Source organism: Ahaetulla prasina, chromosome 1 (genome assembly GCF_028640845.1).
Source record: "Ahaetulla prasina isolate Xishuangbanna chromosome 1, ASM2864084v1, whole genome shotgun sequence".
In the NCBI taxonomy this organism is placed as follows: Eukaryota; Metazoa; Chordata; class Lepidosauria; order Squamata; family Colubridae; genus Ahaetulla; species Ahaetulla prasina.
This window is the reverse complement of record NC_080539.1, coordinates 23,565,275-23,632,093: the sequence shown is the minus strand read 5'-3', so window position 1 is coordinate 23,632,093 and position 66,819 is coordinate 23,565,275. Positions and strand designations below refer to the sequence as shown.

At 42.3% G+C, this 66,819-nt stretch overlaps 1 protein-coding gene across 1 annotated transcript; it reads right to left on the bottom strand.

The window, feature by feature from the left end:
* Window positions 1–23,265: 23,265 nt before the first annotated feature.
* Window positions 23,266–42,876, bottom strand: YWHAG (tyrosine 3-monooxygenase/tryptophan 5-monooxygenase activation protein gamma). The gene is made up of 2 exons (XM_058164425.1): window positions 42,412–42,876; window positions 23,266–26,695 (listed from the first exon to the last, which is right to left on the bottom strand). The coding sequence occupies exons 1-2, from the start codon at window positions 42,496–42,498 to the stop codon at window positions 26,039–26,041; spliced, it is 744 nt and encodes a 247-aa protein (XP_058020408.1). The 5' UTR covers window positions 42,499–42,876; the 3' UTR covers window positions 23,266–26,038.
* Window positions 42,877–66,819: the final 23,943 nt, after the last annotated feature.

Here is a 66,819-nt window from a genome sequence, read left to right as displayed (position 1 = left end):
CCTGCACTAGAACCACCTCTGGTCCCTGGGCCAGGCCGGAAGCTCCGATTAACTCTGGAACAGGGGTCTCCAACCTTGGCAACTTTTAAGCCTGGTGGATTTCAACTCCCAGAATTCCTTGCAATTGGCTCAGGAATTCTGGGAATTGAAGTCTACAGCTCGTAAAGTTGTCATAGTTGCCCAACCCTGAGGCCTCCATTAAAGCAAGAGGTGTTTTTTAAAAAATCTACTATCAAGTGGTAGCAGAGCTGTAACCTTGGGTCCTTTCTACATTTTCTCCTTAGGTTCTAAGGTTGTTTTCCTTCCTCCTCTCTTCTGCCAGCCATTTCTCTCTCTCTCCTCCTCTCCAGCTTATTTTGTTTTCCGCCCTCTCTTTACCTGGATAGGATCTTCTTCCTCATGCTGCTCATCTCTTTCTTTTGAGGAGTCCTCATGTCTTCAACTCCTCCACAGCCCGTCCTTAAAAACAGGCTTAGGTTGACCTTAATTGTTCCGGGTGGTGAATGATTTCCTCCCCCCTTAAGTCAGCTGCATCATATGACAGTTCCGACATATGCCAAGCCTGACACACTCTGGAATAGAAGCGCCGTTGATGAGCCCTTGGGGGAACCGACTATTCTGAGCCGGTGCTGGCAGTCTCCCAACCTCCAGTGGGTCTCCTACTGGTGCAGCAATGTTCTTCTCCTTCTCCATTAGGCATAGAATAACTTTATTGTCAGTTTGAATCGTACACTCTTCGGCATACATTAAAATGAAATTTCCTTGCACACATCTCTCAAAGGGTCATTCTGGTTTTGGCTTAGTGATTTTCTTACACCTATGTGGACGATACTGAAAACTCTTCCTCCTCACCCCCCCCCCCTTTATAGCACCTTTATTGCACTGAGCATAGGATGAATGTTATAATCCTAGACCAGAGGTCCCCAAACTTGGCAGCTGTAAGACTTGTGGACTTCAACTCCCAGAATTGGGGGAGGTGGAGCATTCAATCATGGTCGTAAGTCGAGGACTTCCTGCACTAGAACCACCTCTGGTCCCTGGGCCAGGCCGGAAGCTCCGATTAACTCTGGAACAGGGGTCTCCAACCTTGGCAACTTTTAAGCCTGGTGGATTTCAACTCCCAGAATTCCCTAGCCAGCTTTGGCTGGGGAATTCTGGGAGCTGAAGTCCGCCAGGCTTAAAGTTGCCAAGGTTGGAGACCCTGGCTGGGGAATTCTAGGAGTTGAAGTCCATCAGGCTTAAAGTTGCCAAGGTTGGAGACCCTGGCTGGGGAATTCTGGGAGTTGAAGTCCATCAGGCTTAAAGTTGCCAAGGTTGGAGACCCTGGCTGGGGAATTCTGGGAGTTGAAGTCCACAAGACTTAAAGCTGCCAACGTTGCATTGCAAGCTTATGCCAAACCCATCACACTGCAAGCACCTCACAGCTTGTCTTCTCATCTGAGCCGCAGACGGCCCTTGACTCATGCTCAGAAGCCCCGCTTGAGCAATGACGCAGCAGCAGTGCAAATGCTCGGGAATAAAACGCAGTTTTGGCCAAACTCGCAACTTCCCGATACGAACATCCCGGTCTTTTTTTATTATTCTTATTTTCCTCAGGGGCTACGAGCAGCACAAGGCGAGCTTCACAGTACTTCAACGAAGTCGATCCCGCATCGCGCTTCAATGCACGATGCGCGCACCACGGCTCTCCCGCGGCCCCGCCGGCCTTTGCAAAGAGCGCCCAGCCGAAGCGCGACGGCCGCAGGAAACCCTTCCCTCCTCCCCCGCCCTCCCCCGCCCAGCTGGGGGAAGATCCTCCCCCTCAGTTTGCTTTGGCCTTAGCAACAAGCCGGGGATTTGCCAGCCGGCTGCATTTCCCTCTGCCTCATTGGCTGCGAAGGCTGGGCAGAGATTGGCCGAGCGTTTTTGTGGGTGGGTGAGCGTGTGGGCGGCTGCTCCCCTCCCCGCGTGGGCACACACACACACACCCCTGGGAGTTGCGTCAGGTCGGGGACAAAGGGTGTGTGGGAGGGAGGCAGCGTGTCGCGGTGATGCTGTACTGGGTAGTACAATATCCTACCGAAGGAGAGCCCGCTCTTTGTCCATGATTGCTCAGGGAGATGAATAAGCAGAATGCAGCTTGCACACACACACACACACACACACACACACAAAACCAGGAAAGATAGATAGCCTGGTGTAAGCCCAGTGGCTTGTCCACCCAACGCATTTTAATCAGGTCAGAACTGGCTTCAGAGCTCTAGATATATTTCCCCCCACCCCCAAGTCAGGCTAGAAAGATAATGTTGATGATAGTAACTCTTGGTGCTTGCAGACTGATCAGGAGTGAAGACCAGAGTTGGGACAATCCAGGGGGTAAAATCCCCTCACCTGGCTTAGTCATAGCACTTTTTTTTTAAGGCAAGGCCCAATAGAAAAAGACTTCTTCCCATCTCTAACACAATCCCAATTCAGCCACGTGGTTTTGTGTATCTGTTAGGTTGGAGGTTGAAACATTGCAATTTTTGGGAGCGTCCTGAGAGTAGTTCCTAATATCTGATCAATACTGAAGCAGGTTTTAAAACTACTGTAAAACAAAAAGGTTTATATGTGGTTAGGAGGCCTAGTGCCTCAGGAACTGCATTCCACCAGGAGAATCCCAAAAGCATCTGCTCTGCACTAATGCAAGAGAAGAAAGGCAGAACCACAGTTTAGCAACCTGTGAGGAGGGGAGTCAGTCCTTAACTTGCTTAACTACACCCTACTGCCTCCTGGTGGTCAGTCATGAGGTGCAGAAAAGTCAAGAGCCATTGGATTTGCACCCCCACCCCCACCCCAACAGTATCAAAAACCGGATGTGAGCTTATTGTGTGGATGTGAATAACTAGACATTTACCCATTGGGAGTTTTGTGGAGTCCATTTCCAATGATCCCAATTAGCAGCTCTTGACTTTTGTGGTGGTGGGTTATCACCTGTTGCCTTTGTGTGTTAAATCACAACTTTGCTTCCCAGATCTTAGTCTTCTTTTTTGCCAGGATGTGGCAAAAACAAAAACATGGCAGATGGCACAATGCAATCAAGACTGCCTGTTTTTTTCTGTGTGTTGGATGGGTGATAGATATGAAAAACAGATGGAGCACTGATCACACCGTATTGGCATCATGTTGACCTTTTTGACCGTAGTCTGAGGAGACTCCTGATTCACAGAGGAATATTAATTGATGATGAGCATGAAGTTCATGGGCAACTATGGGGAAAGGGGAACAAGTGACAGAATGTGGCTTGCAGCATCACAATGCAAACTCCATCCCTTATGCATTACCATCTGTAACACTGCAACTCAAGTACAGAAGGGCAGAGCTGGAGACATTTCTGAAGAAACCTAAACTTTAGCAAATTTGTTCTAAAAGGTATCAGTTATATTTCTGCTGAAACTGTCACAAAACACATTCAGAGTAACACATCCTCCTTGAGAATACAAAAGATGGATTTCTTTAGAACGGTATTTTTTAGACCTGGCAACTTTAAGATGTGCTAGCTGGGGAATTGTGAGAATTGAAGTCCTCAGATCTTAGTGGAAGTTTGAAAAACGCTTTAGAAGTTGGAGTTATGACAGGGCACACAAGGTCTTGAAACTCTCCTTTGTTTTAGTTGGTTTCCTCCTCCTTGAGATTCATATAGCAGCTGCTTATATCATAAATCTTCGGCAACTTTTAGTAAATTCTTTAGACTGCAAACCACACATCTTTCTCCCAGAGATCTCCATGTTCCTACTAGCTCTGTCCTGCCAGTCTGAAGTGATTTTCAGTTTGCAAACGGAAAAACCATTTCTCCATAATTCCATTCTTGGAGCATTCTTCTGCTTCCCATGAGCACTTTCTGACAATCTTCATGGATGTTCTATAGGTAATCCTTGACTTGTGACTGATCATTTAGCTACCGTTCAAAGTTCCACTGGTCCTACCAGGGAGTACTTATGATGCAGATGCAAAGGTCCAACAGTCACCCTCCCCCCACTTACATGAACGTACTTAGGGCACTCAGCAACTGGGTCATATTTACGGCCATTTGCAATGTCCCACAGTCATGTCACTGCATTTTAGAATAGAATAGAATAGAATAGAATAGAATAGAATAGAATTTTTTATTGGCCAAGTGTGGACACACAAGGAATTTGTCTTGGTGCATATGATCTCAACGTACATAAAAGAAAAGCTACGTTCATCAAGAGTCATAAGGTACAAAACTTAATGATAGTCATAGGGTACAAATAAGCAATCGGGAAACAATCTCAATATAAATCGTAAGGATACAAGCAACAAAGTTACAGTCATGCAGTCGTAAGTGGGAGGAGATGGGTGATGGGAAGGATGAGAAGATTAATAGTAGTGCAGATTTAGTAACTAGTTTGACAGTGTTGAAGGAATTATTTGTTTAGCAGAGTGATGGCGTTTGGGGAAAAACTGTTCGTGTCTAATTGTTCTGGTGTGCAGTGCTCTATAGTGTCGTTTTGAGGGTAGGAGTTAAAACAGTTTATGTCCAGGATGTGAGGGGTCTGTAAATATTTTCACAGCCCTCTTTTTGACTCGTGCAGCATACAGGTCCTCAATGGAAGGCAGGTTGGTAGAAATTGTTTTTTCTTCAGTTCTAAAAAACTGGTATTTATTTTCATTTTTCATCAAAAAAAATTCATAGCTAATTGACATGGCAGTCACTTTACCACCACAGCACAAACATTGTAAAATTGGATCGACTGCAAGTTACAGGTATGATGAGCAGGCTCTGTTATCGTCATAACTCAAGGACTACCTGAAGGTTTAATTGTAAAATGTGCTAGAAATAATGTCAGTAATCAGTGAAATCTGATGTGATGATAATAATCTAAGAACACTTGTGGTTTCAGGAATTAATATAACCGCACCTTGAAATCAATATAACAGAGAATTTTCCATATTTTTTTAGTCTGTAATGGAGGCTTCATCACTCTTCTATTAATGAGAAAAGAAGTGTGAACTTATGTTCTCAGTGTGTACTGTATGTAGAAACCAGAAGTTTCTCATTTTCATTTACAGGTTATAATTTAATTGCAAAATGCCTTTTCTGTTAGAATGAAGGCCCTAGGCTATCCTAACACTGTTTCTTTGATTTGTTCCAGCAAATTACCCCAAATTTGGGCAACAGAAATAGAAGGAAATCACTACATAATTTTCACAACCACTGTATGATTATAAATGTCAGGATTGCCAATGTAATTTGGTTCCTAATCCCTGGGTATGCTCTGGGAATTCATCGGTTTGTAATTCTTTCAGTTTCCAGTCCTGAACATTCCAGCCTTATTGTTATTATTTTTGTTAGAGAGAGGAAAAAGAAAGTTGAGCTTCTAAATGTGCTGATAATTACTACATTCTGAATTACTCTTTTGATAATTTGTTCAATGATACATCCCCGGCTTCACTTGCACTTATAGTGAATTGATTTTTCAGTAAAGCTCTGGATGATTGTTATAATCAATGTTTAGCAGAGTTTTATCTGTCCTAAAAGACATCGAGCACGCGCTCCCGAATTTGATATGACCCTCGCTTCCGCCATACCTGCCCCTCCCACTTACCGTGTCAATAGGACCACCCTCACAGATAGGAACAGACTCCTCCCCATAACCTCCGAACCTGATAATAAAAACCGCATGAGCATGTGCAGGAACTGGCCCCTTACCCGACGGGTTACCCCATTACCCGCCCTTACCCTCCCACCCCTTAAAATTCCTCTCTAAAAACCCCACAAGCTCTTCTTTTTGCATGCCACCTCTGTGGGTCCCAAGACCCGTCATGGAGGCCGGCCCTCGATAATGAGGAGGCCATTCCTGCGGCGGGGCACCTCGCAGGCGCAAGAGTTCACAAGCAGTATAATGCGTAGCAGCTGAGACTAAGAATCGGCAAAGTAGAGGCTCCATCTCCGGGTGGCAAGATGGTGACTGTTGGTACTAGTCCAGAATGAAGGCATACAAAGAATGGAACAGCAATTAGCACGAATGACAGTCAAGATGGTATTCTGTCCGGTGCCTAGTCCAAACATCCTGGAACCGGGGTGAGGGAAATGGTATTCAGTCGCTGGCTCGTCCTCCTCCGTCCTCCTCTGTCCCCAACTAAATCCCATGTCCCCCCCCAAGGAGTCCTAATAGGACCATAAACGGCCATAGTAGTCTCAAAAAAGGCCGAGGGGGGCATGGGTGATGTTAAAATAGTCACAGTCATAGACTGGTTGCAGGGGGCAACTCCGGGGTGCCTCCATCGTCTCCCATAATCCTCCAATAACCATCTCCAGACATGGCCAGGAAAAGAATCCTAACCACTCCAGAAGCCGGGTCTCCCAGACCTCTCCCTCAAGGCGAAGTCCATATAAAAGGCTAAACCTCTCCGAGAGGCTGGGGCGTATGAAGGTTGCCAAGTCCATAATCCGGCAGCAGGGGGAAAGCCAAGAAACCATGGCAGCGAGGCAGATGGCAATAGGGGTAGATGGAATACCTCCGCAATCATCCAGGTCGTCCACGATTGCAGAGGCTGGGGCCCAAAGGCTACCCCCGAAAAGTCCGAGTCCGCAGTCAGAAGGGGGCCGGGAGCCGCGCCAGAGGCTAGCAGCCAGCCGGCCAGACGAATCGGCAGAAAAACGGCCGTAAAAAACGCCGACTCATCGCCCCACCTCCGAGCCTAAAAACATGGCCGCCAGAAACCACCGCTTGCCTACCCGGCCTCGTTCTCGGCAGCCACATGTACGAGGTCAAAGACCTCTCATATGGCTGCCCGAAGTAAGATCTACCGGGCCGGGGACAGCAAGCGGCTAAACGGACGGCCGAGGCTTCGTCAACATCGGAGGGGCCTCTCGTCGCCGGAGCCGAGTCCTCAGAGCCGCGCCATCTTGCGCATGCGCAGAGCTTGATGTGAATAACTAGACATTTACCCATTGGGAGTTTTGTGGAGTCCATTTCCAATGATCCCAATTAGCAGCTCTTGACTTTTGTGGTGGTGGGTTATCACCTGTTGCCTTTGTGTGTTAAATCACAACTTTGCTTCGCAGATCTTCGTCTTCTTTTTTTGCCAGGGTGTGGCAAAAACAAAAACATGGCAGATGGCACAATGCAATCAAGACTGCCTGTTTTTTTCTGTGTGTTGGATGGGTGATAGATATGAAAAACAGATGGAGCACTGATCACACCGTATTGGCATCATGTTGACCTTTTTGACCGTACTCTGAGGAGACTCCTGATTCGCAGAGGAATATTAATTGATGAGCATGAAGTTCATGGGCAACTATGGGGAAAGGGGAACAAGTGACAGAATGTGGCTTGCAACATCACAATGCAAACTCCATCCCTTATGCATTACCATCTGTAACACTGCAACTCAACCCGAGTGACACCTATCCTGCGCAGGCTGCACTGGCTACCTGTGGCCTTCCGGGTGCGCTTCAAGGTGTTGGTGAACGTCTTTAAAGCGCTCCATGGCATAGGGCCGGGTTACTTACGGGACCGCCTGCTGCTACCAAATACCTCTCACCGACCCGTGCGCTCTCACAGAGAGGGACTCCTCAGGGTGCCGTCGGCGCGACAATGTCGTCTGGCGACACCCAGGGACGGGCCTTCTCTGTGGGGCCCGCCCTCTGGAGCAGGCTCCCCAGGACTTCGTCAACTTCCGGACCTCAGACCTTTCGCCGCGAGCTCAAAACTTACTTATTTATCTGCGCTGGACTGGGTTAGTTTTTTAAGTTATGGGTTTTTAAATGGGTTTTACTTCCAAATTTTAATTATGGCCAATTTAAATAAGTTTTTTATTAGTATTTTAATTGTATGTATTGTGCATTTTACTTGGCTGTGAACCGCCCTGAGTCCTTCGGGAGAAGGGCGGTATACAAATTTAAATAATAAATAAATAAATAAATAAATACCGTATATACTCGAGTATAAGCCGAGTTTTTCAGCACGTTTTTTGTGCTGAAAACGTCCTCTTATACTTCTATCTGACTTATACTCAGTTTTTTTTTTTTCGGCTTATACTCGAGTATATCGGCTTATACTCGAGTTTTTTTCTTTTTCACATTTTACGGACGGAAGCCCTGCGGTGCAGTGAGAGGCGGGCGGGGGCCGCCAGCCTTCTCAGCTGAGGGAGGGAGGGTTTCCCCAACCGGTAGGTGCCTCATTTCCCACCCTCGGCTTATACTCGAGTCCCCAGTTTACCCCAGTTTTTGGGGTAAAATTGGGGACCTCGGCTTATACTCGGATCGGCTTATATTCGAGTATATACGGTAAGTACAGAAGGGCAGAGCTGGAGACATTTCTGAAGAAACCTAAACTTTAGCAAATTTGTTCTAAAAGGTATCAGTTATATTTCTGCTGAAACTGTCACAAAACACATTCAGAGTAACACATCCTCCTTGAGAATACAAAAGATGGATTTCTTTAGAACGGTATTTTTTAGACCTGGCAACTTTAAAATGTGCTAGCTGGGGAATTGTGAGAATTGAAGTCCTCAGATCTTAGTGGAAGTTTGAAAAAGGCTTTAGAAGTTGGAGTTATGACAGGGCACACAAGGTCTTGAAACTCTCCTTTGTTTTAGTTGGTTTCCTCCTCCTTGAGATTCATATAGCAGCTGCTTATATCATAAATCTTCGGCAACTTTTAGTAAATTCTTTAGACTGCAAACCACACATCTTTCTCCCAGAGATCTCCATGTTCCTACTAGCTCTGTCCTGCCAGTCTGAAGTGATTTTCAGTTTGCAAATGGAAAAACCATTTCTCCATAATTCCATTCTTGGCCCATTCTTCTGCTTCCCGTGAGCACTTTCTGACAATCTTCATGGATGTTCTATAGGTAATCCTTGACTTGTGACTGATCATTTAGCTACCATTAAAGTTCCACTGGTCCTACCAGGGAGTACTTATGATGCAGATGCAAAGGTCCAACAGTCACCCTCCCCCCACTTACATGAACGTACTTAGGGCACTCAGCAACTGGGTCATATTTACGGCCATTTGCAATGTCCCACAGTCATGTCACTGCATTTTACAATAGAATAGAATAGAATAGAATAGAATAGAATAGAATAGAATAGAATAGAATAGAATAGAATAGAATAGAATAGAATTTTTTATTGGCCAAGTGTAATTGGACACTCAAGGAATTTGTCTTGGTGCATATGATCTCAACGTACATAAAAGAAAAGCTACGTTCATCAAGAGTCATAAGGTACAAAACTTAACGATAGTCATAGGGTACAAATAAGCAATCGGGAAACAATCTCAATATAAATCGTAAGGATACAAGCAACAAAGTTACAGTCATACAGTCGTAAGTGGGAGGAGATGGGTGATGGGAAGGATGAGAAGATTAATAGTAGTGCAGATTTAGTAACTAGTTTGACAGTGTTGAAGGAATTATTTGTTTAGCAGAGTGATGGCGTTTGGGGAAAAACTGTTCGTGTCTAATTGTTCTGGTGTGCAGTGCTCTATAGTGTTGTTTTGAGGGTAGGAGTTAAAACAGTTTATGTCCAGGATGTGAGGGGTCTGTAAATATTTTCACAGCCCTCTTTTTGACTCGTGCAGCATACAGGTCCTCAATGGAAGGCAGGTTGGTAGAAATTGTTTTTTCTTCAGTTCTAAAAAACTGGTATTTATTTTCATTTTTCATCAAAAAAAATTCATAGCTAATTGACATGGCAGTCACTTTACCACCACAGCACAAACATTGTAAAATTGGATCGACTGCAAGTTACAGGTATGATGAGCAGGCTCTGTTATGGTCATAACTGAAGGACTACCTGAAGGTTTAATTGTAAAATGTGCTAGAAATAATGTCAGTAATCAGTGAAATCTGATGTGATGATAATAATCTAAGAACACTTGTGGTTTCAGGAATTAATATAACCGCACCTTGAAATCAATATAACAGAGAATTTTCCATATTTTTTTAGTCTGTAATGGAGGCTTCATCACTCTTCTGTTAATGAGAAAAGAAGTGTGAACTTATGTTCTCAGTGTGTACTGTATGTAGAAACCAGAAGTTTCTCATTTTCATTTACAGGTTATAATTTAATTGCAAAATGCCTTTTCTGTTAGAATGAAGGCCCTAGGCTATCCTAACACTGTTTCTTTGATTTGTTCCAGCAAATTACCCCAAATTTGGGCAACAGAAATAGAAGGAAATCACTACATAATTTTCACAACCACTGTATGATTATAAATGTCAGGATTGCCAATGTAATTTGGTTCCTAATCCCTGGGTATGCTCTGGGAATTCATCGGTTTGTAATTCTTTCAGTTTCCAGTCCTGAACATTCCAGCCTTATTATTGTTATTTTTGTTAGAGAGAGGAAAAAGAAAGTTGAGCTTCTAAATGTGCTGATAATTACTACATTCTGAATTACTCTTTTGATAATTTGTTCAATGATACATCCCCGGCTTCACTTGCACTTATAGTGAATTGATTTTTCAGTAAAGCTCTGGATGATTGTTATAATCAATGTTTAGCAGAGTTTTATCTGTCCTAAAAGACATACAGAGGATAACCACTGCATGTGAGGCAGACTCTCATTGCTTCCATTCCAATATCAATCGGACACATGTTCAGAGCAAGGGGACAGTGGTGTCAGGGTTCCAAGTAACACCCCCAGCGAAAGAAGACTCCAAGGCTAGAAATTCCTCAAAGTTCCATTTTCTTAGAGATGTCATATTGGCAGATCTGGGAAAACCCAATCTGAAAGCTTCCAGGTTTTCCCCACCCAAAAGAAAATGCAAGTCCCTGCCCAAACACCCACGTGTCCATCACATGGTCCAATCAGTGCACCTTCCCAACTGGAGATGCCTCCCCGTCAACCCACTCCAGATGCAGGGCAGGATGTCCTTGACTCTCCAAAAAAGAATGTTATTATGACTACATATCTCCCCTGCTCCATACAATCCCCCCTTCCATTTTCCCACAGCACTAAATGTGGCAGGCCTGAACATCCAATGCAAAAGATGGCTTCCAGGCCTGACAACTGACTTAATTATTGAAATACACATGTACTTGCCAAATGTATTTGGAAGACATGATTTTTGCTCCTTCTTAAGAAGCAAAGGATCAGGATACATTTATCTTCATTAACTACAAATTTAGAGAATGCCTGTACTTTTGACAAGGGAAGAAGGAGGCAAAATGAAGAATATTGTCAAATCATCCTAATTCTCTTTCTTTTGGTAAAGGATTTGTTAGCTGCTTGTGTCAATTATTAGCCATTCTCTAGCTTTCCAAGGTGATTTTTCATTTGCTTCCTGCTGCCCATAACGTGTGACTTCACACAGGATGGACCCTTCATCCTGAGAGAAGCCTGATAATTTTTGTGAAAGGTTGAGAATAATTTTAATGCTGCAATTATTCATGATTTTCAGGCAGGATTTTTAATTAAGCTTTCAAGGATTTTTTTTTCTTGGGGGGGGGGAGTTGCCTTCAAGTCAGTGTTAATCTTAGATTGTCCCTGCAGTTTTCTTGGCAAGGTTTTTCAGAAGTAGTAGCCTCCTTTCTAGGGCTGAGAGAGAGAGTGACTGGTCCAAGATCACCTAGCCCAGGGCTCTCCAACCTTGGCAACTTTAAGCCTGGAGGACTTCAACTCCCAGAATTCCCCAGCCAGCTTTGCTGGCTGGGGTACTCTGGGCGTTGAAGTCCTCCAGGCTTAAAGTTGCCAAGGTTGGAGACCCCTGACCTAGCCGACTTCATGCCCAAGGAGACACTAGAACATACGGTCTCCCAAAATTCAATAAAATGATTGAGAAAGTGATGGCTTCATAATGGTAAGCAACCTTGAAAGAAGCAGAGTAGCATGATTCACTCCAGAGTAACTTCGGAGCAAGCTAAGTGTAAAGATTGTGTCCTTTCCTGGATCGGGAGTCCCTGCACTCAGTCACCCAAGTTATCCTCACCTCACACTTGGATTGTCGCAATGCACTCTGCATGGGGCTACCCTTGAAGAACATTTGGAGGCTATAATTGGTGCAGAGTGTGACTGCAGTTCTTGGGCCGCCCTAGAGGGGCACATTTTACATGGTCCATGAGCTGCACTGGCTGCCGGTTTGCTTCCAGGTGCAATTGAAGGAATTAGTCATCACCTTTAAAGCCCTGTATGGCATGGGTCCAGGCCAGTGGGCGAAAGGCTACCGGTTCGCACTGGTTCAGGCGAACCGGTAGTGATAAAACCTACAGGTTCGGGCAAACTGGTAGTAAAAAAAAGCTACCAGTTGGTCTGAACTGCTATTTCCAATGATAAGCTGTGTTGCATGATTGTTATTCCCTAGAAAGCAGGAAATCACGCGGCACAGCTGTTCTCCCCCTCGCTGTTCTACTTACCTTGTTAAGCTTCCTTTTTCTGTGCAAAGCACACGTTTGGCACACACTGCATCTGCATGCATGCAGCCTGCTTTTGGCATGCACTGCGCATGCACTTGCACAGTGCATGTTTGGCGTGCACCGCACATGCATGGGAAGTGAACCAATGGCAATCTGCAGAGGATTTCACCACTGGTCCGGGCTACCTGAGGAACCGTCTCACCCAAATGGAACTGGCCTGCCCCACCTGTCCCAAAAGGAGGAGCATGCTGCAGGCCCCGTCAGTCAAGGGATTTTGATTGGTGGGGTCCAGGAGAAGAGCCTTTTCTGCTGTGGAGCCTGTCCTTTGGAACATGTGTTCCCAGCCTTCTGACCTTGTATAAGTGCCTGGCTCTCTGCCAGTTGGCCTGGGACCCAAATGGAGATATATCACGCTGGAGGTTATTGATGGATTAAGAGAAGACCCCCACTTCCCCTCATGCGCACCCTGCTCCCCTCCTCCTCATCTTTGTAATTGTAATGTACTACTGTTATTAGGAATATTTATTGTTAATGGCTTTATTGGCTTTTAATGTTTGTAAGACAACCAGTCTCCCTGGGAAGTAATGGGCAGCAAATAAATTTAATAAATAAATAAGTAAATGATGACCTTTTGGTGACCCAATAGAAGATTGCTTGTTCTTGACATCTCATCAGCTTTTGGTACAATCAAATATGGCATTTTCTGGATTGCTAGAGAGATTTAGGGATAAATTATATATATATATATTTTGCAGTGGTTTTGTTTTTCCAAATCTATTTGAAACCACTGGGATGCTATCTAGAGGTTTGGAACCAGAGGCTATCGCTGTGCTGGTGACACCCATATCTATTTCTCTGTGACATCTTTTTTTTTCTTTTTATTTGCATTTATATCCCGCCCTTCTCCGAAGACTCAGGGTGGCTTACACTATGTCAAGCAATAGTCTTCATCAATTTGTATATTATATACAAAGTCAACTTATTGCCCCCAACAATCTGGGTCCTCATTTTACCTACCTAATAAAGGATGGAAGGCTGAGTCAACCTTGGGCCTGGTGGGGCTTGAACCTGCAGTAATTGCAAGCAGCTGCTGTTAATAACAGACTGTCTTAGCAATCTGAGCCACTCAAGGACTCAAGAAATGATGGGTCTCTCCCGAATCTCTGCCTGCAGTCGGTAATAACCTGGATGAAAATGATAAACTGAAATTGAATGCTGACAAGGCAGTGGTGCTCATTGTGAGGAGATCTAATTCCAGACAGAGATAGTAAAGATCTACCAGGCAAAATAAGATTAGAATCTCACAGAAAAAACAGGTAAGCAGTTTTGGGTTGTTTCTCTTCTATTTTCCAGATCAAGGCAATAACCAGGAGTACGTATTATCAGCTTTGGCTGAGAATGCCAACCGCAAGAGTATGTCTTCAAAACTGCACAGCATGCATTAATAACCTTGTTCTAGAAATACTGATTTGTGCAGAACTGCCTTACACACTGTAAGCCGCCCTGAGTCTTCGGAGAAGGGCGGGATATAAATGTAAATAAATAAATAAAAAAACTCCACACTGATCTTGTGGTAAAGTTTTAATCTAACTGATTTTATACAGTTTTTATGATCGAATGGTATTACGTTTTCATTCCCATTGTGATTTGCTTCCCGTAGTCTGTGAATGAGGCAGCAAATACATTCATGAGCATAAAACATTACATGGTCATCAGTTCATTTCTAAGTGAAATTCAAGGTGCTGAATGTTCTCTTTAAAGTCCTACCCAGTGTTCTGTCCCTGTCCCCACTTCACAGAGCAAATGCAAAGACACGTGTCTCCCAGTCTTTTTATTTGCTACAGACCTGATTTTCTTCAGTTGAGGAAATACTTGGCAGTGACCATGCAGAGGCCTGCTAAGTTCTGAGTCCGTTATCTCGTGTCCAAGATCCATTGCCAAAAACTCATTGACAAAATCCTTTAACCCTCCAACAGCCGAGCTGCAGTGCACCCTTGGTAGCTTTTTTGTCCGTCACAAGGGCCACATGGCAGCTCCACCCACTTTTATACCCTGTGGTGTGTGGCTCAGTGACTCAGCAATTTCTGAGCCTGCCACACCTCTTCCTCTGTTGCGCATGCTTATCTCTTTGTCGCTGCCTCGGATCAATCCAGGATTGATTGTCAACAGCTGGGACTTGAGGCATTGCCAGGGAGGAGGGTGCGGGAGAGGGAGGCCTTGTCAGCTCCTCCTCCTGGCCTGCAGCTGGAACTTGGGGCGATGCCAGTGAGGAGAGTCCTGGTGAGGGAGACCTTGCTGGCTCCTCTCCCTCACTTTCTGAGTCACTCTCCTCCATGAGAACAGGCTCGAGGGCTGGAGTCACAACACCCAGCTTCTGTCCAGGCTTAGCTGAGAAAAAACCTTTCTATATTAACCTCGAAGCTTACTTGCTGCTTGGACAGGTTTCACCTACTTTTGTGGTCCGCCAGCAGCCTGCGGAGCTGGCAATGGAGTCGGACAGTGATGAGGCTGAGGAAGAACATGGGCCAGTCCTGGAGGCTGGGAAAGGCCCAGATGAGGGCTCTGTGTCGGAGGCAGAGGTGGGGCCAGGGCCATCAGGGAGTGATGTGTGGACTCCGGAGCCTCCAGAGGCTGACAGTAGTGAGGCAGAAGAACAGGAGGAGCCTGTTCCTAATGCACGCATAAGAAGAGCTGCCAGAAGGCAAGAGCAGCTAAAGCAAAGAGGACGACTCGGGAGTACGGCCAAGAGATGATTGGCCCCTCCCATAAAGCTTAAAAGACCAGCAATGGTGTTTGGGCTCTTTGTTGGAAAACAACGTTGATAGCCTTGCTCTTTGTCTTGCTGCATTTATTTCTTGTCGGTGTCTTCTGCTTTTGAACTTTTGCCAAGAAAGGCCTTTGGCAGTTTGCCTAATCAGACCAAGGTTGGTGAAGAATTGTGTTATGAATAATTTGTTTTGATTTAGTTTGGATTACGCTAGAATGAGTTAATTCTCAGCTGTTCTAATAAAGTCTGTTTGTTTTTGAACTGATTGCATCTATTACTACCTACTTGGGCCTGGGTCACAACTCCTACAAGTTCTCCTGACAGCCATTTGGAATCGTATTTTTCTTTTAAATGTCATTCTTCACTAACTTTTCAAAAACCCAGATTTTAATTGAATTATGATTTTTTGTTTTGCTATTTTAACTATTTTTGAAAATTATCTATTTTTAATGTCTTGGTTTCTTTTATGTACACTGAGAGCATATGCACCAAGACAAATTCCTTGTGTGTCCAATCACACTTGGCCAATAAAAAATCTATTCTAAAGTGGGGGCTATGGTAAACCTCCAAGAGACTTTGGTAATTGCTCGGATGCCAAGTTAATTAACTAACCGTCCTGAATGCATTCAATTGCAATAGATATTCAGCACATAAAACCTTTCTACTTTCATTGTTTATAGGTAGTCCTCGATTTATGGCAATTGGGACCAGAATTTCTGTTGCTAACCAAGGCAATAATTACGTGAGTTGTTGCCCGATTTTATGATCTTTTGTTGCCATGGTTAAGTAGATTGCAGCAGTCATTAAGTGGATCACATAGTCATTAAGCAAATCCCATTCCCACATTGGCTTTGCTTATTGGAAGCTAACTGGGAAGATCGGAAATGACGATCACATGATGCTGTCATGATATCAATGCCAGGCACCCAAATTTCAATCATTTGACTATGGGGATGCTTTCGAGTCATAAGTGCGACGACCGATCGTAAGTCACTTTTTTCAATGCTGTTGTAATTTCGAACGGTCGCTTAACAAATAGTTGTAAGTTGAGGACCACCTATATGTTGTAATCATGCCATTAAAAATAGTCCTTATATATGCTGGTTCATTTATTTTTAAATTTCTGCCAAAGACAGGGAAGTAAAGGGTTTTTCTGGACAGTTGCAAAAAAATATTCAGAATAAATTCCAAAAGTCACCACAAGCTCCGCTTTTACTTCTAGGATTGTGGGAATTAATTGCAGTCCCTGTACAAAGCAGGAAAGGCACAAGTGCTTTGTTCTTTTAACAGCCAGTGATGAAGTTTTCAAAGGAGGGGGAAAGATGGGGAAAGTTCAAGGAGGGTGCCTTCTTGGATGTAATAACAGCAGCGCCCTGAAGGTGGCACCTGTGATGAGTATATGCAGAATGTGGACTGGAAACTTCATCTACCTGATCAAAAGAGGAGTGGGGGTGAGGGTAATGAACGCCTGCAGAAGTCCAGAAAGCCTTTTGCCATTGCAGCGTAGTAGTAGTTGTTGTTTTTGCAAACCCCCTTAGCAAGATGACAGTAAGGCTTATGGTTTAGAGAGCTTTGATTTTCTGAATTAACACAACTGCCTGGATTTGGTCAACGTAGTCCACTGAATCTTAACTGAGCTGGGGATCGATTTTGTTCCCAGAATAGATAAAGTAACATCCAGAAATATAGAATGTAATGCCGGCTGGGGAATTCTGGGAGTGCGTACATCTTAAAAGTTGCAAGTTTGATAAACTTCTGTGCTAAGGGCTGGGATTCTTACCTTAAGATAAACTTCTATCTTCAAACAGCTGAAAGCAAGCCCTGTTTTCTTGTAGTCTGAGTGCCAGACATGGAAGAATGAATTTAAGCAATAGCAAGGGAGATTCCAGTTGAATGTCAAGGGGAAAAAAATTCTCTTAAGTTCAGTTCAGCAGCGGAGCTAATTAGTCTCATTCCCTTGCTGGGTATGTTTGAGGATACAGATCATTTGGCGGCCGTCTCCAGGAGAGCTTTCCACCAGGTTCGCCTGGTGCGCCAGTTGCGCCCCTTTCTAGACCGGGATGCCTTATGCACGGTCACTCACGCCCTCGTGACGTCTCGTCTGGATTACTGCAATGCTCTCTACATGGGGCTCCCCTTGAGGGGCATCCGGAGGCTTCAGTTAGTCCAGAATGCGTCTGCGCGGGTGATAGAGGGAGCCCCTCGTGGCTCCCGCGTGACACCTATCCTGCGCAGACTGCACTGGCTACCTGTGGCTTTCCGGGTGCGCTTCAAGGTTTTGGTGACAATCTTTAAAGCGCTCCATGGCATAGGGCCGGGCTATTTACGGGACCGCCTACTGCTACCAAACACCTCTCACCGACCCGTGCACTCTCACAGAGAGGGACTCCTCAGGGTGCCGTCAGCTAGGCAGTGCCGTCTGGCGACACCCAGGGGAAGGGCCTTCTCTGTGGGGGCTCCCACCCTCTGGAACGAACTCCCTCCAGGACTTCATCAACTTCCGGACCTCCGAACCTTCCGTCGCGAGCTTAAAACACACTTATTTATCTGCGCGGGACTGGATTAGATTTTAAATTTTATGGTTTTAAATGGGTTTTATTATTTATATGGTTTTAACAATTCGGCTATGGAATAAGTTTTTTACTTGTTATTTTAGTTTGTATTTATGTGTATTTTTAAGTGCCTGTGAACCGCCCTGAGTCCCTAGGGAGATAGGGCGGTATATAAATGTGAACAATAAATAAATAAAATAAATAAATAAATACTAGACAGTCATCTGTCTGGGATCAGGGTTGGGTTCTACTTACCTTTACTACCAGTTTGCATCATGCCTGTGGGTGCACGCAAGCTCTGCTCGGGCTCTTCTACGCATGTGCAGAAGCTTCTTCGCATGCGCAGATCACTTGATGACGTTCGGGTCAGTGGGCAGAGTCTCCTACCAGTTTTACTACCGGTTCTATAGAACCGGTCCGAATTGGGGGCAACCCACCACTGTCTGGGATGCTTTAATCTGAATTCTTCCACAGAGTAAGAAAGCAGTCTTGTCCAAGTGTAGGATATGCTTACTACTTTAGGACAAATTTAGAATATATGTCATTTAGAACGGGGGACTCCAACCTTGGTAACTTTCAACTCCTAGAATTCCCCAGCCAGCTTTGCTGGCTGGGGAATTCTGGGAGTTGAAGTCCTCCAGACTTAAAGTTTGGCTGGGAAATTCTGGGAGTTGAAGTCCTCCAGGTTTAAAGTTGCCAAGGTTGGAGACCCCTGATTTAGAAGGTAAGGCAATAACTTGGAAGAAAACACCAGAACTAGATATTTAAATTCAAATACAGTGCTACCTTGGTATTGGTTCCACTGCATTTTGACTTGAAAATTTTGTCCTGGTAAATTTATTTGATATTCAACGTACAATCTAGAACTTTTTGATGTTGGCTGTCTTGTGACTCACATTATTCCTTATAGGAAAAATTTGTTTGTACTCATCGTTTTTGGTACTCATTGCTCATCCCAGAACCAATTAATGATGAGTACCAAGGTACCACTGTCGTAATTTTTTTTTACAGATATCAGATTAATGCCGACATAGGACAGAACATGAGTATCGCATGCGAACATTCAGAGAGGGGCAGTAGAGATGGTTTCAGAATGAGACACTAAGTTCTATGAAGCGAGACAGAGAAACCTGGAAATGTTTAAGCCTGACGGCAGACACATTAACATCCTTCGGATACATAAAAGGATGCTGTGCAGAAGGTTAAAATGGCTCATGGTAGAAGAGATTTCCCCTCTTTGCAACTGTTTGCAACTCTATTGCAAACTGAGTGTCAGTTTGGTGTACAGGTAGTCCCCACTTAACAACCGGTTTGAAATTACAGTGGATTCCTCCCCACAATAGCTACTTATGACCTGTTCCAGATTTCCGATGGCTACACACAGACCATTTTGGGCACTTGGCAACCGGCTCACCTGTACAGTAATTGCAGTTGTCCAATCACATGGCCATAATTTGCAAGATTTTTTGCCTGTTTCCAAACTTTTTGGCCCGTTTTTGGCAACCCTTCCATAGGAATATACTGCTATGGACCGGGTTTTGCTAGAAAACAGAAATAAATGGCCATATGTGTGAGCCAGTTGGCAAGCACCCAAAATGTGATCACATGACAGGAAGGGAATTTCAAAACCAGATCATAAGCCCCTTTTGGCAAGTCTGCTGTAATTTCAACCAGTTGCTAAGCAATCAGTCATAAGTCAAGGACTACTTGCGCAGCATAGAACATGAAATAAATGCCAGGTTGAGATTATCTATATTTATTTTATTTATTTATTAATAATTACACAGCTGCCCATCTCTCCCCAAAGGGGACTCTATAGTTCACACTTCTGGGATTATTATATTCCTAAAAATATGGAGATCAAGCCTTCTAAATCACATGATGACAAGCACATAACTTCATGCTCTATTAGCCTTTGCCCTCTCTCTTGTACTTACAGCAAGGTTGATGTCACGAGCCACCAGACCTCATTTGCAGAGTCCAGAGTCTACTGGGAGTGGCATCAAACATTTTGGCTCATTTCCCATTCAGAAGGTTGAGAGTTCAATCCTAGATAGCAGCAGATATCTCTCTAGGGCGGAAAGAAAAAAAATACCTGCTGCGAACTCCGCATGGCATCAGGAAAACCATCTGGTTAGTAAATGTTCCCTTCCATCCAGTTGCCCCGACTCTACCACGAATCAAGGGTTTATAGCAGCAGTCCCCAACCTTTGTGGCTTGACAGACCGGGGGGAGGGAGAGGGGAATCGGACTGTGTGGGGCAGCACATGTGCACACACACATACAACCCTTGCCTGTGTGGTGGGCTGGTGTACAAGTGCGCAAGTCAACTTGAACATGGCAGGCCAGAGCATGAGTGCCTGCCGGCCCGCTGCTCATGCAAGTTGAGCTGCGAGCGCACATGCTCCAGCCAGCTACTCACGCAGCCCAATTCCAAATATGTCACAGCCCAGTAGTGGGCCACAGCCCAGGAGTTGTGAACCCCTGGTTTACTGGATTGTAAAAAGGGCATTTTCTTTTGTTCTTGGCTCTATGGGATTTTAACATTGGCATTTTAAGTTTTTTAGATGGTTCCAACACTCATCACATGCTTAAAGTCTCCCTCCAAAAACCAGGCTTAAGAATAAAAATGGATGCTTTAAAACAGGGGTCTCCAACCTTGGCAACTTTAAGATTTGTGGACTTCAACTCCCAGAGTTCCTTAGCCAGAACTCTGGGAGTTGAAAACCATAAGTCTTAAAGTTGCCAAAGTTGGAGACCCCTGCTTTAAAATCTTGCCTCTTACATTCCCTCCCAAACCTTCTCCAAACCAAAAGCATAAATAGAGAAATTTTGTGAAGTACCTTCAGAAATTCTGATGACCTGCCATGCCCCAATCACATAACTCTCTTCCCAAAAGCAGGGCTCAAAAGATGGGTCAGTTTGAGAGGATACTTTTAAAAGGCACCTTCTCTGCATTTAAACCATTAGGAAAGAGGGACAGTTAACGAAGTCTAGAAATAAATTCATCTGGATTGAGGTTTCATGCCCATCCATGACCAGATCAGTCTGAGTTCTTGAGTTTTTAATCTACAAGTTAGATACATGCCTAGTTTTGACTTTAGCCAGTTTTTTTTACTCCCAAGAACCAAAATCCAGCCTTTGCTTGCTGGCTTCTTCTTCCTAGCAAATCCCTGGTACAATTTAATACAACTGTGTCCAACAGGAATAAATTCATATGGTTGGAAACTACTTAGCATTAAAGTTGTAACCTACTTTCACTCTTCCCTTCCCAATTTTCTCAAGAATTTTAATCATCCTGGTGTTATGTTCCTACGAACTTGAAAGCTCTCACATTATTCTGAAATCCTTACTCCCAGATTTCCACCTTTGTACCATTCATGTTTTAGAAGGGTCAGTACAGAATTATAATCTTGGGAAGAATAAAGGGCAAGGGACATTCTGACATCTCCTCAGTTTTGGGATGGCAGAGGTTGGTGTGTGTAATTTAGAAAAATCAGATTTTTATTCTTTTGAGGTTAATACAGAGCAAGCAATAATTATAGAAGTAGAATGGTAGAATCATCCAACACAAGCTAATCATTGGTTGAAGAAAGTTCCTTGGCTTAACTCCTGGCGACTATGTAGGTGTCTCTACTGATTGCTTGGCAACAAGTGGTTTTTCATTATCTTTTATAGTTTGTTTAGTTTTTATAGTTTGCACGAATTTATACTGTGCCTTCAAGGCAGTCTTGGATCTACATGGGAAAGTCCTTCATTTCCTTGCAATGTGGTTTGCCTTTGCTTTCTTCCTAGAACTGAGACAGACCAGGAGTGAAATGCTTCCAGTTCGGACCGGATCGCGCAATCCGATAGTGATCGTGGCCCCTGGTTCAGCGATCTGGTAGCAATGGTGGAGCAAAGTTCTGCCCACCCGCCCGGGTGTTCTTTACCTTCTGCGCACAAACTTCCAAACCAGTAAGGAAGGTAAGTAGATTTCACCCCGAGACAGACTTGTCCAAAGTGATCCAGCTGCCTCCTCCACTAGGGCAGAATTAGAACTCAATATCTCTTACTCTAATCCTATGCCTTTAAACTGCCAATTTAATCTAAAGTCTGGGAATTTCCTTGTGGTCTCTCACCCAAGTACCAACCACAATTCACCCTCTTTAGCCATTTACAGACCAATTAAGGTGACCTAGATGCTACCATCTTCCATGACTCCATAGGTTTTGCCAGCACATTAGAAGAGTGGATGGAGACCATGAAATTATACACAATTTTAGCTGTGCTTATCTGGTACTTTGGTCTGCTATCCATTTCCACTCAGATGGAGCCCTATACTGATTATGCAAAAAACTATTAATTTCTTTTTTATATATAAAACCCTAAGCCAACATCAGAGAACATGGTACAGGGAAAAAACATTTTTGTTCTTCACCCCAAACTAAACCTCAAAAGCTGTAAGCTAAAGTCAGTGGGAAAACTTACAAGGTTACAAGGAAAACAGTTTAAGGAGATACTACTCCCTACAATTCAATTCAGAAAATACTTCAGAAAAGCATGGGATTCAGTAAACATCTAAAAATAATGTTAACCTCTTCAAACTTTACATCAAACAGGCATAAGCTCTCAACAAGTTGATCCATAATAGACAGGCCATGATGGTAGGGTCTGGAAGGGATGGGGGTTGCTGACCACTGAATTCAGGCAGGACAAAAATAACTGTACCAACTTCTTCAAACTGATATTTTCAAGATGTTAGACTACAATTCCCAATCACTTCCTTGTGTGTTGAGAATTCTCAGAATTAGAGACCAATATATCTATGTAACTAGCGATTAGAGTCATCTGTTAATTTTTCTAGGGTCTCTTTGTCTTATAAATTTAAATGGCAGTTAACAGTGAATCAAAATGAGACTCCTATTTGCCAAACTGCATTTTTCATCTAGCTTTCTGGCAAGAGCTGAAATTTCACAAGGCTTCAGAAAGGGGGAAAGAGACATCTGATGATGAAGTATAGCATGCTTACACATACCAAGTGTGCATTGTGTGACATTTTCAACTCTATCCTGGATGAACTAACTACCTGCCTTTCAACACAGACATATGTGAGACTCTGGAAGTGAATATAGTTTCTATTATCTCTGATGGTTCTTTCCGGAATACTCAGATGATAAATATAAATCTCTTAAAGCTGCCCAAACTCTCTACAGGTTAATAACTGAAGCTTTTCAAGAAGCGCTGATTGAAATGTTCTTAAACCTTACGAAAGTCTTTTTTGTTTTAAGTTTCCACTTCAAAGTTTTCCTTGAGAAAATGTTAGTGGAAAAAGGCTGTACAACCCCTTGTCAGAAAACAGACGAGTACAAATTATCCCTAAGTTGGGTTCAATAACCAATCCCCTCCCAAACTCTTGGGGAATGGCATTAACTGAAGGACCATTAGTCATCATCTTCATATAACACTCCTTCTCTCCTTTCCTGAAGTACTTCAGCCAGAACTCCAGGATGCCAGCGTTAGCAAAGCTTGCACCAGAGGACACAATGGCAGCCAGGCACATTCCCCGACCCCCTGCTCATAGCTACCAAGAATAAAGCAGAGTCCAACACAAGACCATAGTGGAGTAGCATGGACATCAGATCTGTAAGTTTATTTGCTCAATGTACGACGGCTACATAATGACTCACATTCATGATATTCCATCACTGAGGAAAACTGCTAAGAATGGTCCGTGTGTGAAATAATTCCTTACAGAAACACGGAGTTGGAAAAATAATCACTGATTAGACCTTAAAAAGAGTTCACTGCATAACATGACAGAAAAGCACAAACAAAGGCTCATTCAAAGAACATAGTCATTTTTCTCCTACACTGTAATAGTTATAATTTCACCATGACGAACACCAGACATTAAGATTAAGCTAACACTGGTGTTTTCTTTGCTTTCCTTTTTTTAAAAAAAATCATATATAATTGCATGTCACTATAGCAACATCCATAACAGATCAGTTTTGTTACGATCACTATTTGGTAGAGCAAACTTTACCCCCGAAAAAGGAAAAATAAAATAAATTAAAAAATTTTTAAAAATTGTTGAAGACTATTGTCATAGGAATACATAACATCTACAGTATAAGTTAATAAATTTCAAGCTACTTTATAGAAATACAACACCAGCATGCACAATATTGTATCAATAGAATAATGGAGCAGTTATTCATTTCACTGGAGAAACAGTTATCATAGGCAAGTGCATTTCTTTAACAAAAAATTGAAAGAAACCATTCAAGCTGCTCGCATCCCCCAACCCCCTGCCCCCCACTCCATATTTAGCCCTCTTGTGCGATCTTTTTCCCCTGCATAAAGTTTTCCTAAAGCAGCCAGAGCTAGAAGCTGGAAAAAAATCAAGAAATGTTTTGTAATTCCAGTAAATCACTTCCAAATCAAAGCCAGGGATACGCACTGCTCACACATGACTGCAAATTAAAGAGAAGCCTTAAAATGTTCTTCCAGTCCACAATATTTCTTAGAGGTTTCGCTCAGTCACTCAAGTTGCAAGCCTCTCCTCCTTAGTAGAGCCAATGGGATGCACAAAACAGGCTACTGGCGTGGCACTTTACTGAAGTGGCCCTGAAGGGAAAGTCACTGAATGTATATTACCACACTGCAACAAAGTACAATTTATGTTTGGTTTTTTAAAGAAATGTATCTGCACTGGATGCATTGATGCTGATTTGCCAGCTTTTTACAATATCAACCCATCTTAAAATTTTACTTTCTTTGGAATTGCAGACCGTCAAGAAGACTCACCCTACTGTCCAGGTGCATTGTAGCAAATTAAACAGAAAAAAAGTCTAGACCACCATTTCCTTTTCCACAGAGGGAAATAAATCTATTTGTACAATGGGAGTCATTAGAGCCCTGTTTCCTTCTAAGGTGCTTTTGACTAACAGAAGCTATTTTTAAAATAAAAACCCTGTAATTTATGAAGGAAAAAAAGCAATGAATTTCCAATTGCTGATTTATTTTAAAAAATGGATGACAAAAAATTCCTGATCAGCTGTAGTTTCCCCCCACTCCCATCATACTAAGTATTACAAATGAACAGAATTTTCTGTACATCTTTGAAATAGGCCAAGATTTGTTAAATCTTGTTATTTGTTAAATAGGACACTGACATCAGATACTTTTCTTTGTGGATGTTTCTACCCTGATAGATTCACTTATAATCACAGGCTTGCAATACAGAAAGGTCCTGCCTTCAATATGGGCAACAAAAGAAAGGTCAGAGGCATGGGAAAAAGAGGCAGAGGAGATCTGCTGAAAATCTTTTAATTATACTAGGAGAAACGTAAGATTATGAGCAAACTGGCAGCAGGATCCCTGAGGATGGACTATAACACCTTTCTTCTTCCTTTGAAAAAGAAGAAACGGCCTTGGAAAACTCCAGACACTGAATAAGAAAAATACAGGTCTGAATTAACAATAGTCAAACGGCATTATGTTTTAAGAACTTCTCTTGTCCAATTTAAGTTCTGAATCCTTTCCTGTGAATTCCTGTACTACATATAGCCGTTTTCCAAGCATCTATTAAAATATGGCAAAGGAATTAAAACAAGATAGATCGTTTTCATGTAGTATCCAGACATCTGGAAAACTGATTCTCAGATGCAAGCTACAGAAGAACATTAAGCCAGAAAGAAGCAAATTTAAAAAGCTTGGTGTAAAATATGGCTGTTGTGTAGAAATACTGTAAACTGTAATGTAATGTTAATACTGCAGGCTACCTTCAGCATCTAAACTCCAATACTTATGATCTTAGAATCTTGGGATCTTTTTAAAATTATGCCATAATAAATGGGAACTCAAATCTTCCATAATTGGAGGTGGACAATAGAGAGACAAGACAAAAATTCCATCTTAACATAGTGTGACATTTCATTGAGAAGAGAATGACTGGGAAACCTTACTGGAACCACAGAACAGCTTCTCAAACAAACAAACAAAGAAATCAAACCAAGGGAAAAAAAGAGAGAGGGCCATTCCATTCAAGTTAGTCATCATTAACTTCATGTATGCCTAGCAATTAAGATAACTTAAAGACAGCTCCCCTTGAATTAATAATCAACTGAACAGTCCATATGCCATTGTGAGGCTGCTATTCTACTCCATACCACCACAGCCAGCCTGATTTTCCACTAGTGGTGTTTTGGCAAAAGTGTCACAGAGGCAATCAAAGACAGGTTGCGGGGAGCCTCCCTGGAAGATCACACCTCCTTTTTCCCCTACCCCACCCCTGACCCCCTCCCCCCCACTTTTCACTTGTGGGAAAAAAAATAAAGACTGCAGTAGTAGCATCGGCGTGCGGCTGCCAGTCCATCCAAAGGTTCTAGTTGTTGCCTTCACCACCGTCGTCATCTTGCTGGTCGCTTGTCCAGAGTGTTAGGTTATCACGGAGCAGCTGCATGATGAGCGTTGAGTCCTTGTAGGAATCCTCGTTGAGGGTGTCCAGCTCAGCAATGGCATCATCAAAAGCCGTCTTGGCCAGGTGGCATGCCTGTTCAGGGGCATTCTGGATCTCATAGTAGAAAACAGAGTAGTTAAGGGCCAGCCCAAGTCGGATGGGATGAGTTGGCTGCATGTGTTCCTTGCTAATCTCATGAGCTTCATTGTATGCCTTCTCAGAGGATTCCACCACAGTCGCTCTCTTCTCCCCTGTGGCCACCTCAGCAAGATAGCGATAATAGTCCCCTTTCATCTTCAAGTAGAAGACTTTGCTCTCATATTGGGTCTCGCTGCAGTTCTTGATCAGGTAGTTGTCTAGGAGACTGAGTACATCCTGGCACACAGCTTCCAATTCCTTCTCAATCTTCTCACGATAAGCCCGCACCATCTCAATTTTCTTCTCATTGCCATCAGCAGAGGTCTTCTGCTCAATGCTACTAATTACTCGCCAAGAGGAGCGTCGGGCCCCAACTACATTCTTGTAAGCTACAGACAAGAGGTTTCTTTCTTCATTAGAGAGTGGCTCATTCAGCTCTGTCACCTGTATGAGACAAAGGATGACAAAATATATTTAATTAATAGTTTTGCTTTTTCATTTGCAATCATGCCACTTTTGAATTGAATTCAGTGAAATGTTTCTCACCAACCCACTAATTAAATACATCATAACATTTCTTAAATACAACATCATAACATTTTCACACCATTACAAATGACTTAAAATAATACATCATGCAAAAATTGGGCAGTTTGAGCATTATGAAGGTTAAAAAATATGGTCCAGACCAAGAAAAGTTACTAGCAGTAATTAAGATTAATAGTTAGTCCCAGACTTACAACCAGTCCGTTCAAGTTCTACCTTGGGGGGTATTTATGTCCCAAATTCAAAGTTACAATGTCCTCCCCCGCCATTTGCATCATCCCATTATTACCTGTGTTTTATGAACTTTTAATAAAAAAACTGACATTTACTTCCATTTTTCACCAAAACCCTATCGTAGCAAATGGTGCCGTGGTGGCCCAGTGGTTAGAATGCAGTACTGCAGGCTAACTCTGTCGACTGCCAGAAATTCGACCCTGACTGGCTCAAGGTTGACTCAGCCTTCCATCCTTCCAAGGTGGGTAAAATGAGGACCCAAATTGTTGAGGGCAATAGGCTGACTCTGTAAACCGCTTAGAGTGGACTGTAAAGCACTATGAAATGGTATGTAATTCTAAGTACCATTGCCATAGCAAACCATTAGTTTGCTTAATGACTATAGCAGTTAACAACCATAGATTTGTTTAACCACAGCCACAAAAATGATTATGAAATTGAGTCAGTCATGTGACCAACACACTATTATCATTATGAGTTACAACTATGATAAGCAGGCTCCATTATAATGGTACTCGAGAACTACTACTACTAAGACAAGGGTCAGCAACCTGTGGCTCTGGAGCCGCATGAGGCTCTTTCATCCCTCTGCTGCAGCTCCATGTCACTCAAAATATGCATCACAAGTGCCAATTTATTGAGCTTTTCGACCCCTGATAGGCCAACCATGGATAAATCCAAGAAAAGAAAAGTTTCAGAAGAAAACAGAACATTTAATTCAACTACATATGTTAGTTTTGTGGCTGCTTAGGAAATAGTCAGGCATGGGAAGGGTTTTGTGGCTCCCAATGTTTTCTTTTCTGTGGGAAAATGGTCCAAATGGCTCTTTGAGTGCTTAAGGTTGCCGACCCCTGTAGTAGGAACATCATCACTAGAAGTAAATTTTGTTTTAAAATTTTTCGGCTAGCAATACAGAGACAGAGAGGTAATTCCAAAATTATATTAGGTTGTAAAGATTTATTAGGTTATAAAGATTTGATGAACACTATTTTAAAAGGGGGTTCTTTAGAAATAAACTAAAATCACAGAATTGTAGAAGTCAAGTCTGAAAGGCAGTAGTTTGAAATGAAAGTCACAGAGTGATCATGAAAAAAGTAAATAGGAAGTAAGCCAGGCAGCAAGGTTGAAAATAATATGCTAATGAGAGACAAATGTACTATACAGATAGGACAAATTGAGAAATTTGAAACTCAGAATGCTATTGAGGTCCTTAGTCCGCTGATTTTCATGTTACTTTTCATGGTCTACAAGACTTGAAAAGTATTCCTAAAAAAAGAAGCTGATCCTAGAAGTCAAAATCTTCCTGTATGCTCTAATGACATTTTTATGCTAAATTTAGCATGACCACTACGCTTAATTTTGGCAAGCAAGTAGCCAAAGTTAGTCGTTTGCAGTCTTAGCAATGGTGTCACAATTACCACAAAAATGCCTGTATCTTGCCAATATAGGAACTCAGCATCTACCAAAGCTAACCAAATGGGAATATCTGTATTTGGTACACTGGCAATAATAAAAAAAATATACCTCTTACACAAATACACCAAACTAAGAGAACAAACTATCTACCCAAATAGAGCTATTACTTTCTAATACATTAAACAATTTCAGATGGCTGCTGGTGGAAGTATTTAATCAGCAACATCAATTAACTTGACACCAGAATTTCAAACTTGTATAGTACATACTTTTTATAATGAAGGACAGACTCAGCAAAAGCAGGCATGTAACAGCCCCCAGCAAGAGCATCAAGATGGGATCTTAGTGACAGCAAGGCAAATAGGTATCATATTTAAGAATGCCATTCTGCCACCAACACAGCATTTTTCTATTTTAGGCCACAGAATATTTATTTTTTTAATTTTGTTTTATAAAATATGCTAGAAAGCTATTTAACACTTGACAGGCTTATTTTAGCTACATTTACCGGTAATCATTTAATCATTCTTTAAAAGAAAAAATTGTCTCTTAACAATTTTCCTGAGGTTTGGTATCTGCTGAGAAGTAAAAACCTGGCATCCAAGAAGTTTACAAACCTGGAAAGGGGTTTACACTTTAGATGGACAGCATTGTAGAGTATAGCAAGTAATTCTAATTTATGACAGATCTACAGACTCCTGTTATTCTGGAACAATACAAAAGACCAAAGCAGACCTGAAACATCTCCTAGCAGAGAAGTTCTCCTGAGGCAGCTGCCGCAGTTATACACCTATAATATTGTATATATTACAAGTGATAAGCTTACACACACTCATGTGTGTAAAAAAGAAACAACCAGTATCCCCAGCTAATGTTACTTATCTGCAGAATGTTAGAAATTTAGGTAAAACAGGAATGAAGCACTATTGGTAAGTTTGTGCAAAGTTTTGTAATGAAAAATGTATGACTTTTATAAACTCTATATTTATAATCTTATAAATCTATATAACTTTAACTTTGCTCTAGACCAGTCTTTTCCCAGAACACTCCAAATGTTTTGAACTGTATCAGCCTTGACCAATAGGTACACAAATACCATCATTAAAGGGTATAACATCATACCTCCCCTTCAGATATATCTGAAGGGGATGGGAGGTTTGCCACCAAAGTATAGTTTTTATAATAAAACAGCCCAACTTTGAAGCTGAATTAATTTCCTCAGTGTAACCAAATGTTACACATCAGTTTCATAAGCTGGAGTCAAGGAGTAAAATGGATGGTACAATTCTGTATTTTTCTTTCGAAAATTGTACAAGTCTAACCCAAATGAAACTTTACCCCTGGAAACAGGTTAGAACAGACATAGCTTCATTTGTATAGGTATATATGTCAATGAAATTAACAACACAAATATAGCTTTAACACAAAAAGATAAGAACTTTTTAGATATGCATTGTTTTCTGCTTTTTTGTATGATTTTACATCACCAATATTGTATTTATAATTCATTTCATATTATATACTCAGGAAGGCTGGTACCAAGAATAGAATATAGATCTTGTTAAATATTTGTAGATGGGAAGACATTCAATACACTATTCTGTAGGTTACTGCTCTCTGCAGTGGCCAGTTTTCCTCACAATTTATTTCCCCTGCCCCATTTTTTCTTTAAAAAGTTACTAGCAAAATGGCTTAGACCAGGGGTGTCAACCTCAAGGCCCACAGGTTAGATCCAGGGTGCTTAAATCCAGCCCGTGGGGCCAGCCTGGAAATATCAAAGGACTGGCCTGCGGGTGCCTCTGTCAGCCAAAGTGGGCTGCATGCTGTCCCCCGCGGCTAGTTTTCAGCCTCCCGCAGCATTCTTCCGGCCAAAAACAGGCCGCATGGAGGCTTCAGGAGAACTACAATGCTGATCCAGCCGAAGAAATCCAGTTTGATACTCCTGACTTAGACTCTTAATAGATTTTAAAGTTACAATTCTGATATGGTTATTTCATGTATCTCATAATTCCAATCTTACCTTAATCTAAAATTTGTCTTCACGGGTTAACACATATAATCTGGATGATGCATTTGAAGAGATTTCCCATTTTTAGAATCAAGGTATTCTCCTTATTGACTAAGTACTGTACAATTCTTCCTTACATGCCCCTCTCAATACTTAATGATTTTCACATCTACGTTCTTGTCATGATTAAACAAGTTGTATTTTATAATTCTGTTATGAACAAGCAAAGTCTGATATATATGACCATAATTGAGCCCTGCAAATAAAGTCCAAGTGATGATAGTTGTAATGCGGGTCATATGACCTGACCCAATTTTAAGACCTTTGTGGCATTCATAACCCAAATACCACAGCCATGAGACAAACTCACTGTTTGCTATGGAGCACTTTTCTGCCAAAAATGCCTTAAATCATGCTCATGTGACTATAGGGCACTGCAAAGGGCCATAGATGCAGGCTGAATGCCAAGCATTCAAAAATGCATTTATGTTTGGGAATGTTGTAACTTAAAAAATGGGATCTGTCATAACTTCAACCAGTCGCTAAGTGACCAGTTGTTAAGTCAAGCCTGCTTGTAGTTCTGTAAGATTCGCATTGAACACAAATCAATATTATGCATGAAAGTAATCCTCGAGCTTTGGAAGCATTTCCAGAACAAATACAGGAACCATAAGGTATATTAATTACTTTAATTTATATTTATTTATATCTAAATGTAACTATAAACTCTTCTGGACTTCTTCCCATGTTTTCAGTATCATATAATGCCTTCATAAAGATAGTTACAACCTCAGTTTTATTAGTTAATGAATAACATCATCTAAATTTCAAAACTGCAGGCAACTGTGCACCATCCTAGTGTGCTGAGCTGCAACAGAATCAAAGGGAAACATTTCCACAACTGGTTAGCTATCATGAAGCAGGCAAGCATTAAAAAATCCTTGGCAACGCAATGATGCACTTGCACATATCAGAGGGGAGAAGAGGAGAGGCAGAACTTAAAATTCCTCTCTCTTATTCTTGTCCAAAGAACACCTTTAAGGATCAGTCATCACTTTTATGGAACTTTTAAGGATCAGTAATTTCACTATAAATGATGTTGCTAAGCTTTCTTCCTTGAATGGCAATTGTCAGATAAATGTGACCTTATCAAGCAACAATCCCCAAATAAATTATTTTCATACTATCCTGTCATAGCACATCTAGCCTTCCCAAACCTGTTGACCCATGAATGTTACCATTACCAAAATTCTGGCTCACAGGAACTTGTACTTCATCCCCACATTTAATGGGCATCTTTATACAATATAAATACTAATAAACAAACTACTCTGAACAAATTCTGTAACAATTGGACTGAAGATCAACTGATTTGAAATACTTCAATGGGCCAGCAGCTTCCTCTCAATAATTGCCATTTTACAATAGACCACTACCCTTCTAACCTGTGATATCTACTCTGACAACAGGAGATCCAGATTGAAATCTCTCTTCCCTCTTTCAGGTTTTAGTGAAAAAAAATGCTGACCTGAAACTTCCTTCCTGCAGGAAAATATCTGCCCTGAATTGTGGTTTCTACCTTAGTCTCAACTATCACCAAATTCAGATGATTTTATTTCCCACAGAACACAGCTAATCATTTATTCTATCTGGGCTACTGGCCCTTGAGAGAAAATGGTTCCATTTCAATATGTTAAAATATACAGATACTCCTCTACTTATGACCACAATTGAGCCCAAAATTTCTGTTGTTAAGCGAGACATTTGATAAATGAGTTTTGCCCCATTTTACAACCTTTCTTGTCACATTGGTTAAATGAATCACTGCAGTTGATAAGTTAGTAACCTGGTTGTTAAGTGAATCTGGCTTCCCCATAAACTTTGCTTGTTAGAAAGTTACAAAACTTGATCACATGACCTTGGGAAACAGCAATAAGTCGTAAGTATGAACCAGTTGCCAAGCATCTGAATTTTGATCATATGATCACGAGGATGCTACAACAATCATAACTTTGAAAAACAGTCATAAGTCACTTTTTTAGTGCCGTTGCAAATTTGGTCACTAAATGAACTGTGGTAAATCAAGGATTATTTGTTACACAAAATATTGAAAGCCAACAAAAGTAATGTAACAAAATAGTTAAACAATACATTGCTGAGAATAGCAACATTTTAAAAAACTACACCATTTACAAAGGATTCTCCAAGTTTCTGACCAACCCACTGGATCTCATAGGAGGGCTGGCTACTCTAGAGCCTTTTTATGAAACAGCCATCATGCAGGAGCCAGGAGATATTATTTATTAAATGTATATGCTGCCCATCTCATGGTTCAAGACAACTGAGTGGTTTATGAGAAGTTTTCTACCTCTACACCTGCCATATGAAATAGCCTCTTCACTGAGATTTAGATGGCATCAATCATGCTAGTCTTCTGGAAGGCCATGAAAACCTGGCTTTTCCCTCAGGCATTAGGACCAGGCTATTAGTGGAGCCTGATATACATATTTTGGAAGCTGAGTCATTTTGTGAGATGCCTTGGCTCTTATATTGTATTATGACAGTACATACCAATTCTACAACGTTTATCAAGTCCCCATCTAGCAAGACTTCATTATGAAGTCAGTTAGTTATCTAAACTTACTGCCCTACAAAACAATACTTGGCATTTGATAGTATCTCACTACCAATCTCTTCAGATTGTTACATGACTTCATGGAAAGCTTTGAGTGTTCCTTTATGGTGAATTACCATTTTCCAGAAAAATGATTGCAAGTATATTTATCAGATTTATGAAATGTTGAATAATGTGAAAGACAAAATATTTAAACATAAAGTAAATGACAATAGTTTGGCAAGCAATTTGCTATTAGCTGAAAAATTCATTGGGCCTATTAAATTCCTCAGTCTTTTCTCAATCATTAAAGAAACAGGTATCCATTCTACCAGTTTCACAATATGCTGTTTTTCTCCCCAATTTCCAGTCATTAGGGTATAATGTACATGAAATCCATGTGTTTGAAGCTTGTGTAAAATACAGAAGCTCAGAGCCCTGAACACAGAAATAGTTATATATTTGAAAGCAGGGTTTTTGTCTGATTTGGAATACCATATGAATTCTTCATACATCACTTCCTGAACAAACAGAATAATTCCTCCCTAGATCTAATAAAGTAGAGGAGCATTTTCATTATCATTCTTTTTCTGCAGAAAGCCTTTCATTTCTTAGTTTCATAAAAATACTAAATTAATGGATATACTTGAAAAATGTGCTAATAAAATTATGTTTTCCCACAAATAGTAATTTTTCCCCCTAAAGGTAGAGAACTTAGAAATTTCATTTACAGTTTATTCACCAATATGTGCTCTATCTTAAAAAATATACTCTGAACATGGTAAGTCAGAACCAACCATTCCACAAGCAGGCAATTAACTAATTTATGAAAAAACATTGCTTAATTATTTTTTCTTACAAATATCCCCTATTGTGCTGTTGTGGTTGTTCCCATCTATTTTATAGGGCATTTCTGCTTGCCTAATCCTTTCATGTTATAGGAAATTCAGCAACCTTTTCTAGGTGTTGCATCATTACAGTATAACATCATTGGCTTTACAATACAGGTTTTATAATTAACCTTAAAATCCCAAGTTTTAATTAAAAGGTGGATATAATTATTTCAAATATTTGAATTTGGTGTAACATCAACTTTAATACAATTGGAAGATTTCCCAAACTTTCATTTGAAAAGTTATTTTAAGGCATCCAATGTGGAATGTCCAGCCAATGCAATGGAAGCAAACTGTGCAATATTCTTATCATTCAAGCACTGCCAGTTAAAGGCAACTTATTCAGACAAAATCTCTACTCCACTGATAGGTAGAATTGGCTATGGTTTTTTAATATTATGAAATTATCTTTCCATCACCAGAAACATACTGTGTACATTATTCCTCTAATAATGGAGGTGATGCCTCTTATTCCTCAGAGTGGATGGTGGGTGCAAGAAGAATATACCAGTAATAATGCACAATCCATACAAAGTTCTGCATGGTTTCTCTATGGTGATAGATACATCATCTCTGCAATGCCATGAGACCAAAGCAGATGCATTTTTGACCCTGCTTAAATAGCTCTGCTTTTTGTAACCTATTTTAGCTATACTGAAATCACAGGAAGTAGAAAAATAATTCTCCAAGAGAAAAGGATTTTTTAAAAGCTCCAAGGAATTAATTATTGTTAAAGTGGAACAGTTATTAGCAAAGAATCTGGGCACCATGTTGCACAAAACATTTATCCATATATTCTGTTTATAAATTCTTACCAGCTTTAGTAAAAATATAAACAACTAACTAACCATCATTTTTCTCACTTTGATCTACCCAATAGACAAAAAGTCATAATGTTTCTGGATTAAAAAAAATTCAAAACACATGAGCACCTACAAAGGTGCACCAAAAATTTCTATAAAGTCAAAAAATTCTATCATTTTTTTTTTCTAGGCAAGGTTGCTCACTTTAGAATTGTATTAACATTTGCTTTTCAGACTATGTAAAAAAATATACATTAAAAGTATACCACAGTTGGATATTGTATTTCTAAATAGAAAACACCATTTTCAATATACCATAAAATATATATTTTCCCATATCAAAAATGCTTTCTTTAAAATAAAATAGACTAATTTAATTTTTTTATATCTTGCAACACAACCCAAATATAGCATAGACGAATACTGAGATGAACCTTCTAATCTGAATTATTTGCATAGGAACATTTGCTGGAAAACACATCTTTAGCAAGCACTGAAGAAAAAGATGTGCTGTGATAGAAAAGAGGTAAAGACGAAATGCAGCAACATATTCGGTTCAAGCTGTAACCTACGCAGTAACTGTTGCTATGGAGACGAATGGGGAATATTCCCCACCAAAATTCTCACATTTAGTGACCTAAAATATTTGCAACTGATGAATATTCGCTCAGCAATTGACTAGTTCAGAGCATATCTGAGCCTTAATTGAAAAGTAACCTGGAGCTCCATAACTAGGCAAATTTCAGATATCTGCACTTAATTCAATATTATTGCAGCTGCCTCAGTCAGCTGTTCAAAAAGATTGTCATTACCTAAATTGACATGGCCAAATTTGAAGAAATGTCACTCCCAGAATACAAGCCAATTCTGAAAGCCATTTGTTTTGATAGTAGCCTCTATCGATTATTTATGACTATGTATCAGTAAACAATGAATTCTTATGAATTTAAAAAAATAAAACATATGAAACCATGTTATATAAATATCCGATTACCAGTCACGTGAGCATAGATTTCTGTTTGACAATATCACGAAGTCTCACCAATTCTCATTTAGGGAACTGAGAAGATTGCCTTGTTGCAATACGTAAGAAAAGTGCCAAATGTCCATTGCATGTAAGAGTGGGATTTGCTGACATATGCTTAAACTGAAACAGGTATGTTTTAGTTTACATATGGAATGAAACAGAACATTTTATTCCAGATACTGTACAAAATTCAGTTTTTACAAGTATAAGTAGAAGAGGAAGTCAAAATGGAAAAAAGCCAAGGCTGAGAGGTTTTCCAGGTGATGGCAACAACAGCAGAGTAAGTTAGATGAGCAGCTGAACAGACACTAAGAAAATTAGAGTGGGAAGGCCAGAGAAACAGAGACTTTGGTGGCAACTAACGGGCAAGGAAGGGAGAAGAGATGAGGCAACTCACATTAGCCTTGCCTACTTACTCCATAATTCAGGGATATTATTTTAGTTGCAGCCTAAAACAAGCAAATTGCTATTTTTCAATTTTATTTCTGCTGATCCAAAATGGTTGAGCACAACTTCTGGAGAGCAATGATTTATTCAGGTTTTGTAACAAGATATGGTTTTCATTTTGTTCACATCCCTACAGCACATTATTTATCATAAGCTGAAAAACTATACTCTTACATTGCTGCAGCGTCATCAGGAAAAAAAGGAAAAGAAGTAAATTGAAGTAAATATTTTCTTCTGTTTAAAAAATCCCTAAACCATACAGGTTTTAGGGAGCGTGTAAAGCTTCTACACTGACATTTCTCACTTTCTGGCAGGCATATAGCAATTATGTACAAGCCAACTTATTCATCTTGGAAAGTTAACCTACTAGCAGAAGACTTTTCTTCTTCCTCTTGAAATTTTTAGATGGCAAAATAGCAGAAAATTAAATATCACAAGATATAAACGTAGGCAAAAGCTGAGTTTCCCTAACTTCACAAGTTGTCTGAAATGTGGATGGCCTATTATCTTAAAACTGAAATACCACAATCTACAAATCTGCAACACAGGTCCAGGTACCTGAGAGGTATAAGTATCAAAAAATCTGATCTTATTTACCATTTACTACCATAAACAGGATTCTCTATGCCAAGTGCCAGCAATAAATTAGATACAATTATATAGCCACAGTTATTTTCAGCCAATTTTCAGCCAATTATATATTGGCTGAAAATGCCAATTTCAACTGATCTTGTACAGTATAATTTAAAGCTATTTCTCCCACCAAATGAAACACCTGTCACTACTATAAGGGGAAAAAACAGTATGTTATTAATCTTTACAAACAAGGAAGCAATTAGAAAATTAAAGATTTAATCCTATATACTTACCTGAAATTGGAAGTAAAGGTCCTAGGCTCAATAAAGGTTAGTTCTGAGAAAAATATATAGGACTGTATTATACCTTGATTAAGAAACATTTAAGGCAACTAACACTAATTAATGGTTTAATGGCATGGAGCACACAATATTATTCTTCTAAGAAAATAATCAAATGCAAAATATCATGCAACACTAAAAAGCAGAATAACCCACACATTGTGTTTAAATCCTTAGATCCAAACCCTCTCAGCTATGTGCCCTTGCTTAGCTTCTAAAAAGAGAGCTCAATAATTAATCTAATGCCCTTTTAAAAGCCATATAAAAGTCCATTTGATTTTGCAATTTTCGTCAGTTTACATCTTTCTTCTAACATTATCTATTGTGCATTAACTCAGTGATAGACAATCTGGGAGGTAAATCTCAAAGTCCATCACTATTTGCTTTTTTTCATATGGAGACATTATCTGGCCAAGCAGACAGCCAAAGAGCCACCTACATACACACTATCTGATGGATTTGGTGGCAGGTAAAAATGATGGAAGAATAACAGTATCTCTTGTTCCTGCTATCTTCAAGTTCTGTAACAGCTGACTACGTCCATGTCTTTTAATTAAATTTAATATTTTTCGAGTCCGAAACTATCTCACCATAATTATCATTATGACAATATCTAAATACTAATCAGTTAGAGTTTACCATTTACTATGTGCTGATTCCTGAATTAACAGAAACACTGTAGTTGCAAAGGGTAGATTTCTAATCTATCTTTGTACAGTGATAGCCTTTTCAGTAAATAGTACATTAAAGGTCACCTGTAATATCACACTGTGCCCTAATGCTATTATTAAGTTTCGGACCCTTAGATACAGAGAAACATTCAAAAAAAGTTTACAAGATACTCCCATTCTAAAGAAGAGAAACAGAAAATTATTTGTTAGCAGCTTATCCATAAATGTTCAAGATAATTGTGTAAGGCCTTGTTAAGAACATACTGGGTTATTTAAGTTTTGTTAAATAAGAACATTCAATGCTGATTTAAGATACACCATTTTCAAGTTACAGAAGGCCCAATAATTAGATAGATGCTAAAAATAAAATTATATATTATTTAACTTACCATGTCCTTCTTTATGAAATCTGAATTAATTCAAAATAATAAAGATGAAGTTGATAAATCAGAGGTCCAAAAGTATTGCATTAAAAAATCCAGGCACTATGCAGTTCCTATGAACTGAGAATTGGCAAGCAATTTATCTTCAAACAGGTTAGAGGCCTCCATCTTTGTTATAAATAATGGTTACTGATCTAGACTCCTACAATAAGCTGTTGGATGACAGCTATGAAGTTGATCCACAAGTTCCATATAGAAGCATCCATTTCAGAGATGCTGTCAGCACATCCTGTTGGACTTTACCTGCATGGAGTCTCCTAATTTCAGCAAGTTATTTTAACAAATGGCTTTCAAAATTCACCCAAGTGAAGATACAGCAAGACTCTGTAGGACAATGTGCTCTTATGTGCATGCTACATACAGAACATTCAGAAAAGGAATACTGATACACAACACATAAAGAGTTTTAAGATTTCACACCACAGCAATTATAGTTAACCTCTAAAATTAGAGGCAATATACCTCTGACTGCCACATGCTTTGAAAGAGGAAGAATGCATTATTGTCTTCATATCCTGCTTAGTCCTGCTATCCTTCATGAGAACTGAAATGCTAGTCATTGATCTGATGAAGCAGACTTTTTACACTTAATAGTTTAATGATGTTGGCATGTCTCCATTGCCAAGATTCTCATTTATCAATCTTCAACAGGTATCTAAGTTCATTAGGTTAAGAAATAAACCACAAGTCACATTTAGGATGCAGTCTAGAACACTGTATTTTGTTGTAGATATCAGTTTAATTGCAATTCTTATTTCTGCATTATCTGAGACAAAATGCTATATATGCAGTCAGTCACCACCTGGGTGCACTGCAGCCTCTATTGTTATGTGACATCATTGCCTTACAATGGGAAATCAGTGAGAGGTCATAAGTCTTGCACACAGCTGGAATGGGATAGGATGATGTGAGATATGGCTATTAGGACTGTAATGTCATTTCTGAATGTAATAGCTCTATTTTTTTTGTCTTAGATTTAATAGAGGGCAACAAGCAGACTGTCAAAGATTTAGATGATAACTGATGTTCTGTAACAGTGGGATGCTGTAAGAGATTATATTTTCATTATTTTACACAAGAGTAGACTTCACACAAAATTGTTGATACTTAAGGAAATCACAGGAAACACAAAAGGAATTTGGAAACCTATTGGAGAAATCAGGCATCAAGTCAGAAAATATAATGCATATGTTGCAAAACCCAGGACTAAAGACTCACATTCAGCTGCTCTAAGTGAGATTAATCTGTATGCACCGATTGGCATCAAGCCACATTGCAGAAATGGTCTGCCCAAAATTAACAGAGAACCGCTATGCCACATATGGATCTCCATCTCATTTATATTGCTAGCTGAATCTTCCTGTTCTCAAAAAAGCTGTGGCAGTTCTATTTCCTTGACAAACACAAGGTTAGGACAAAATGGTGCAATAAGATAAAGAGCAACATCCTAGGCAGACTGCGACAATTCTAGTCTAGATCAGTATTCGCTATTCATCAGTGAGAGGCCATGCTGGCTTCTCTTAAAGGCTCAGACCTGACTAACAAGGCAAATATAAAGAACTGTTCTCCCCTTTAAAGCAACCCCTCCCTCCCTCTCTCCACCCAGTCTAGCCTCTCTGCAATATGACAAATGCAGAATCTTCTGGAATGACTTGATACTGCCTCCCACGATTGCTTTGTTTGCAAGATCAGATAAAAAAAATTCTTTTTTATTTATTGGTTTGTTTAAAAATGAAATAAACTCCTCCAGTTTATAGTATTTAAGACCTCTGTTCCACAATGACCTATTATCTGTACTAAAATTAATCAAACAATTGAACAAATCTTCAAATAAACACTTTTGAAGACAGACTATATAAATATGAAGGTTATTCCACAAAAGAAAAGAACACTCATCAGAAGCTTAAGAAAAGGATGCACTAAAATGGATAAAAAATACCCCAAGAAAGAAATTAAGAACTAATCGGTGTACAAAAATAATTTTCAACTGGCAATTCTCCCTATATTATCCAAATTACCCCCAAAGAGTGCTGAATAGAAAACTGAGGTAAAGATTTGCAGTTCAAAAGAATATGCTTTTACTGATCAAAATCATAATCTTAGCTCACTGTCTATCATGAAGCAGATTAAGGGATGAGTTGGTTGCCAATTGTGGGTGGGGCTGCTTGTGGGAGTTAGGGGGTGGGTATACTAGCTGAATTACTGGGAAAGACTACTAGGGAGTGGCACCGCCCAAGCACTAGAGAGGGGGAGCAAAAGGGGGGGGAAAAGACAGAACATCCATGCCACTAGGTATGCCCTCTCAACAGAACATAGGATTACTCATATTTCTGCAATATGGTGATACAAAGGGAGGGGCAAGCAGTAGTATAGCTTAATCTCAAAGTACTGAAATGTAAGTAGCATAAAATCCCCCCTTCTCTTTTCCCCCCAATGCAGAAAAGAGACTACTTTAACTAGGCCCAATGATGAGGCAAAACAGAATAGTTTCATCGGTCCACCCAGGAACAAGCAAAAATTGTAGAGGAAGGTGATTACAACTAATATTACAATGTAACTCCGTTAAACATAAAGATTCACTGCAATTGCCGCCTGTGACACACCAACAACTTTATGGAACAAGGAAAAAAAACACCTAACTTCAGTTCAGAACTGCATTTGAATATGCCTGTTTAGAGGAACCAAATACTATTTAATCATTTCAAAGAGGGTCACATTTCTTTGAACTTCCAAAGATTACATTGCATAATATGAGGACAGTAAAGGCAGAGTACTCCATTTTTTTTTTGAAGAAGAGATATTTCTTCAGCACTGGAGGAGACAATACTTGGGAGAGGTATTCCCTCTAGGAGAAAAAAAAAATCCCTTCTTTGTATCCGAACAAGAAATAATGGGAAATTTCAGTCCGAGAGACAGCACGGAGTACGCTCCCTCTTTCCAGCACAGAAAGGAACATGGTTCTCTCCTTCCCACTCTTAAGCAGGGTGGGGCATTTGCTCTGGAAGTTTGTAAGAAATAAGATTCTCGCCCTCACTTAAACCAGTATCAGTAATGCGTTATTTCAAATACTTTATAAAGACACACAAAGCAGGCACACAGGAGAAAGTCAGGTTGCATGCCAGAAGACATTCAGAATGCAGTGGGGATGTTAATAATGAGATCTGACCCAAGGTGGAATAATCTCCTTTATAGACACGTGCAGGAAGAAAGGAGCTCTTTTCCTCTAGGCGTGGCAGTGTCAGGAAGAGAAGAAAGCACTCTTTGCTCCTTGAAGCCATTTCCATTATTTAAAAAGCAAGATAAGAAATTAACAGCACCTCAGCCCCCAAGTATTTTATGTATGGGACAAGAATGTGTGTGTGTATATATATATATATACATGCACACACACAAAGACTGCATAGAAAGTTGAATGTAAGAAACCTTAAATACTGTATCCCTATCATTCATTTCTTCCCAAATAGCTGCCAATTTCCCTCCCTCCGCCCTCCCCAAAAAAACCCGATGATTCATCATGAGAAGGACATTTTCTACAGCCACTATAAGGAGGGGGGACTTCAAAGTGAAACACATTGAAAAATTACGAGCGAAGGAAAAGAGAGTATTGTATTAACACCATTTTGAAGAATCGTTTTATCCTATTCCTTTTGGGGAGAAGACAGGTGATAAAATACAAGGCTTTTCTCGTCAATCCCCCCCCCTTTCCTTTCGATACAGTGTATTTTCTCCCCCATCCTCATTAGGAAAACCGTTTCCCGCAAGAAAAAGAAAAGGAAAAAAAAATCTACCCAAGTTATTAATGGGACCAAAGAAGAGCAAAATAACAGTATTACTTTATTTCTGCATATTGTCATTATTTCCTCTTCTTTGACGTTTATTCCATCAGAGCGTCAACCTAATTTCCTCACACAAGTGAAAGAGTGGGGAGGGAAAACCTACTTGCCACTTTTCAAAATTATTTCCCCTCATGTATGTTGGGAAAGAAAAGTGGAAATTATCTTCCTTCTTACTTCAAAAAAAAAGAAAAAAAATCTCCAGACAAAAGTCCCCAAAGGAGAATTTTCCTTCAGAAATAGGCGGCGGGAGGGCCCTTTTTATTGCCGCTACGGCGGGAAACGGAGGGCAGAAAAGGGCGACTTACGTTCTTCATGGCAGCCGCCATGTCGTCGTATCTCTCGGCTTGCTCTGCCAGCCGGGCTTTCTGCACCAGCTGCTCGCGGTCGACCATCTTTACGGGGTTTTTCAGAGGCTGGGAGGTTTTGCTTCTTTAAATGTTTTTGTTCTGCTCCCGACCGAGGCTAGAGAGAGAGAGACTGAGGAGGAGAGAGAGAGAAACACAGAAACAAAACCAAAAAAAAAAGAAAAAGATGCAGCAGCAGCCAGAGAGCAGGCGATTGGTTGGTTGGTCGGCCGACCGGCCGAAGCGGGGTCGCGTGCGAGGCAGGCGGTTCGACGGCTTTGCTTCCCAGAGCGCGAGACAACTCGCCTCTTTCCCCCTTCACGCTCACGCCGCTACTGCTCTTACGGCAGCGGCGACGGAGAAGGCGGCAGCTGTAGTAGCAGTGGCGCCTGCACCCAACAGATATACGCATGCGCTTCTTTACCTCGCGGGGATCCTCTAGCCCCGCCAAGGCCCTCCTCTTTCCTCCTGTCCCGCCCCCTTTCAAACCACGCCTCCTTAGCTGAGGAGAAAAAAAAGAGAGAATTGGGCACGGGCGCCAAAACTGCACACAAGGGCCGGGTCTACTCCAAGATGACGCAGCCATGAAAAGCACCACGGGAGCTGTAGTTTGAGGGAGGATGTGATCGGAGAGAAGGTTGCCTCAGATGAGAAGCAGCCGTTTTCCGGAGAGCAATATTCGTGCCTCTTAGGTGAAGAAAAAAAATCCTTGTAATGCAGCACATTAAAATTCTAATTAATTTGCTTCCAGAAGTGGTGGGTGCTCCACAGTAATGAAATCTTGATTTTTTTTACTACCGGTTCTGTGGGCATGGCTTGGTGGTACTTGGTGGGCGTGGCTTGGTGGGCGTGGCAGGAGAAGGATACTGCAAAATCTTCATTCCCACCCCACTCCAGAGGATGGATACTGCAAAATCCCCATTCCTACCCCATTCCTGGGGGGAGGATGCTGCAAAATCCCCATTCCAGAGGAAGGATGCTGCAAATCCCCATTCCCACCCCACTCCTGGAGGAAGGATATTGCAAAATCTCCATTCCCACCCCACTCTGGGGCCAGGCAGAGGTGATATTTGCTGGTTCTCTAAACTACTCAAAATTTCTGCTACTGGTTCTCCAGGACCTGCTGGATTTCACCCCTGGTGCGCCATCACCGGAGATTTTCAAGAAAAGATTGGACAGCCATTTGTTTGGAATGGGATAGTGTCTCCTGCTTGAGCAGAGGATTGGACTAGAAGACCTCCAAGGTCCCTTCCAACTCAGCTAATTGATCATGAAGATACTGAAGTGATAAATAGCATCTCACTTAATGACTAGGTCAGGGGTAGATCCCTATGAAGAAAATGCACATGGTGACAGAATTGACACCAACTTAAACACTTTGGAAGAAATAGTCAGATGCAGTGATGTGTCTGTACCTACAAAGATCAGAATTATGCAGGCAGTGGTTTTCCTTGAGACACACTATGGAAGCTAAAGTTCAGTGGTGAAATCCAAATTTTTTTACTACCGGTTCTGTGGGCGTGGCGTGGTGGGCGTGGCAGGGGAAGGGTACTGTAAAATCCCCATTCCCTCCCCACTCCTGGGGGAAGGATATTGCAAAATCTCCATTCCCACCTCAATTTGGGGCCAGCCAGAGGTGGTACTTGCCAGTTCTCTAGACTATTCAAACTTTACACTACCGGTTCTCTGAACTGCTCAAAATTTCTGCTACTGGTTCTCCAGAACCTGCTGAATTTTACCCCTGCTAAAGTTGGATAGAAAAAGTGTTGATGTTTTTGAACTTTGTATTCAAGACAACTTCTGACAATACTATTGACAGCCAAGAAAACAAACTAATGGATCGTCAAACAAATCAACCCAGAGTTCTCACTTGAGGCACAAATAACCAGGCTCAAATTATCCTACTTTGGACACATTATGCAAAGACTCAGTTCTCTAGAGAAGGCTCTAATGCTGGGAAAGGTGGAAGGAAGGGGAAGAGGCTCTTCATCGGTAAAGTGGGTGGACTCAATTACAGTGGCACCAGTTGCACTGTTGGAAGGACCAGGTTAGGGACAAATTGTCATATAGAAAGTCTGTGTGGTTGCTAGGAGATTAACACTGACTTGATATTATATAATCCAGTCAATACCGGAAAATATTTTACAATAATACTGTAAGAATGTTTTAAGTCAGATTGACCTGATTAGCATGAACTTCTTGCAAAGATGATCTTTAGAATGATCTCGTAATTGCAATGCTGCAACTACTAGGATTTCTAACATTATTAAACCAGGGCTTCTGCAGATGGTTGCAAAAATCTGCTTGATGGGTAGATGATACTAAAAAGATAAAGCAAAACACATCTGAATTTTTGTATAATCTAGATATAGGAGTCCAAGCTATGTTAGCCTTCTCTCTTCCAAGTGGTCAAGTTCATACTAACCTGCCCCACTGGCTATTCCGTGATCACAACAATCTTGCAAGGTAGTTTGAGCTGATACACAATTATCAATTTCCTCCAATATCTAGCCGAAGTCTAACAAAACACAGCTTTTGTGCTCACTAAACATGCTACAGGTAGTCTTGACTTACATCCACAATTGAGCCCAAAATGTCCATTGCTAAGTGAGACATTTGTTAAGTACATTTTGCCCCATTTTCTGACCTTTCTTGCCATAGTGAATCAGTGCAGTTAAGTTAGTAATATAGGTTGTTAAGTGAATCTTGCTTCCCCATTGACTTTGCCTGTCAGAATGCCATACATTAAATAAATAAATGCTTGTCAGAAGGTCACAAAAGCTGAATACATGATCCTTGGACACTGCAACCGTCAGCCAGTTGCCAAGCCTCCAAATTTCATTTCAATTTCAAACTTTTTCAATACTGTTGTAACTTTGGTGACTAAACAAATGGTTGTAAATCAAAAATTACCTATATGCCATGATAAATTATATCAGAGAGCCATGGGCATCTTTTGGGGAGAGACAGTATGTCAAAAATCAAAACAGTTAAAACTGCATGATCAAAACTCTGCCCTTATTTATGTGCATTATGTAAACTGCATGTATGTAGAAACATAACATCACTTGAATTTTATTATCAAGAAAGTCCTCTTCTCACTCTCACTTCTCTACCCTGTGGATGCCTTCAGATAGGGCCACTGGATCTGAAATGTCCAAATCTGGAGAATCACTGAGTGGAAGCAAAAAAAAAAAAAATCAGAAAAATTCCTTACTGACATATTTTTTTGGATTTTTATGATTTAGCAATGGCAGTTGTATTCATCCAAGTTATTCCCACCTCATGAAAGATATAGGATTAAAAGCGTCCCGGTATTAGAACTCACTTCTATCTTGTTATGGCAAAAGATGTCTTAGATACCTCTTTTTATTGCTTGTCCTCATGAAAATTACTATCATTTGGCCCCAACCTGTGATTGAGACAGCCCTATGTTGTCCTCAAATATACTAAAGTTAAAAGTAATGTTTCTGTTTTATCCTGACATAGGTTATGCCATGAATACAATCACATATGCTTCACCCAAGCATTCTGTCAATGTGTAATCAGATGACACTACAAGGTGGAATTCACCTACATCCATTGATTGCCTTAAGGCATTACAGTATTTTTATTTATTTGTATCCTGCAGTGGTGAAATCCAATTTTTTTTACTATCAGTTCTGTGGGCGTGGCTTGGTGGATGTGGCTTGGTGGGCATGGCAAGGGAAGGATACTGCAAAATCCCCATGCTCTCCCCACTCCTGGGGGAAGGATATTGCAAAATCTCCATTCCCACCCCACTCTGGGGTCATCCAGAGGTGGTATTTGCCGGTTCTCTGAACTACTTAAAAATTCAACTACCGGTTCTCCAGAACCTGCTGGATTTCACTCCTGGTAAGGTAAAGGTAAAGATTCCCCTCGCACATACATGCTAGTTGTTGCCAACTCTAGGGGGCAGTGCTCATCTCCGTTTCAAAGCCAGCGCTGTCCGAAGACGTCTCCGTGGTCATGTGGCCAGTGTGACTTAATGCCAAAGGTGCACGGAATGCTGTTACCTTCCCACCAAAGGTGGTCCCTATTTTTTCTACTTGCATTTTTATGTGCTTTCGAAACTGCTAGGTTGGCAGGAGCTGGGACAAGTAATGGGAGCTCACCCCGTTACACGGCAGCACTAGGGATTCGAACCGCCGAGCTGCCGACCTTTCGATTGACAAGCTCAACTTCCTAGCCCCTGAGCCACCGCGTCGCTTCACCCCTGGTATCCTGCCTTTATTATTTTACAAATAAATCAAGATGCCAATCATAGTCAACATACCTTTCTCCTCCTATTTTCCCCACAACAAACCTGTGAGGTGAGTTGGGCTGAAGGAGAGTGACTGGCTTAAGTCACCCAGCTGGCCTTCATGGCTATAGTGGAACGAGAAGTCGTGGTCTCTTTCTTTCTAGCCTGGTACCTTAACCATTTGACCAAACTGGTAGTGGCTAGTATTGTATTGTAGTACCTCTATTAAGCAGACCAGACCAACTCCACAGGAAGGCTAAAGCTACTCTTGCTGAGATTGGCTGTATTTCAAATCTGCATATCTTGCAAATTTGATTATGGTATACATACTTATCCATCTTATGCACCAGTAAACTAGGGAGGTTTCTGCCTGAGCCACCTATGAATATTAACTTTGTTCCTTGAGGCTTAAAAAGTATTTCAGCACCTGTTGTATAGGTAATGGTTCTTCTTTTCATCAAGCTCATCTTCCTTGCTTCCTATAGTTGAGGGCAGACTAATTCCTGGTTTCCAGGACCATCCTGCTTTCCACAGTAAGAGACTTTGCTTCTTTCAATTTGAGCTATCCTTGCACAACCACTGGTTCTCTAAATGGCCCTTGGCTCACAGACCTGGATCAGTTTGAATAGCAGCTAACTAGCAGTGGCAGCAGAATGGAAGCTTCACGGGAAGCAAAAGGGAGGGAACCAGAGGTGGGTTTCAGCAGGTTCTGACCAGTTCTGGAGAACCGGTAGTGGAAATTTTGAGTAGTTCGGAGAACCGGTAGTAAAAATTCTGACTGGCCCTGCCCTCATCTATTTTCTGCCTCCCAAGTCCCAGCTGATTGGGAGGAAATGGGGATTTTACAGTAACCTTCCCTGGATTGGGGAGGGAATGGAGATTTTACAGTAACCTCCCCCTGGAGTGGGGTGGAATGGAAATTTTACAGTAACCTCCCCTTGGAGTGGGGTGGGAATGGAGATTTTACAATAATCTTCCCCTGGAGTGGGGAGGGAATGGAGATTTTACAGTAAATGGAGATTTTACACCTTCCCCTGTCACGCCCACCAAGTCACACCCACCAAGCCATGCCATGCCCACCAAGCCACACCCACAGAACTGGTAGTAAAAAAATTTGAAACTCACCACTGGAGAGAACCATTATTGCAACTTTCCTTGCACCTATCTTTTGAACACGGGTTTAGTGCTCTTCTGAAATAGTACTAAAACTCTATCCAAGAAGAATTCAGATTTTGAATGCAACCAAATAAATGCTAGTTTAGCTATCAGCCAATACTCCCTCATCCCCAGTTTGAGTCCTGGCCCGGTCCTAGCTTGGCTTTAAGGAGAATGATTGGTGGATATTGGCAACTGATATTTTTTTGCTTGTAGCCTGCACTCAGTCAATAAGGACAAGAATCCTTTACCAACATTGTGCCTGTGGTACGTAAGGCTTGGTGGGGCACATAGCCCATTTTATTCCATTATATGTTTTTTCCAGCATCTGGCTGGTAGCATTTTAACTTGACTGTGAGGAAAAGCCGTTAAAATAGCGCTTTCATCCTTATTCTGCTTCCATTCTAAGGCAGTCCCATGGTGCATAAAACCTGCTAAAATTTGACATCCGTTAGATTGGAGGGGACTCAGATAACTGTCAGTTTCTGGAAACAAAAGAGATTGAATGGGAATCAGCAATGAGAGTAGCAAAGTGTCAAGTGAAATAGGTAGCTTTTTTTTCTTTTTTTTCTTTTTTGGCCAGTTGAAGGATGGGTGGAAAACATTTCAATTCAGCACAGGGGAAAGGCCTCCTGCTCAAAACTAGCTGCTTCAGCACTCAATGGAGCAACTAAAAGTAGTTTAAAAAAAAAAAAGTAGTAAAATGACAAACCAAAGAAAGAACTAAATTGAAACTATTGCTGAAAAAGAGTTTGTAAGTCTGCTAGTATAATGAATTTAGATATTTAATTCAGATCTCATTTGAATTGTATTGGTCCATGTAATAGAGGAATTATAATGCTATGAGAGAAGAGTGGCAATTACTGATGTTTTACATCATATGCGAGTTTATTGTCACCACTATTTAATTATGGTAAACTAGAATAAAATAAAAGTTGTAAGGATTTGAAGCCACTGGATTTTGTCTCAATCTCAGATTTCAGCATTTAACAGTAAAGATATTTGAATGTAGGGGGTAACAGATATCTGCTGCAAAAATCTAGATGCTCACTATTTGGCAGTATAGATTATTCTTTTTCTCTTTTCCGCCATCTAGTGGGCATCAGGATTTGTGCAGTTCAAATATGGTATGCCTACTGAATAGGGCCCGGATAAAAAATAGAGGAAGGAAGGAAGGAAGGAAGGAAGGAAGGAAGGAAGGAAGGAAGGAAGGAAGGAAAGATTTATTTAAGAAAACGTGATAACAGTAGAAAATATGTTCTTCCTCTGAGATCTATATACTATAGCTACTTATTGTGATTGCAAGTCACCAGTTTTACCCATATGAGGCATCTGACCCACAAAAATCAATGCAATCCACTATTCAGTTAAACCAGTGTTTCTCAATTGTGACAACTTGAAGAGGTGTGGACTGCAACTCCCAGAATTCCCCAGCCAGCACAGCACAGCTGGCTGGCTGGGGAATTCTGGGAGTTGAAGTCCACACCTCTTCAAGTTGTCACAATTGAGAAACTCTGAGTTAAACCAATCAGCAAATAAGAAAAACAGCATGATAACCCAGACAACAGAGCAAAGTATTAATCTGCAGTCAGAAAAATTCACATATATTAGTTAAATACAACCACTGCTGTTTTTCCTGCAATAGGTAGATGTTTCTTAAAACATATCTACAATATTTAATATTCAGAGTACAAACACCAAATACACATCTATCAGAGTTCTCATTAGTGGGTACTTCAGCATTGCGGAAGTGACCGAGAAGCTTAATCTTACTTTCATGTCTACTGGCCAGGAAACTTAATCCACTTCCATGTTCATTAAATTGGTCATAATGACGGGATGAATAACCCATGAATGTACTTTTTTTATCCTAGCTATTTTTTTTTCATGTGTTCAAAGCAAAAAGGTTTCAAGAAGTAAAAGTCATCATTTACCATATTAAAAGGATAAAGTTACTCTAAGAAGAGTGTCTGAAGATGACCTTGAAGGGGATTCACTTATACACAGAAGTCATATAGAAGTCTGAAAACCTTGCTAGTCCTAAGATCTAAGGTTAATTAATACTCATGGATATAAAAATGCTAGAAACATGGCAAGAAGTTCTGAGATGCCATTGTGCCCAATAGTAGGAACTATACTATACTGGAGGTCTGGGTGGAAAATGCTACCATCAGCTTACTGTAAGCATGACAAAGCAAACACCTGAAATAAAGCAATTAAGACTTCTTACGGCATTCATGAGAGGTAAGCACTATATGAGACACAGTTGTGCGAGTCAGTGCTGCCCCCTTGGTTAAAACACATGGTGTCAATCTGATTTAAGATCTGAAATTAGAAGCTTATCTGTATGAAAGAGAACTTTTTCATTTCCTCCCCCCCCCCCTGATAAAAGTTCATTGAATGAAAATGAAAATTTTAGATTTTACTCCTAGGAAGAGAAGCACCTTTATTCAACAAAGATATATGATAGCAATCTCTTTGACAGGTTAATGGTGGGCTATGTGTTCAAGGAAATCCTATGGGCTCATGTATTCAAGGAGAAAAGCAACCTAGAATGTGAAATTTCCTGACAGAACAATTAATCAGTGGAACGGGTTGCCTCTAGGACAGGGGTCTCCAACCTTGGTCCCTTTAAGACTTGTGGACTTCAACTCCCAGAGTCCCTCAGCCAGCAAAGCTGGGAGTTGAAGTCCACAAGTTTTAAAGGGACCAAGGTTGGAGACCCTTGCTCTAGGAGTTGTGAGTGCTCCACAAGAAGAGATTGGACAACCACTTGACTGAAATGGTATAAGGTTTCCTGCCTGAGCAAGGGGTTGGGCTAGAAGACCTCCAAGGTCCCTTCCAACTCTTATTCCTAGGGTCCAATGTTCTGGCTTGTAGCAATGCTTGCTGTGTTAATACTGCTTTTGTTGATTGTTATTCTTTTATTGATAGCTGCTTCTCATTGCTAGTTATCTATTAAACATTTTCTGTAGAAGGCAATATATAAGTAGAAAAATAAAATACCTGTATTAAACTCGTCCAGAATCCCTCAACAGGGATACAGATCTGCCTGCCCCACTGGCTGGACCAGATTAGAAAATCAAAACTACTTTTGTTGAGGTTAGCTATTGGAGTTTTGCAAGTCTGATTATGTTGTATTTCCTCCACCTTTTTATAGTTCAATGAAGTAGGGAGTTCTGAGCTAGTTGTGAATGTTATTTGGGTGTTCTGGGAGAAAAAATGCTTCAGATCTTTTTATCTAGGCAACTGCATTGGGGGCCATTTTTCCTTACCCTTTACAAAATCCTACAGAAATTGTGCATGTATCAGCTATGGATGGTGTGCACAATGTTGTTTAGAAATATACTCTAGAAAATCTCTTGATGCTTTTCGTATTTACAATTAACTGAATAACAAATAACCTATTTAAACTGTTCAAATAACATGAAGAGGACTATGACAACCACTGAAATACCATATTATATGTCTCTAGGGAAATGGTCTACATTTGTATCATGCTTCCAATTTAGCTCAGAGCTGCCACTCATCTGTATATAGAAATACCTGTCAAGTATTTTAATACCCATTTTTTGTCCCGTTTTCTGATTTTCATATTCTATATTATTATTATTATTATTATTATTATTATTATTATTATTATTATTATTATTATTATTATTATTAACACTGTCAAAGTATTTACTGAATCTGCACTACTATTAATCTTCTCATAGTTCCCATCACCAATCTCTTTCCATTTAGGACTGTATGACTATAACTTGTTGCTGGCAATCCTTATGATTTATATTGATATATTGACCATCAATTGTGTTGTAAATGTTGTACCTTGATGAACGTATCTTTTTTTTTTTTAATGTACACTGAGAGCATATGCACCAAGACAAATTCCTTGTGTGTCCAATCACACTTGGCCAATAAAAATTCTATTCTATTCTATTCTATTCTATTCTAGTCTATTTTACCCTTTTATTATGGAAGCACATTTCTAAGAAGTTTAGTACAATATTCAAAGACTATAGATAAAATGTACAAATGGAAAGCAGGAAGGTCAAGATTAATCCCAAAGAAACATCAGGTAATTCTTCTCCTCTGAACATACCAACTGCCCTCGGAGATGTGAAACAAGTCATAAAAAGCCAATATATAATAAATACATTTGGTAGCAGGAGTAGCTTCAAGTCTGAAAGCTTACTTACAAGTGTTTTCATAGGAGAAGTATCAAGGAATTAGCCTCTTCCTGCCTCTGTACTCGGTCTAGACTAGGAATTGATGTTTCTTCTGTTCCTTGGTACCCTCATGACACTAGTGGCTTCATCTAGCCAGCTGTACTTGTACTTTCGGTAACAAAGTGGAAGAGATCCTGGATTTCATTAAAATTCCATGTTAGAATGTGGTGTTTTCCAGTATTGCAGCTAAAAAAAATGAAGGATCTACAACAGTGCTTTTCTTTTCAGAGTTTTGGGGCATAGCTAGAATTTGACAGGCCTGACAGCTCTTGGTAACAGTGAACAGATGTAATCTCACAAGCTCCATGGTGGTTTGGAGCTACCATTTAGATTTTCCTATAGTACCTGCAAAGTAGGGGTGGGCACCTGCTACTCCAGGCTTAGCAAATTTACTTCTTATCCCACTTTTTCCTGACTGTTAACAAATATGCATTAAAACAGTCAATCATCTTGGAACTCAAATGCTGGCAAAGATAGAGTAGAATAGAATAGAATTTTTTATTGGCCAAGTGTGATTGGACACACAAGGAATTTGTCCTGGTGCATATGCTCTCAGTGTACATGAAAAGATACGTTCATCAAGAATTCTAAGGTACAACACTTAATGATAGTCATAGGGTACAAATAAGCAATCAGGAATAGGATAGGATAGGATAGGACAGGACAGGACAGGACAGGACAGGACAGGACAGGACAGGACAGGATAGGATAGGATAGGATAGGATAGGATAGGATAGAACAGAAAACAGAACAGAACAGAACAGAACAGAAAATAATAGAGGAGAAGAGAAGAGAAGAGAAGAGAAGAGAAGAGAAGAGAAGAGAAGAGAAGAGAAGAGAAGAGAATTTTTTATTGGCCAAGTGTGATTGGACGCACAAGGAATTTGTCTTGGTACATATGCTCTCAGTGTACATTATGATACGTTAAATACGTTAAACGTTAAACATACACATTCTATGAAACTTCAAACTGGATCTATTTTTAAATTCTTTTATACAGGGGCTTTGAAGAATGCCTGCCTTGTCTGCAAGTCACTGGTTCAACCTCCAGCATCTTCAGCTAAAAGCTTCTCCGTGAAAGGGGCCAAGAAAGCATTCTTCTTAAAAGCCACTGCCTCTTAAAGGAGCACAATTAGAGAGAAAAATGATTCAGAGCCTCATTTCCTAGGTCTCCAGCAATTGGTGATGTCTCCCATAAACCACATTGATGCCAAAATGGTAACGAGCATCTAGTGATAGAATTGCACTGCATCATTGGCCACCTTTTCTCCCAGGGGCAGACAGACAACCCTAGACTTTTATCATCCATTTTGCACTTCCCAGATCCTCCTTGAAGTAAGCAAGGTTTGGGAGATCCTTTTTGTGTGTGTGGTTTTTTTAAAATGTTTTAAAGGGTACAAACTGGCTTTAAGCCTTACCTAGACCTAATGTCAGGATTATCTACAAGGGGGTGGTCAGAATGATCAAGGTGGCACTGTGATGACAGAGTCATGGCTAGTATCTTGATTTTTTTTAAAAAATTAGCAGGTGCCCTTGTTTAGGCTACCATTTCATTTCCTAAAATTGCCCTGCCCCAATAAACCAAAATAGGACATGTTTTGTCCTGCCAATTCGGCTGACATTGTGCTATTAGTTGATGACACCCCCTGCAACTCATGAGATCAAATTAAAATATCCCAAGAAAATTACCTATACGCTAAACCATGGTTCGCTTAATTATGGTTTCTAAAATAGGCACAATTGGCTAAGAGCACACCTTGCTGTGACCAAGCTTACGGTTTGCAAGCCACAGTATCTAGTTTCACCAGAGAAGCTAAGTCAAAATAAATAAGCCCCAGCATAACTGAATGTAAAATGTGAATCTAGACTTAGACAAGCTATTAGACCACGAACTTAATTCTAAGTTCTTTCTTAGGAAGAAAAAGACTCTGCAGCACAGCCATGCCCCAGTAATCATTTTTATATGATGTATCTTCCCGAGGTTGCTCTTGTTTATCCTCAGCCCAAAGCCAAAAGAGCATAAAGTCCCAGTAGTACTGTAATTTAGCAGTGTTTTCCCTCTTTTTCTGACAATTTCCACTGCAGATCCAATCCCAGATGCTTCATTGATAATGTGGCTGATGACAGTCAAGGTTGGGACCTAGCTCCATCCAGCTACTTTAGGCTACAGTTGGCACATTGCCTCTACTCTTGTGGCTGGACACTGCCCTCCCCCCCACTTCCACATAGCCATTTTGATTAGGGCTGAAAACGCGTCTGGACATCTGCAGTGAAGTGTCCATAATGTCGGACTGACACCTCCTGAAGCACTTATCAAGTCTTATATGGGTTTAACAATCTTGAGAGCGTGCCAGTCCTATGCTGCACAGATGGTGGATTTGAAGTGGGAAAGAGAGATCCTGGGGGTTTTGCCAACTGTGGCTTGCAGTTCTTGTCATCATTGGATGCATTACGTTTTCTGCTGCTTTCAAGGTGCTTTGTGTGGCTGTACTTTTTGCTGTTTTTATTCCTGAGGGGTAGGTGGGAGGGGTGGCATTTTGTGTGCTTCGTTATGTTTCCATAGCTATCAACAGGCTACTTCTGGATGCTGCCAAGTACAAGGACAGAACTAGACTAGACATCGGCATTGCAATTCCCTAGGTCTAGGACGGAGCCCTTGTGTTATTGTCATTCCTCCTGCTTCACTCCACCTGCTCTGCACTTGCAACCTTTCAGACAGGCAGGCAGGCAGGCAGATAGACAGACAGACAGGACTCTTCTGAAGTGTGCTAAACCCATGTTCAGAAACAATCCAAATGACAAGTCATTTGGACCCATCTTGTATCTATGACCTGTTAGGCAGTTCGACAGGTGCTGAAACATGCTGCCCAATCATACAGTCCCTTGACTGCAGTCCACCCCACATTAAGCCAAGTGTTGTTCTCCCACTGTAAAATTAATGGTGGGAGGAAAAACAAAACTGGGGAAATCAATCAGTCTCTTTCTTGTCCCACTTTAAAACAGAAAAAAAAACCTTGTCGACCTCTTCTCTTTTAAAACAATAACTTTAGGAAATGTTTCTGGCTTTTAATACATTGGCAGAATAATGCTTGGTAATCAGAACAGTAAATGTTTTGCTGGCATACTTTTCTGTATCTCAAAGCATGGAGGATAGCACTTTTAACATTGTCTGGCTCCGCCTAAGAAAGAACAACGATCCTGATTATGCTCATCAATGACTACCAATTATTCAGCAAACCAAGCAATGATATAAGTCATCTGGACATAAATTAGCTTTTTAAAATATGTTTAGTTTGTGTATTTCAACTGCAGCCATTATTGCTAAAGGGAGATTCTTGCATATCAGTGAACAACTGCAGATATCATACATATCTAATTATCGTTTTTGATCTTTTTTAAAAAGATTTTAAATCTACACTTAACATTCCAGCCTTTTGGATTTTTTTTTGCTGATTCTATATTCAAGGCTTATTCTTGTTGTCGTTTGCAATATTCATTTCCTGAAGCTATGGGTACCCATTAGTCTATTAGCCAATATAATTACACGCATGACATGTGCCTTGCATTGTTTTATGCTTCTTTAATAGATGGTTTTATTGCAGAGATAGATCTCCACAACTGCTATGGTACTGTAGCATTTAAAAAAGGAAGGGGATACATTTTTGGAAGGGTTACCAAAAATGGCAGCATCTAGTCAACCTTGGCTGATTTTGAAAAAGTGAAGGCAGATCAGATCCACCCAACAGTCGAAGGGGTAGATTATCAGGAAATCTCAGCACTGAAGGGAAGTTGAAACAAGATCCATGAAGACGGCATGGGCAACCCCCTTCTGAACTGGTGCCAAAGAACGACATGGATGAATCCACAAAGCTCACTACAGTTGAACTTGATTCATGAGAGGCTTTATTTTTAACTTACTGAGGCTCAAAGAGAGGAGTGGTCAAAAGAGGGTAGGCATCTCCATTTTCTCTCTTCCCCGCCCATCGCTTCTTACTGCCCAACATGGTCCTGAGAGGAACACTTTGTTCCTAGAAGTCTCAACAGCTGATTTGCCAATGGCTTTTAAAATGAAGGAAGAATCACAAGAAATTAGATTGCTCGCTCAAATCTCCCCCCTCCAAAAAGCCACCCTTACAAATAATTGCTTATGTCCGTTCCTTTGATATCAACCCCCCCTCCATTTGCAACATCTGCATCCCTACAACCGGTTAGGGCAGTGTTTCTCAATTGTGACAACTTGAGGTATGGACTTCAATTCCCAGAATTCCCCAGCCAGCACAGCTGGCTGGGGAATTCTGAGAGTTGAAGTCCACACCTCTTCAAGTTGTCACAATTGAGAAACTCTGGGTTAGGGGAATAAGTTGCAACTTTGAGAAAGTTTAAAGGTTTCTCTCCCCCTCCTTTAATTATATCCAGACTATTATTTAACATCAGATTCATTTGTTTAAAATTTGGGCAGCTTCTTGTGATCATTGCACCATCATCTGTGCCAAATTTTACAAAGTCAGAGTCAGTAGTGAAATTTAATTTTTTTTTACTATCAGTTCTGTGGGCATGGCTTGGTGGGTGTGGCAGGGGAAAGATACTGCAAAATCTCCATTCCCACCACACTTAGGGGCCAGCAAGAGGTGGTATTTGCGGGTTCTCCGAACTACTCAAAATTTCCGCTACCAGTTCTCCAGAATCTGTCAGAACCTGCTGGATTTCACCCCTGGTCAGAGTGGACAATTTTGATTTTATGATTGGAATATATAAACATTATGAAGGGTAGAATGTAGTTTACACTCTTTGCCCCAGATGTATTGGCACCCTTCTTTCTTTATAATTAAGTCCCAAAGTCCTCAAGTTTGAAGGCCAAGAAAAGGGCCCAGCAATTTGTGGAAAAGGTGAGAAGAAAAAGCAGCAGCTTTAGCCACTTGTGCTGCACTGGCAATTTATAGAAGCCAAAGCAAAATAATGCACCACTCAAATCACACAGTTCATGTGGTTTGTAGCAGGGGTCTCCAACCTTGGTCCCTTTAAGACTTGTGAATTTAAACTCCCAGAGTCTCTCAGCCAGCAAAGCAAAGCTGGCTGAGGAACTCTGGGAGTTGAAGTCCACAAGTCTTAAAGGGACCAAGGTTGGAGACCTCTGGTTGTAGGGTGATGTGAGGATGGCCATGCTAGTATTTATTTAGTATCCCTTGTTTCTGCCTGTGGATTCACATGTCACATCAGTGGGCGATCAACTATTTCTTTAACTGTAACTTTATTCCTGTTTACAAAAAGAAATCCCCTCTTATTTTGCAAAAACTAAATAAAATGTACATAGTTAGTGTTGACGCCTGGCAACTCCATGGACAAGTTCCTGCAGTTTTCTTGGTAACATTTTTCAGAAGTGGCTTGCCAGTGCCGACTTCCTAGGACTGAGAGTAAGTGACTGGCCCAAAGTTATCCAAAAATTGCAAACTAAGTTAATATAAAAGAATATACTTTGACTTCTCCCTGGTTTACCAAATTTTTGAAAACCAACAGAGATTGAACCTGACAAATACATTTGGGAGAAAATTACTATCCCAGAGAGAATCAAAGACATTCATTTTTCCTCATGGTATCCAGGATTTGTCTATGAAAATGCTACATTGGTCTATCAGAATGGTAGAATTGAAAGGAATCTTAGAGATCAGCTAGGCCGACTCCCTACTGAGTGCAGGATCCAGTAGAACAACTTTCTCTAAACTTTCTGGCTCCATGGACCAGCAGTGGTGTTGGGGAGGGAGGGAATGGTTTCGCATGCATAACCTAAATCCCATACAAATGAAGCTTCATGCGCTCACTCACTGCTTCTATGGCCCAGTTCCCAACAGGCCATGGACTGGTACCGGTCTGAGGCCCAAATTTTGAGGACACTTGCACTAAGTATCTTTTACAGAGGATCATCTATGCCTATGGCAGCCTGTTCCATCTGATAGAGTCAAAATAATGAAACCTGTATCATGGAAATTATATAATTACATAAGGATTTCTGATTTACGGGCACACGTTGTGATATTTGCATTGTGACATCTCTCATTTGTCGCTTGGATGCCCATGATGGTCTCTGTTGACAATTGGACCAGGACTATCATATCTGCATTAATGGACTGAGCTGGCAATGAAGGATTGAGAGATCTTGAGTAATGGTGAATGTTATGTATTCTTGTATGTACCTTTAAATATTTGGGCGGGAAATCAGCACGTTGCTGATTGGACGAAGCCGCCAGTAGAACTGTATAAAAGGAGAGGTTTTTCCCCCAGCCTGTTGCTGGGTTCACCCTATATTAAAGAGCTGTTGTCACTACCCTGGTCTCCAGCCTCGTTACTTCCAGAACTTAACACTGGCGACGAAGGTGGGATCTCGAGGCTAAGGAGAACCAGAACCGAGCTGAAGCACGATAGACCCGAACCCAGCAAAACACAGGGCAGAAAAGCGGAGATGGCCAGTTACACTCCGCCCGCACCGTTTGACCGGCTAAAGAGAAATGGGAGCGTATATGACCCGTTTGAAAGCTTTCTAGAAGCCAACGAACTGCAAGGAGTTCAGATAACCATAAAGGGCTTATTTCTTAAGCCACTGTGGTCCTGAGGTCATTGATATCGCGGAAGCCCTGGCAGAGCCAATGCCGTTACAATCGGTGTCGTGGCCAACTCTACAGACTTTACTAAAAACCACCGCCGCTGCGCCGTCCAAATCGTGCGGCGGTTTGAATCGGAGAGCGAAGGCAGATGGAGGGTGAATCCATCGGTGACTACATGGCCGCCCCTAAGGAAAGCGTCCAAGGACTGCGGATACGCGACCTAGACGAGGTGCTCCTCGAGCAACTCATCCGAGGTCAGAGACATCTGTTTGCGCGGCGGCTGCTAGCAAGAGCAACCTAACGCTGCGCTCTGGACGAAGCCAGAGCACATGAAATGTCCACCTGGCGGGCGGAGACACTGCAAAGCCTGTCCCACCAAAGGCGGCGAAGCCAACTCCAGTGCACCAGGAGGAGGTTCAGACCGAATCCGACGGTGAAGATGAGGAAGGGTCTGCCGAACCGAGAAACGCGACAAAGGGGACCGAGATGAATGCGGAAGCTGCGGTGGTCAACACCAGCGCCAACGCTGCAAGTTTAAGGATGCGACATGTCGGCGGTGCGGGAAGAAAGGGCACCTAGCTCAAGTTTGTCGAGCGGCCCAACCTTCCTGCCGAAAATTCAAATCGGCCAATCAGAGCGCGAATCGGCAAGGCGACCGCGATTGGCTCAAACAAAAAGGCGGATTCAAACCAAGCGACTGTGGTCATAGGCGGCGCCTCGACCAGTGGAGAAGAAGATCTTCACCAAACCAAAATAGAGGAGTACGGTGCCGGCTCGAAGTAGACACGAGATCAGCGATCACCATCATGTCCTGGGACACTTTGGCGAAGTCACTGCCGTCAGTCGCAAGCGCCACCTGCAAGCACAACGCCACGAGTCCACGACTACCAAGGGAATCGCATCCCTGTTCGAGGGACCACCTCCGTCCGAGTCAGCACGGACCACACAAGAAGACCCTGCCCATCACGATCGTCGAAGGGACCCTGCCCAGTCTGTTGGGACTAGACTGGTTTCGTGCCCTGGGCATGGGAGTGACTGGCATCTACAGAAGTGACTGTAACCTGAAAGACATTCTCTTTAACGAGTTCAAGATGTCTTCAAGGACTGCCTGGGCAAGTACAAGGGGACCCCTATTTCCTTCAACTTAGACCCCAGGTAGCTCCCATTAGGCTTAAGGCAGGAGAGTCCTTTGCCCTAAAACCAAAATTGACAAGGAGCTAGATAAGCTCATAAATCAGGGATTCTGGTGCCAGTCGATCACGCAGTGGGAGACGCCAATCGTCACCCCAATAAAACCAGACGGGTCAATTAGAATTTGCGCTGACTACAAGGCGACGCTAACAAAGCCTTACAGAAAAGCGCTTCGGTTCCGTGGTGCAACACTTGCTGCACTCTTTGGGGCAAGGCAAGTCTTTGCAAAGTTAGACTTGGCCCAAGCCTACCAACAACTGCCCGTGAGCGCCCGCACAGCGAAGCCCAAACGATTGTAGCACAGGGGCCTTCAAGTGCACCCGATTGCAATTTGGGGTGAGTGTGGCACCAGGGGTGAAATCTAGCAGGTTCTGGAGAACCAGTAGCAGAAATTTTGAGCAGTTCGGAGAACTGGTAGCAGAAATTTTGAGTAGTTTGGAGAACTGGCAAATACCACCTCTGGCTGGCCCCAGAGTGAGGTTGGAATGGAGATTTAGCAATATTCTTCCTCCAGGAGTGGGGAGGAAATGGGGATTTTGCAGTATCCTTCCACTGGAGTGAGGAGGGAATGGGGATTTTGCAGTATTCTTCCACTGCCACGCCCACCAAGCCACTCCCACCAAGCCACACCATGCCCACCAAGCCATGTCCAAAGAACCGGTAGTTAAAAAAATTGGATTTCATCACTGGTTTAAACCTCTCAAAGCTCTTTGTTGTCCATGACTATTAACTTGCTTCCTCCGAGAAGAAGCATATTCTTCCTCGCCTTGGCGGGGATAGAGACAAAGAAAGAGGCAACTGAAGACTTAAGAACAATAATAGAAGAGTAAGGAATGCGATGCAACAGCATTGGGGGAGTGGGGAAATCAGGAATCTGGTGGCATGTTTTCCAACCAACACATTTTATTAAAAGGCATAAGTTTTCCATGAGCTGCAGCTGACGTCATCATATAATAATAATAATAATAATAATAATAATAATAATAATAATAATAATAATAATAATAATAATAATAATAATAATAATATCAGAGTTGGAAGGGACCTTGGAGGTCTTCTAGTCCAACCCCCTGTCCAGGCAGGAAACCCTACACCATTTCAGACAAATGGCTATCCAACATTTTCTTAAAAATTTCCAGTGTCGGAGCATTTACAACTTCTGCAGGCATGTTGTTCCACTGATTAATTGTCAGGAAATTTCTCCTTAGTTCTAAGTTGCTTCTTTCCTTGATTAGTTTCCACCCATTGCTTCTTGTTCTACCCTCAGGTGCTTTGGAGAATAGTTTGACTCCCTCTTCTTTGTGGCAACCCCTGAGATATTGGAACACTGCCATCATGTCTCCCCTAGTCCTTCTTTTCATTAAACTAGGCATACCGAGTTCTTGCAACCGTTCTTCATATGTTTTAGCTTCCAGTCCCCTAATCATCTTTGTTACTCTTCTCTGCACTCTTTCTAGAGTCCTTTTTACATCGTGGTGACCAAAACTGAATGCAGTATTCCAAGTGTGGCCTTACCAAGGCATTATAAAGTGGTATTAACACTTCATATGATCTTGATTCTATCCCTCTGTTTATGCAGCCCAGAACTGTGTTGGCTTTTTTGGCAGCTGCTGCACACTGCTGGCTCATATCTAAATGGTTGTCCACTAGGACTCCAAGATCCCTCTCACAGTTACTACTATTGAGCAAGGTGTCAAGGTTCCAGAAAAACCTCTTCTGCATGAAAAAAACTCAGAAACCATTGTCTTTCAGAGTTCTTTACTAGCATGAGGAAACTGGCACATGATGAGTGAAATTCCAAAACTGAACTTCCGGATTCTTTTCCCAGTTATACAAACCCCAAGAGTCCTACCCCCCTGACCCCTTTGCTGGTCACATGGTCCCACGTTCTCCCAGTTCATTCGAATATCTTCCCGCCACTCCTCCTGCAGATGTGAACACCATCCGAGCTTGACCGCTTGAAGAATGTTACCATACCCCTCAGCCCCCCTTCTTCCCCTCAGGGGAAAAATGTGGCAGCGTCTGGAACCCTAAAGTCTAGTATGGTTTCCAGGCCTGACACAAGGTACAACATATACATCTTGATTTATTTATTTATTTTTGCCACTGTAGACAAACATAGCTCTTCTCCTGCCATAATGGCTTCAACAGTGAGTTTCTTACATACCGCATCCCAAATTAGCAACTGGTGTGGATTTTGCCACCCTTGGGAGTTTAAATGCTCCACCTTGTCATACTGTCCTAGAAAAACAGCTTCACCTACATTTCTATCAAGCAGGGCAGGTACTGAAAAGTTTATTTCCTTCCAATGAAATTATGCAATTTTCATTTCCCTGACCTGTATGGTAACCAGAACAGACTGAGGCACCCAGGAAAAGGAAAAAGGTGGTATTTAGCAGGTTCTGACCAGTTCTGAAGAACCGGTAGCGGAAATTTTGAGTAGTTCGGAGAACCGGTAGTAAAAATTCTGACTGGCCCCGTCCCCATCTATTCTCTGCCTCCCAAGTCCCAGCTGATCAGGAGAAAATGGGGATTTTTCAGCAACCTTCCCCTGGATTGGGGAGGGAATGGAGATTTTACAGTATCCTTCCCCTGCCATGCCCATCAAGCCACGCCCACAAAGCCACGCCACGCCCACAAAGCCACACCCACAGAACCGGTAGTAAAAGGGCTGGGAAGGGGCTCAACAGGCTAATGTAGCCTGTTATTAACACACAGCTGCTTGTAATTACTGCAGGCTCGAGTCCCACCAGGCCCAAGGTTGACTCAGCCTTCCATCCTTTATAAGGTAGGTAAAATGAGGACCCAGATTGTTGGGGGGGCAATAAGTTGACTTTGTATATAAATATACAAATAGAATGAGACTATTGAGTCCCTTGGGAGATAGGGCGGTATATAAATATGATTAAATAAATAAATAAATAAACTATTGCCTTACTGTTGTGACCCAGGTTCCTGGACCCGGACTCCTGGACTCGGATGACTCAGAAAGTGAGAGAGAAGACCTGGCAAGCCCTGCTCCTCTTGAGCCCTTTCCCTCCCTGGCACCCACTCAAAGGGAGGAGGAGGGGCCGGCAAGGCCTGATTCTCTGGAGCCTTCTTCTGATTTGGCAACGCCCCAAGAACAGTTTTGGAGTGATGCAAGACTACGAGGCGTGACGTGCGCAGCAGCGGAAGAGTGGGGATAAAGCCAAGTCATAATTGTCATGCAATGACATCTGCAGAGACTATAAATAGGAGGCGGGACTTCCTGGTTTTTTGTCTTGGACAAAGCAATGAATTTGCGCAGGCAAACTGTATCAGTGGAGGGAAGAATATATTCGTGAGTAATTCTGGCCTTATCTATAATTTCCTCGTTATCTCCAGAAACTTGGCAGGCCCGTGGGTAGACGTGGCCAGCACATGTATCTATGTAAATAAAAGGAGAAAAGGAGGCCTCTGACTGACTCTTTGCTGGGAGTATTGGGGAGGAAACAGAACATTTTGTCCAAGACCTGACTAAAACATCTTCCACCAAAGATGGACCAGCAGCAGGTACAGCAGCAGTTACAGCAGCTACAAGCGGCTAATCAACAGCTCCAGCAGCAAGTGGCTCACTTGGCAGGCCAACTTGCTGCCGGAATGTGCCTGCAGCCCCCCATCCTCCCACTCCTCCTCGCCGCAATTGCCCGATAACCGTGCCGGATAAGTTTTCTGGGCAGCCTGAGATGTTCCCGACCTTCTTGGGACAGTGCCAGCTCTACATGGCTATGAGGCCAGAGGATTTCCCAGATGACCGGGCTAAGGTGGCCTTCGTGATTAACCTTCTTTCCGGCTCGGCTGCTCGATGGGCCACGCCCCTCTTGCTCCAGGACAGCCCCCTGCTGGCGGACCAACAGCGTTTTTGGCAGCACCTGCGCACCATGTACGAGGACCCCGTTTGAATGCTGACGGCAACCAGGCGCCTTAAGGAACTCCGTCAAGGGAAACGCCCCCTGCAGGAGTACATCGCCGAATTTCGTCTTTTGTGCCAGGACTCTGACTGGAATGATGCAGCGCTGGTGGACGCGTTCCAGGAGGGACTCTCAGAGGAATTGCAAGACGAGCTGGCCCGGGTGGAGGCACCGCGGACCCTCGACAACTTGGTGCCCCTTTGTCTCCGCCTCGATGCCCGTCTGCAACGGCGACCGTCCCGTCGCACCCCCCGGGACCCGCCGTCGACATCTGCACCCCCACTTCCTGCACCACCAGCACCCCGGGTCGCCCCACGTTTTGTAACCGCTGCGGAAGAGCCCATGGAGTTGGGAGCGGCCAGACCTCGCCTGACAGCCCAGGAGCGGAACCGGAGGCGCCAAGGGGGATTGTGCCTGTACTGTGGGGAGCCCGGCCACTTCGCCGCTTCTTGCCCCAGAAAGCGAAGTGGGGCACGCACGCCGGTCCCCGAATCACAGCGTGACCAATCGGGAAACGGAGCAGGCCCGACCTCGGGGAAACCCTAGGTCGGGCACGTACTAAGCCCCCACTGGACGTTGCGGAAGTAGACTCTGGGCCCCCTCGGCATCTGATTCTGGACACACGGATATGGTTGGGGAACCAGTCGGACGGGCTCCAGGCGCATGCGCTGGTGGACTCAGGGGCCACAACAAACTTTATGGACCAGGCCTTTGTGACCCAGTTTGCGGTCCCCGTGGTTCCGGTGGACCCTCCGATGCGGGTAGAGACAATTGATGGACGAGAACTGGTGTCCGGCCCCATTAAATTTGCCACCCAGCCTTTGCGCCTGGCTATTGGGGACCATGAGGAGGCGATCCAGTTTTATGTCACGGCGGACCTTCATTTTCCCTTGGTCCTTGGGTTGGCCTGGCTTCGGACCCACGATCCTCAGGTGGCCTGGTCGCGGAACGCCATCTCTTTCCCGAGTCTGCAGTGCGTCGATCACATCCGCCACACCTGTGTCGGCCAGAACATCCCCACCGCTGCCATCACCTTGCCTCCTGAGCTGACGGACTTCGCCGACGTGTTCAGCGAGAAGGAGGCGGACCGACTACCCCCGCATCGGCCCTACGATTGCCCCGTGGACCTTCTGCCCAACGCACCACTGCCTGTGGGACGCCTGTATTCCATGTCGGAGCCCGAGTTGGCCGCCCTCAGGGACTTCCTGGACAAAAACCTGGCCCGAGGGTTCATCCGGCCTTCAAAGTCCCCTCTCTCAGCCCCGGTCCTCTTCGTGAAGAAGAAGACAGGGGACTTGCGCCTGTGCTGTGATTACCGCCGGCTAAACGCCATTACGGTGCGGAATCGCTACCCCCTGCCGCTCATCCCGGAGCTACTGGAGAGGTTGCGGGAGGCCACGATCTTCACCAAGCTCGATCTCCGGGGGGCCTACAACCTGGTGCGGATGCGAGAAGGAGACGAATGGAAGACGGCATTTGGCACCCGATACGGACACTACGAATACACTGTCATGCCATTTGGGTTGACCAACGCTCCCGCCGTTTTCAGCACTTCATGAGCAGCGTGTTCGAGACATGTTGGATCGATTCGTGGTTATCTACCTGGCGACATCCTGATTTACTCGGTCCAGGAAAGCCCCCTTCGACACGTCGGTCTGGTTCTGCAACCCTTGCGGGAGCAACAACTCAATGCGAAGCTGGAGAAATGCGTCTTCTTCCGGACTTCCATAGAATTCCTCGGGCATATCATCTCGCCCGAGGGCATAGCCATGGACCCATGCAAAGTAGAAGCTTTGTGTAGCTGGGAAGCCCCTCGTCAGATGAAGGATGTTCAGCATCTGCTGGGCGTCGCCAACTACTACCGGACCTTCATCCCGGGCTTTGCCACACTGACGGCTCCACTTACCCAGCTCCTCAGGAAGAAGGTTGCGTTCCGGTGGGGTCCCCCACAGCAAGAAGCATTCACCGCCCTCAAGAAAGCCTTCGTCACGGAACCCGTCCTGAGGCATCCCGACCCACTCCGGCCTTTTGTGGTGGAAACGGACGCGTCCAATGTGGCTCTGGGAGCGGTGCTGCTACAGGCTCCGACGAATGGCGGCACACTTTTTCCCTGCGCTTACTACTCCCGGAAACTCAATCCTTCCGAGCGCAACTACACCATCTGGGAAAAAGAGTTGCTGGCTATCAAGGCTGCATTCGAGGCTTGGCAACACCATCTGGAGGGGGCCCAACATCAGGTGGAGGTCGAGCGGACCATCGGAATCTCGAGCACCTCACCACAGCTCGGAAGTTGAACCAGCGGCAGATCCGGTGGTCATTGTTTTTTGCCCGGTTCAACTTCCGCGTGACCTACATTCCCAGCGGTCACAACCGGAGGGCGGATGTCCTGTCCCGCAAGCCAGAGTACCTCAGCACCAAGCACCCCCTTCCTCCACGGACAGTGCTGCTGGCAGAAGCCTTGGCCGCAGCAGGGGAACCAGTGGACTTGCAGGCCCAGGTGCGAGAGGCGCAGCGCCAGGACGCCTGGTCGCAGCAAAGGAGAGCAGAGGTGGGCCCCACGTCTCCTTGGACCTTGGAGGAGGACTTACTCAAGTTTCGGGGGCGATTATATGTGCCCACAGGACCACTCCGAGCCCTCGTCATGACCCAGTGCCACGACAACCCTGCAGCAGGACATTTTGGGTTCTTCAAGACCCTCCACCTGGTGAGATGGTCCTTTTGGTGGCCCCGAGTGCGGCATGATGTACATGCCTACGTGACATCCTGCGTACCGTGCCGGCAAGCCAAGGCCGCCACAGGGGCCCCTCCCGGGCTCCTCCAGCCCTTGCCGACACCCGACAGACCCTGGGGGGCGATCTCCATGGACTTCCTGACGGACCTGCCGCCGTCCTCTGGGTTCACCACGGTGCTGGTGGTGGTGGACATGCTCACCAAGATGGCACACTTCATCCCATGCCGCGGACTGCCCACAGCCGCAAAAACGGCCCGTCTCTTTCTGCAGC

Bases quoted from the DNA above. Each gene is read 5' to 3' on its own strand.
- YWHAG (XM_058164425.1), bottom strand. From the start codon at position 42,498: ATGGTCGACCGCGAGCAGCTGGTGCAGAAAGCCCGGCTGGCAGAGCAA. The intron at 26,696-42,411 runs GTAAGTCGCCCT...TGTCTCATACAG, and splicing joins TGGCGGCTGCCATGAAGAAC to GTGACAGAGCTGAATGAGCC.